General features: G+C 37.0%; 2 protein-coding genes and 1 non-coding gene across 3 annotated transcripts; 2 read left to right on the top strand and 1 right to left on the bottom strand.

Annotated features, from left to right (window-relative positions):
* Positions 1-28,991: 28,991 nt before the first annotated feature.
* LOC109237340 (probable carbohydrate esterase At4g34215) lies at positions 28,992-32,290 on the top strand. The gene is made up of 2 exons (XM_019403636.1): positions 28,992-29,892; positions 31,948-32,290. The coding sequence occupies exons 1-2, from the start codon at positions 29,308-29,310 to the stop codon at positions 32,149-32,151; spliced, it is 789 nt and encodes a 262-aa protein (XP_019259181.1). The 5' UTR covers positions 28,992-29,307; the 3' UTR covers positions 32,152-32,290.
* Positions 32,291-47,847: 15,557 nt separating this feature from the next.
* On the bottom strand, positions 47,848-47,919 carry TRNAP-UGG. Its single transcript has one exon. It is a non-coding gene; the product is annotated as a tRNA-Pro (tRNA).
* Positions 47,920-50,695: 2,776 nt separating this feature from the next.
* LOC109237334 lies at positions 50,696-51,755 on the top strand. The gene is made up of 2 exons (XM_019403630.1): positions 50,696-51,115; positions 51,204-51,755. The coding sequence occupies exons 1-2, from the start codon at positions 50,696-50,698 to the stop codon at positions 51,753-51,755; spliced, it is 972 nt and encodes a 323-aa protein (XP_019259175.1).
* The last annotated feature ends 7,732 nt before the right edge of the window (positions 51,756-59,487 follow it).

Below are 59,487 nucleotides of genomic sequence, written 5' to 3'. Positions count from 1 at the left end.
AATTTTCCTAATCTCATATAAGGAGTACAAATTTTTGTACACTTAATTCTTAAAATAGTAAAAAAAAAAAAATATCCTTCTTTTCTTGTGAAAAAAAAAAATCATATCTTTAGAATAAAGAAAATCTCATAAACTTTTCTCATATTATGTGTATAATTTAAAACATATACGAAAGTAGTAATATTAATAACTATATAAAATTATATTTTTTAAATTATTTTACAAAAATATTCCACTCAAAATACCATATTAAATACTCCCTCTGTTCCAGTTTATGTGAACCTATTTCCTTTTTGGTCTGTTCCAAAAAGAATGACCCCTTTCTAAATTTGGAAACAATTTAGCTTAAATTCCCAATTCTACCCTTAGTGAGAAGCTTTTATAACCACACAAATACTGTGGACCCATTTTTGAGTTATTTAGGACCACAAATTCAAAAGGTCTTCATTTTTTCTTAAACTCCGTGCCCGGTCAAACATGTTCACATAAATTGGAACAGAGGGAGTATATATAACGGTATCAAGGTTGTTAAACTTACGAGGTGTAACAATACTTATTGGCAATCATCCACATGAACTGAAGTTTCATAGCAGCACCAACAGCAGCAGCAGCAGCAGCAGCAGCAGAAGAAGAAGAAGAAGAAGAAGAAGAAGAAGAAGAAGAAGAAGAAGAAGAAGAAGAAGAAGAAGAAGAAGAAGAAGGAGGAGGAGGAGGAGGAGGAGGAGGAGAAAGGGGCTGAACTTGTTTAGTGGGTACAAGTTAAAACTTTTTAAAAAAATGAGTATAGGTTAAATTGGGGAGACCAAATAAGGCGCCTCGTGCAATTTTTTACGTGGACTACGTGATTAAGAAGAGACTGGACCAAGGGAAAGCTGGGCTTATTGACGCGTCCAGTGAAGAGGAAGTGGCAAAAAATGCATAAGTACCCCCCTGACCTATACCCGGAGTTCCAACTACACCCTTTTTCTTTGCGGGAATCCTATTACCCCCCTAAAATTATTTTAAATATAATTATTTGCACCCTTAACGCTGACAACTAGGCAAGTGGTGAGCTACACGCGCCCCCACATGTATTTTTAGTACTTTTTTTTATTCTTTCTTCTTTTTCTTATCCTTTTTTGTTATTTCTTTTTAATCTCATTTTTTTGGTTATTTCATTCTCTTTTTTTTTGTTTCGGTCACCGGCGGCATAAAATGGTGGTCGTCGGAATTTCACAAACACCATTTCTTCCGGCGAATTTTTTTTTCCGGCGATAGATTTTTATCCCGATCTAAGTGTGTTATGTTTTATATATATATATAAATTTTTCTTGAAAGTATGTGTGGGAGGAAGAGCAAAAAAAATAAAAATAAATATAAGCTGAGAAAATTTTTTCCAGTTAAAATTTCAATACATCATTTTTTCTGGCGTGGGAAGGTTTTCCGATGATGAATTTTTTCCCCCAAATCTGAGCATATTTTGCTTTGCTTATGAATAGATCTTTTTGAGAGTTTAATTTGTGTGGAAAAAAATGGAAGAAATTAGAGAAGAAACGAAAAAAAGAGAGTAAAAGAAAAAAGACAAAGAAAAAGGAAAAGGAAAAAAAATGATAAAAAAGAATAAAAAATAATCTGAAAATCATTTTTTCTTGCTTCTCACTCTCCTTTGGGAGAGTGAAATACACACTCTGCCACGTCAGCGTTAAGGGTGCAAATAATCCCATTTAAAATAAGTTTAGGGGGTAATAGAATTCCCGCAAAGAAAAAGTGTGTAGTTGGGAATCCGGGTATAGGTCAGGGGGGTACTTATGCATTTTTCCGTTTAATTACAATGGAAAGTTTACACTTTAGAGGTAACTGAAGATGGGTTCATTTACACAAAAGAATGAGAAAAATGCACTACGGAGCATCTTTCAAAAAGTATTTAAGAAATTAATATTAATTCTTGTTTATTCCATATATAACATATTCTTTTACAGTATTAGCATATGGTAAAGATCAAGTGAACAACTAATGAGTAACATAAATTAATGGATCAGTTTTATCCTTATTTATCTTCTTACATTCTCGCTCCTCCTATTTTCTAATTCTAAATTTTAGTTGCTTGATTTAGCATTCAAAACACTCTCTCTCTCTCTCTCTCTCTCTCTCTCTCTCTCTCTCTCTCTCTCTCTCTATATATATATATATATATATATATATATATATATATATATATTAGTGCTTTGAATATTTATATGAATCAATGGAGGATTAACATCAAGATTTCAAGCAAAAAAAGGATTAAGACAAGGTGATCCAATGTCACCCTATCTCTTTGTCTTGGTGATGGAGTACCTGAATAGAGCTTTGAAGCAACTGAAAACAAATCCTTTTTAATTACCACCCCAAATGTGCAAGATTGGGAATAGTCCACATCTGTTTTGCAGATGACCTGTTAATGTGCTGTAGAGCTGACAAGGTGTCTATTGAACTTATGATGAAGCAATTTGAAAAGTTCTCCACAGCTTCAGGATTACAGGCAAATATGGAGAAGAGTTCTTTTTATGTGGCACGAATGTCTAGTCAGCACAAGCAAGAGATACTAGAGAAGCTGCAGTTCACAAGTGGTGAAATACCATTCAAGTACCTAGGAGTTCCATTATCCTCAAAGAAACTTAACATTAGTCAATGCATGCCTTTGGTGGATAGGATTGCAGCAAGGATCAGGTGCTGGACAGCAAGGTTTCTATCTTATGCAGGGAGGGTCCAACTAATCAAAAGTGTGCTATTCGAAATGCAAACATACTGGGCACAAGTCTTCTTGATTCCAAAAAAAGTTCATGATCTGGTAACAGGGCTATGCAGGAATTTCCTATGGCATGGAAGCAATGAAGGAAGAAAAGCTCCTATAGCATGGGACATAATCTGCAGACCAAGAACAACAGGAGGACTGAACATTGTAAACTTCTACATGTGGAATAGAGCAGCATTAGGAAAGTTGATATGGGCAATTACACAAAAGAAGGACAAATTATGGGTTAAGTGGATACATATCCACTATATAAAGAAGAAGGAGATTGACAACATGGAAACCCCCAAGCAAGCTAGCTGGGTGGTAAGGAAAATATTTGAAGCCAGAAAATGGCTAGCCACTGGAGTTCAAGAACTAAAACAGTACATTGTACATGGGAAATATACCATCAGAAAAGCTTACCATTCATTCATTCCACAATACCCAAAGGTTAATTGGAAGACATTATACATGGCACAAGGTATGCTTCCTAGGCATCAGTTCATATTGTGGATGGCAATACATCAGAGATTAACAACTGCAGACAGATTGATCAGATGGGGAATCCAAGTATCTGCAGAATGTGCTTTGTGCATGACAAATGAAGAAGAAACTCATGATCACCTATTCTTTGATTGTTCATACTCAAAATTCATATCAAAACAGATTTTAAACCTGTTTGAAGTTGATAGACAGATAGGAAGATGGCAGGAAGAGGTCAACTGGATGACAACAAAAACAAGAAGCAGGAGTACAAAGTGGCAGATACTAGAAAATGCCTTTGCTGCAACAGTATACCACACATGGATGGAAAGGAACATACGAAGGTTTCAACAAACTAGCAGAGAAAGTAAGGAAAGAGTTAGAGAAATTGTATTACAATTGCATATTAGAGGTGTTAGCAAATGTAAATGGAGAGATGTATTAGATAGATATCCATGTTAGTAAATGTTAAGTTCCAGTTGTGGAACTAAGGAGGAAAAATAGGCTATTTTTGTAAGACCCGACTCTAGAGTCCAAAGAGCTGGTGGATGTAAATATTTTCACTTGGTTAAATAAAAGTTTTACAGTTTAACCAAAAAAATATATTTATATGAATAGTATAAATAAAATATATCATATATTATACGTATATTATACTCTCTCTCTCTATATATATATACACATACACACTATTATAATACCATGTATTTACTTATTTCATGTATATATTTAATCATCAACTATTATTATATTACAACACAATATATACATATAATGACTGAAGGATTTAGTATACTCTGTATATTAATATAATAAAAATACCATTGTAATTTATAAACTATTTACACCATCATTATACCGTGTAAATATTTATCTTAACATAAAATAAAATTTTATACCAATAATATATAAAATTATACCATTTAATTCGATATTGCTTTACAAAAACTTGCGTGATCGTGTTAATTTGCAACAAGTAAGATACATAAAAAATTTCGAAAATAAATGTACGATATGTTTTCAGAATGAAATAGAGCCATTAATCTCATATATGAACGTAGCAACAAAAAACGCATTAATCTCTTCGTTATTGTTCGACGCTAATTTAGGAAGTGTATTCGCCTAAGGAGAAGAATCGCAACCGCTTTGGAAATTTTTTAGGAATTGAATGCTTTGGATTTTATTAAAATGTGATTCTAGGTCCATATTAATAGCTTGCTGCTAAGAATATATATATATTTAGTTGCCTGCTTTTTTAAAATACCTATTGATACTATGTATTTGAATATTTTTTTTTAAATATTGCTTACTTATGTTTTTTGTAGAAAGAAACTGCAGTAGATGCTTAATTGTGTAAAAATTTATCGCTTAAAGAGGTCATGCCATTTCTATGGCGATAAAATCATGTTGCTAAGAGAAAAATATGAATATTAAAGTTCCATTATTCTTATATATACAATAGTGTTAATTATTTTTTCTTAGAACGTACTAAAAAGAAAAGTTTGTCAATAAAATGAAATAAAGGAAACATTATGTACAAGGGCTCAAAATTTCAAGTTTAATTGGGCCCCATAGGGGTGAAAAATGGGCTGTTTGGGCTGGTCAAAATGGGATGACTCATTAAAGAGAAATTTTCATAAAGCACTATCTTTTGTAGTAATTAGCCATCTATAGATATCATTTGTTATATTACGGATTATAGATACCTTTTATGTGGTTATAAGTTGTATAGATGTATTTAAGCTATTGTATTCATGAATACAGTAGTAAAAATAGGCGTGAATCAGGGAAGTCCAGCTAATCAGTTGTTGTATTCGAGTGTATTCGACTGTATCCATGGAGTGAAACATGGGATTACAGCTGGACATATTATTGTATTCGACTGTATTGTGCTGTTTTTAAAACGGAAAGTGAATCAATTAACATAATAGACTCCTAATATAACTCAACGAACTCAATTATAACACACAAATTTTGTATTTTCAGTTATAAAAAAGATTCTCAACCGAAAAATACCCCAAAAATATAGCAATTTTCAGAGAAATTATATAATACATCTGAATACATAAATTATATTAATTAAAAAAAAAACTTATGAATACATTCATGGCATATAGCGAGACAGTGAATACGATGAAATACATAGAATACAGCGGGATACATTGAAATACAATGAAAAAAAAAAGACAGAGAATACAATAAAATATATGAAATACAACGAGATACATTGAATTACAATGAAAAAAAAAATAATGAATACAATGAAATACATGAAAAAACAGCGTAATACGTTGAATTACATTGAAATATATTAAAAGAAATGTTCTTCTTCATCGCGAAAGATAAAGTTGTAGCGTGGATGTCACGTGGAATTGCTCTGGAGTGATGAAGCTGATTTGATTCAGTCGAAAAGAACTCTAAATTCCTAAATAGAAAAAGACAAAGCAAAAAGAAAGAAAAAGAAAAAGAAAGGCGACATGGAATTGCTCTGGATTGATGAAGTTGATTTGATTCTGTCGAAAAGAACTCTAAATTCCCAAATAGAAGAAGACAAAGCACAAATCGGCTGAAGCAGAGAGTGAACCTGCTCTGCTCCTCTAATTGGTTGAATCACTGCTCACAATATTCACCCACGGATTATGGAAAGAGAATGGCAGAGTCTGAATTACAAGGATCAAAACAACCCCTACATAATATCACTAATAAAGTTTGGTTACCTTTTGAATCTTTCATACTTTGCACAAATCCGGTGGAAGGAGGAGGAGATCGGAATTTTAATGGGATGGGGGAAGAGAATGGAATGTATCAAAGTAGAGAGAGAAAGAAAATAGTGTAACTGATTAGCGTATTTAGGGCTTAGGACTAGGAGGTAACCAAAATTAAATATTTTGCAATAAACCTTAAAAGGTATCTATAGAATATAATTTTTTTTAAATGGTATTTATTTAAAATAAATAAGGTGTTAACCTTTGCTATAGGAGGTGAAAATTCCCTCATTAAATGAGTCATTATCCAACCCTGTCCAAGTTTATTTGGGTTAAGATGAACTGGGTAAAGATCGGCTAAACAATGGGTTGTAACTCAACCCGTCCAAATTGACCCAAATCTTTGCAATATTCTCAACCTTTAAACAAACATATATAAAAATTATTTTATATTTTGGCATAAATATCACTTCATGCCAAATGATTTCTTTCTTCAATTTGAATTTAAAATTTTATTTGATAGTTCTTCATCTTATAATACTAACAAATATCAGAATAATAAAAAAGTAGTAAAATTAGAACTTCCACCCACCCCAACCCACTTCCCACCCACCCCAGCCTAAGTATAAATATTATTTATAGTACTTTCTTTTAATGTTGTAGATGGAGTATTTTTTATTTTATTTTAACAAAATAAATTTTTCCTTTTTATGACATATAAAAAGTATTTTCTTTCATTTCAATAAAAAGTACTTTCTTTTCATGATTTAGAATTTTTTTTCATAAAATGAGTACTTTCTTTTCCAGTTGCAGAAAAAGTATTTTCTTTTTTGTTGTAAATAGATTATTTTCTTTTTCTTTTCAACAAAATAAATATTTTCTTTTTATGATGTAGAAAAAGTATTTTAATTCATTTAAATAAAATAAATATTTTATTCATGATGTAGAAAAAGTATTTTTTTTCACAAAATGAGTATTTGTTTTTTCATGTTGTAAAAAATATATTTTCTATTGTTAATTTCAACAAAAAGAGTTCTTTCTTTTCATGATGTAGAAAAAGTATTTTCTTTCTCACAAAATAAGTACTTTCTTTTCATGTTGTAGAAAAGTATTTTATTTTGTTTCAACAAAAGAGTACTTTCTTTTTTTACAAAATGAGTACTTTCTTTTCATATTGTAGAAAAAGTATTTTCTTTTGTTTCAACAAAAAGAATACTTTTTTCATGTTGCAAAAAAAATATTTTCTTTCGTTTCAATAAAATGAGTACTTTATTTTATTTTATTTTAGTATGATACCTAAAAACTAGCTCAGCATTCGTCCTTTATTTTATTGATGTAAATTTTATTTGTTATTTTTGTTGTTGTGATAATGTGTTTCTTCCTTGTTTTAATATTTTTTGTTCATATTTGGTAATTATTTTTTGTCAACATTTAGTTAAATAAGTTATTCGACATCATGTAAAGAAAGTACCCAGTTTATTGAAATGAAAGAAAATACTTTTTCTACGCCATGAAAAGAAATATTCATCTTGTTGAAATGAAAGAAAAGTACTTTTTCTACATCATGCAAAGAAAGTACTCTAAATAATAATTTTATATATTTAGGATGGGGGTCGGGGGTAGGGGTGGGGTTGAGTGGTGGGTGGGTGAGAGTGGGGATTGAGGTTCGGATGGGGGTGGGGGTTAATGGAAATGAGGAAGGTTGAAAAATATTTTCCTCCAATTGAAAAAAAATAAATTCATGAAGAAATTAGAAAATATTTTTCAGAACACGGGTCAAGGTAGAACTCTAAGATTGAACATTTATATGGGTCAAGATTGGGCATCATTATGGGTCTATATTATGGGTCCATTCGGTCTGATGATTTTTTATGGGCCAGCCCAAGCTAGTTCAAAGTAGCCCATTTTCAAAATCCTTCTAGTTCAAACTTATTAAAACTTAGGCGGGTTAAACGAGTCAAATGGGTTTGAGTTAGCTTTCCACCCATAGCCATACTATTAAGAGAAATTTTCACAAACCACTATTGTTTAGTGGTTATTAACTAGTTGTAGCTAACCTTTACTATATTACTTCCTATAGCTATGTTTTCAATTTTTTTAGAGTGTATTCGATGTATTTAAGCTACTGTATTCATGAATACAGTAGCAAAACTCGGCGTGAAACGGGGGAGTACAACTAGGCAATTATTGTATTAGACTGTATTCACGATATGTATTTGTGAATACAGTAACGTAAATAGCGTAAATCATGGTCTATTAAGCTATTTTTAAACGGAAAGTAAATAAATTAACACAATAGACTCCTAATATAACTCAACAAACTCAATTCTAACACACAAAATTTGTATTTCTAGTTATAAAAAAGATTCTCAATCGAAAAACACCCCAAAAACAGAGCAATCTTCAGACAATCCATCCTTTCTTTTTTTTAGTGATACTAAAATATTTTCTAGTGGTATCTTTACAAATAGATTTATATATTGAAATTATACAATTACATTGAATACAGTTAAATACATAAAAATACATTGAATACGTGAAGTATAGCAGGTCATCTATAGTGCCAAAACATATGAATGCATACTGCAGATACATATGAATACATATATACATCTGAATACATAAATTATATTAATTAAAAAAAAACATCTGAATACATTCATGGAATATAGCGAGAGAGTGAATACAATGAAATACACGGACTACAGCAAGATACATTGAAATACAATTAGAAAAAAAAGGCAATGAATACAATGAAATACATAGAATACAGCGAGATACATTGAAATACATTAAAACAAAAAGGTAAGAGACTCTTCAAGTTGCTCAGCTCCAAACTCCGTCGTCTTTGTTCAAGAATAAATCCTAATGTCGTCTCGTCGAGAGGGCTGCGATTCTGACTCGAACTCTCAAAATTTGGCTCAAAAACGAAAAAAATTCCCCTAAAATTTCACTATAATTTCATTTGCAAATCCCACCAATTCATATTTCAAATATACAACCCCTCAAAAATTTCCCTCAATTTACCTTTCAATAGCAGATTTCGAACCTCCATTATTCTCTAGGGCTTGATTTCGACATTGATTCAAAGCCCCAACCCACTGACAATGAAAATATTGCGAGACAATGAAGATGAATCAGTGGAGAATCGTGGTTGTATTCATGGAGAAAGACTGGCGTTGAGAGAGAGAGAGAGAGAGGGTGGAAAAATCTGAAAGAATGAGGGAGAAAAATAATACATAGTGTATTTTATGGCTTTAAGGGTAGGATGTGACCATAAATAGATATTTGACTATAAAAATCAAAAGTTAGCTATGGAATATAATTTTTTAAACGGAAAAGGGTCAAAACTATCCCTAGACTATTGGAGTTGGTACAATAATGCCCTCCGTCCACCTATTTTGAAAAAATTGCCCTCGTCGTTATCTTTTCGGCTCAAGAATGCCCTTACGACTAATGGTCATGTTAGATAAAAAAAATTTAATTAATTTCCACGTGTCATAACGGAAAAAAGGTCAAAACTGCCCCTAGACTATTAGAGTTTGTACAATAATACCCTCTATCTGAAATAATCTCTCCCCCCACCCCCTCCACCCTCCCCCCCTCTAGCGTGTGTGCGTTCATATTTTTCTTGTTCTTCTCATCCTTTTTTTGACCTTGCACTCTATTTGAATAATCACTACAAACATCATTAAAGTTTTATTTTCAGACAACCAAAATTTTTTGTCACCAATACTTTACGTCATACAATTTTCAAAGACCCTGTTAGGCAAAAAAAAAAAACTTAATTAATTCCCAACTAGAACTCTCATACACCCATTTTTTCCTAAGCAAACAAAACTCTCTCGTATAGTTAATCACCTTTCTCTTCCTATTTCTTTGTATATTAAATGTACACATCAATACTCCTATTTTTTTCATCACAGAAATATCATTCATCATCAATTTTTCTTACTACACTTTACTGCTTCATACAATAAGCTCAATCAAGTGTTTATTACAGTCACATTCACCAATAAATCGTATTCTCTCATATTCTCAGGCATATGATCTCAAATATTTCTCTTGATTTAACTGTCTCTTTTTTTTTAAAATTGACGGTGTTGATATAACTTGAAGAGCATCCTCGTATAATGGCTTAATTTATGGACATGGTCAGATGTTCAGACTATGGTGAGCCAATGAAGAAAAAAAAGGTCGAGGTCCGAGCAGAGACCAAATAAGTCATTGGTATAATCAAAATTGGATGCAGATTTGTCAGGAAATATACAACAAAAAATATTGCAAATGCTCAATGATCATTACTCAGAAAAATAACTTATTAAACCATAAAATATTACAATGAAGAATTAATTTCAAAGAGTACCTGATTTCACTCATGTTAATTTAAAAATTAAATTAAGGCCGAAAAATCTGAGATGAAGAGGGAGATCCGTGGGTGTTGAAGGGTGAAAATCTAAGGCGGAGTAGGTTAATAAGTGGATATGGGGTGAGGTTTTAATTTAAGCAAATAAGAAATTAACACATAATAAATAATAAATTTTTTTCTTAATCAAAATAGGGCTGTTAGTTTTTAGGGTATGAGTGGGCCGAAAAGTTGACGTTAGGGGCATGAATAGGCCAGATTTTTAACGGTGAGGGTAATTTTTACAAAATAGGTGGACGGAGGGTATTTTTAAACTTAAGCGAATAGTTTAGGGGCAGTTTTGGCCCTTTTCCGTTTTTAAAGGGTATTTATTTAAAATAAAGCCATTTGCAAATCTCACATTCACCCACCAAATCCATTTAGTTCCACAAATCCTCTCCGTACAAGGCGATTCAGAGCTACAGTACCGCGCCAGTGGCGATATGGCCGCAGCGCCGCCGTCCACCGGTGGAAAACCACCGGACCACAACCAATCGATGCGGAATTCAATTGCGCACCACCTCCAACAAACCTCATCCCTAAATAATTCCCCAGCAAGAACAGATCTTCAAAATTCTGAAGGGACCACTGTTAAAGAAAATCGCCAGGGAGTTTCAAAAATTTCCCAAGCAAATTCTAGCCTTCATCTTCCAATTCTGAACCGTGGAGATTGTTCCCCACATCAAGACACACCTCCCCACCAATTTTCAGGCAATTCCACCGTCGGAGTCTCCATCAACGACCAACTGAAGTTTTCCGGCGAGCAACAACTGAACATGCAGATTGTTCCAGGGGTCCAATTGGAAAACCAAAGATACCAAAATGTTCCTATCGATCAGGAGAATGTGATTGCACATCCAATTCACCTGGGTATCAACAAATTCAGTCGAATTTGATTTCTAAGCTCCCAGGCACTGTGCAAGTCCAAACTGTTCGACAAAATTCCAACCTCATTTCTGGGCAAGGAGCAAACCAGCTATTGGAAACTCTTCAACTACACCTATAGAACATATCTGCCAAGTTTCAGCTCTTTCCATCCAAGGAATTGAGCGTACTGATCTTCTGACGAAGAATTCTGAGCCAAACCAGCTGGCCGGCCATGGGGTTCCGGTGAACCAAATGGCTCAAAACCAATGCCAATCTACTCCCTTACCTCAAGAGATCATGCAGGAGCCATCAAACCAAATATTACATGAGCCAATTGTGTCGAATATCCAAAAAGGTATCCCACTTCTCTGTTTTTCTGAAAGTGGTCGACGAAATGTCACTCCAACTTCTGGCCTAATTGGGAGCAATTTAAGCACTGGAATACCTTCAATGGCTCCCAAGGATCATGTCTACAAAGTTCCAAGTCATTTCACCAATGCAATCGACCATCACGACCAAATGCTGAACTCAGGTGAGAGTGAGTTGGCCGTACATGGTGCTCCGATGAACCAATTGGACCAAAACCAATGCCAACTGTCTTTTGCACCTCAGGAGATTGTTTCAAGCCCTTCAAACATAATTGTAAGTGATCCAATCTCTTCGAATTTTAAATTTGGTGTTCCCGCGCACTATTCATTCACAAGTGTTCGACCAAGTTTCAATCCCCCTTCAAGCCTAATGCCAACTACAACTTTTATTGGAGATCATTCTCTTGTGCTTAAGGAAAATATCTACCATGTTTCCAGTCAATCCACCGAAGAAATCAGTCCCCCTGGTTTTTTGAATCCTCCAGTTATTGCTTAGTTGACTAGGCAAGGAGCTGTGGTAAAGCAAGTTAACCAAAGCCAATGTAATAAGGTGCCTGCTGCTCAAGAGGTTGGGCCCACCCCTTCTCTACAAAATCCAATTCCTCCCCATCCCCACTCTGGATCCCCTGCAGTTCCTGCAATTGATGCTCAGGCTGTGCCCATAATTGAGCACCTTTCAAAAGGGCAACTGCCTGCCAATGATGCAGTTCCACCAACTCAACAAGCTCACACCCAACCTAACCCAACTCCAAACCCAAATAACAAATCTCCAATCAAGATATCATCCAACTTTGACAGACCAAACAACCCCAAAAAAGCACACACACCCCCTCTCAAAAATGCTGCACTACCTGTTCAACCTAACAAACAGGCCCCATCTGATACCAACACTCCTACTGATCCAAACAATAACTCCACCAAAAACAAACCTGTAGTCAACACACCACCTCCACCCCCTACAGTCACTCATTCTTTTGTCAACAGACTCAGGGCCAGACATGAGTCTGAAATCCAGCCAATATCCTTTACCCCTCCAAAAATCACCACCAAGCAAGGCCAGCCTACAGTTGTTTTCAAAAAGGAGGATTATATGGTTAGATTTGCAGACAGATGCAAATTCACCTTAGTGGGCAAATTCTCCAACACAATGCCTAGAATGGAAGTTATTAGGAAGAGCTTCATTGCCCAAACAGAGCTAAGAGGAGGTGTCAAGATTGCACACCTTAATGCAAGGACAGTCTACATAGATTTGGACAATGAATATGATCATTCTAAAGTATGGACCAAACAACAGATGTATATCCAGGTCCAAATGATGAAATTGGAAGCTTGGACTCCTGCATTCAAACCCAATGAGGACTCACCTATTGTACCTACATGGGTGGTTATTTCTGAACTCCCCTGGCACTTGTATTATATGGAGATCCTCACCCCCCTGTTATCCCCTATTGGCAAAGCCCTGTATCTTGATCTAGCATCATTTCAGAAGACAAGAGGCAGTGTAGCCAAGGTCAAAATTCGGATTGACCTCACAAAACAAAGGCCCCATCATGTTTGGCTTAGCTATGATGAAGAACAAGATGAGAATGGTGATGGAGAATGGCTAGAGGTCCAGTATGACAATGTACCTGCTTATTGCACTTATTGCAGACACATTGGTCATTCATAATTCACTTGTGAAGTCAGACTGATGGATGCAAAAAAAAAAAAGAAGAAGGAGGAGGAAGAAATCAAAGCAGGTAATCAGAAAGGCCCAGCCAAAGAAGTTGCAAGCATATCCAAAGGTATTCAAGGACCAACAAATAATAGTCAGGTACAGGAACCAAAGGAAAACCAACAAGTACTGCAACACCAAAAAGATGCAGAACACCAAGACAGACCAATGAGCACCCAAATGATAATTGGCAAACTCAGAGAAGAAAAAATTTCAAAGGCAATTCTCAGAACACCAAAAAACAACAACAAGTCTACCAGCCAAAACCTAATTCAGGGCAACAGAATCAGACAACAAATAAATCAGGTATGACTTCTGTCAATCCTCCAGCTCAACTGGAGAGGAGTGAAGATTCTGGTGTCCAGAATCAGCCCATCCCCCCTGCTCCCCAATCTTTATCTGTTTCTGCTGTTGCTTTGGTTGAAGGAGGTAAGGAGATTTGTCTGGAGAGACCTAAATCTAGGCAGGAAGGGGTTCCAAATGGGGAGGGGATTCCTCATTTTTTGCATAAGTCTGCTACTGCACATTTGAGTGACCATAGGGAAGACTTCACAGCTCCTGCCACCACAGTTCAATCTGTCACAGTCCCTGCAAATACCAACTCCACTGATCCACAGATCCATGATCATGCCACCTGTGAAAGTTCAAGCTCAGATAATGAACTCTTTCAGCATCAGGATGCTAATTTGAGAAGTTTGGCTAAAGGAAAGGCTCAAATTGCAGCAGACTTCACCCTTCAGACACCAAAATCCAAAAACAAGCGTAGCCAAAAGAAAAGGCAGGCTATGAGAAAACAGAACAAAAGGATCAGCATCAATGAACCTTCTGATGCAGTTAATGGTGCCTACCAACACTCTGATGTCCCTGAGGATGATGAGCAGCACTATGACTTGCTTGTTGATGCAGTTAATGGTGCCTACCAACACTCTGATGTCATTGATACCCAAGGCCTCTCTCCCAGAACCTTTAACCCTCACCAAGAATCACCAAAAGCAAAGCAGCTGGGAATACCCTTGCACCATCCAGTTCCAAAAAACCATCCTTGTTTTAATGATTAGTACACTTACATGGAATGTTAGAGGTATTAGAACCTCTAGTGCCATAGAGAGACTAAGAACTCTAAAACAAATCCACAAAATTTCTTTCATAGCTGTCCTAGAACCTTTCCTGGATACTTCCCACATCAACCACTATAAAATCCAAATGTCCATGCAACACTCAGCCTCAAATGTCAATAATAAAATATGGGTCTTCTGGGACCAGGAATTTGATGGTACTGTCATTGACCATGATGAACAGCAGCTCACAGTGAAGCTCAGACATGTTGAAGCTGCAGATCCTTTCCATCTCACTATTGTCTATGCCAAATGCAAAATTGCTCTAAGGAGACCTCTTTAGGATACTCTGAGAACTAAAGCCCTGACAACCTCAACCCCTTGGTGTGTCATTGGGGACTTTAATGTCATAACATCCATTGAGGAGAAGATTGGGGCATTCCATATCAGATCAACAAAAGTTTGGAATTCATTAGCATGATTGAAGACTGTGGACTCATTGATTTAGGCTACTATGGACCTAGGTGCACATGGTCTAATGGTAGAGGCCCTTGTTCAATTGTTTGGAAAAGACTTGACAGAGGTTTAGTCAATGATAACTGGCTTGCATCCAATCCTGCAACAACCATCACCCATCTGGCATCTGCAGGCTCTGATCACTCTCCCCTTCTTATGAAGCTGAATGTCAGAACTGATAACTCCATCAAATACTTTAAGTTCTTAAACTGCTGGACTGAAAATGATTCCTTTCTTTCCCTGGTTCAAGAGGTCTGGAACATTCAAGTCAGTGGCAATCCTATGTGGGTATTCCATCAGAAACTTAAAGCCTTGTGTTCTGCTCTGTCTAAATGGTCTAGGCAACAGTATGGGGACATTTTTCTCAAAGCAAAAGAATATGAAGAAAAGGTCAGAAAGGCAGAGGAAACTTGGGCCCAATCCAACTTGGAAGCAGATAGAATAAAAGCACATGAGCTCACAGCCCAGTATATCAAACACTTGAAAGTGGAGGAAGCTGTTTTGAAGCAGAAAACACAACTTCAATGGTTCAAGGATGGTGATGCAAATTCCAAATACTTTCACAGTCTAATCAGGGGTAGAATGAGAAAGCTGTATATTCACAAAATCAAAAATGATGAGGGAGATTGGATATATGGTGATGAGTCCATTGGTGAAGCTGCATGCAATCATTTTCAGAACATTTTCTCAGATCCTGGAGGAGTCATTAGGGAGGACCTCTTGTCTTGTATTCCATCACTGGTTACTGAGGAGGACAATGACAACCTAAACAAAGACCCTACAATGGAGGAACTCAGAAACACTGTCTTCTCAATGAGCCCCACCAGTGCTGCTGGCCCAGATGGTTTCAATGGGAAATTTTTCCAACATTGCTGGGATATCATCAAACATGATCTATACAAGGTGGTGTTGGCCTTCTTTCGTGGTCAGACTATGCCCAAATATATGACCCAAGCCTGCCTTGTGCTTCTTCCTAAAGTGGAATTCCCAAACACTCTTTCTGAATTTAGACCTATAAGTCTGAGCAATTTCTTCAACAAAATCATTTCCAAAATCCTGTTCTCTAGAATTGCTCTCATTTTACCTAAAATCATCAGTTCCAATCAAACATGCTTTGTAAAAGGCAGAAGCATCTCAGAAAACATAATGTTGGCTCAGGAGATAGTTTAGGGTATCAAAAAGCCTAATATAGGGGCCAATGTTGTGATCAAATTGGACATGGCTAAGGCATATGATAGGGTCTCTTGGTCATTCACTTGCATCATGATGAGAAGATTGGGCTTTAGTGAAAAAATCATTGGCATGGTGTGGAGGACATTGTCTAATAACTGGTACTCTGTCATTGTTAATGGCAACAGATGTGGCTTCTTTCACTCCACCAGAGGTCTCAAGTAGGGGGATCCTTTGGCCCCTTCTCTGTTTATCATAGGAGCATAACTCCTCTCAAGAATGCTAAACAACCTCTCTCATGACCAGTTTTTCAATGGCTTCTATATGGAAAAGAGAGGACCTCAAATCACACATCTGAGTTTTGCAGATGATGTGATCATCTTCACTTCAGGATGCAGAACCTCATTGCTAAAGATCATGGCTATCTTGCAGAAGTATAAACAGATTTCTGGGCAACAAGTTAACAAAAATAAAAGCCACTTCATGACTGCTCCTTCAGTGTTCCACTATACAAACAAAAGAATTCAGCAAATCATAGGTTTCACTAGGAAGGAATCCCCCATCACCTACTTAGGCTGCCCTCTCTACCACAGGCAGAAAAAAGATTGTCCACTTTAATTCCCTCATCTCCAAAGTAGCCAGCAGGATCAGAGGCTGGCATGGAAGGCTCTTATCCTATGGTGAAAGAATGACCCTGATCAAGCATGTACTGCAATCTCTCCCAATTCATCTCATGTCTGTAGTATCACCTCCTAAAACTATACTCAGACAAATTGAAAAGCTTGCAGCCAATTTTTTTTGGGGAATGGAGAAGGATAGGAACAAGTATCATTGGGCTTTATGGCAAAAACTAACTTTCCCAAAGGAAGAGGGCGGTATTGGACTGAGATCCACTGAAGATGTATGCAAAGCTATGGAATACAAGCAATGGTGGTGGTTCAGAACAAAGCAAACCTTATGGAGTGAGTTCTTACTTGCCAAATACTGTAAGAGATCACATCCCATATCCAAAAAATGGAACTCTGGTCAATCTCAAACATAGAGAAAAATGATGCTAAACAAAAAAGGTGCTGAAATGCACATTCAGTGGAGACTTCATTCAGGTAATTCAAGTTTCTGGTGGGACAACTGGTTGGGTATTGGCCATCTGGCTAGTTTCAGGACTAGTACTGGAAGGCCTGGCAATGTTAAAGTCTCTGAATTCTGGTGTGATGGACACTGGAATGTTCAGAAATTAAACCTTATAGCTCCAGTTCAAATGATACCCCTCATTCTCCAAACCCAGATTCATTTCAACCCCAGATCCCTGATAAGGCAATTTGGAATTCAACCAGCTCTGGAAATTTTACCTGTGGTAGTGCCTGGTTTGTGATCAGAGAAAAAAGGCAGGTCCTCTTAACCAACAAGATGGTCTGGCAAAAGCAGATCCCATTCAAATGGTCTTTCTGCCTTTGGAGAGCCCTAAGGAACAAATTACCTACTGATGATAGAGTGGCAAAATTTGGTCCTCCTACTGTCAATAGGTGTGTCTGTTGTACTAGACCTGCAGCTGAAACTGTTGAGCACATATTCAGTTCTGGTCATTTTGCAAGAATCATTTGGAAACATTTCAATGCAGTTGCTAGCATTCAAACCACAGTTCAATCCCTCAGAGCCACTCTCATGAACTGGTGGCTTCAATCAAGGAAGAATGTGGTGCAGAAACTCCTCCTTGATACCATGCCAATCATTATTTGTTGGAATCTTTGGAAGAACAGATGTGCTGTAAAATATGGAGGCAAAACTTCAGCAGTCACAAGAACCATATTTTCCATCACATCTGATATGCTCCTCCTCCTCAAATCTTCCAATGCCAATGTCAAATGGCCACCCAACTGGGCCTTTACCTACCAAATTGTTGAAAGCCTTAAGCAACACACAGAAGTAAAGCAAGTGGTGTGGCTTAAACCAATACCTGGTTATGTTAAAGTGAATTCAGATGGTAGTGCACTTGGGAACCCTGGGAAAATAGGAGCAGGTATCATCATAAGAGACCATAAGGGCCAATTCATCCATGCAATGGCAAGTCCACTAGGTGATGGTACCAATAATCAGGAAGAAACAGAGGCAGCTTACCTTGGTATCAAATGGTGTATTGAAAATGGATTCTCAAAAATCCATCTTGAAGCTGATTCCAAACTCCTTATTCTCTGGCTGTCTAGGCAATCTGATCCTCCTTGGTCCCTATGTATGCACATTCAGAAAATCAAGGAGCTGTGCAATCATTGTGAAGATATCATTTTCTCTCATGCCATCAGGGAAGCTAATTGCCCAGCAGACTCACTCTCAAAGCTCAGCCATAAACTCACCTCCCTAACTCATTACCACAACCAAATGCAACTCCCAACACACATCAGAGGTCAGATATACCTGGACTAACAGGACACCCCTGCCTTCAGGCATAAACAGACCACCAGGATCTCTTTTCCTCCCCATCTCCTCCTTTGATCCTCCTTCTGCCTATGATAGATAATGATCAAGAGAGAAAAGGGACTCCAGAAGCCACCAACAATCAGATCAGCACAACCATCACCAGGAGTTTTTTACTAACTTTATTTGTTCTTTTGCAGGTTCTTGATCCCTATGCACTGCATGTTTCTTTATTGTTGCTTCAGGGTGTGGTATTAACCTATTGGTTCATCCTCTTGAAAATACAACAAAGGAATACTGCAGTTTATAGGGGGAGAGGTTTCAGGTCTAAAGCACACAACAAACCACTCACACAACCTCATAAAACCACCAATCCACAGAAGCATCAAAACTGCAGAACTCTGTTTCTGCAGAAATCACAAAAGCTGTAGGAAACCATCCAGTTCCTATAGTCTGCAGATGCTCACTCTACTGCCCTCAATCCCACCCTCAATCCACAGAACCATACCAACTATCATACCAATATCCCCCCACAGAAACAGTACCAATCAGATGCAACAAAACTGGCAGAAATTAGTTTTCAAACCTGCAGAACCTGCAGATTATGCAGGACATCCCCAGTCTGATGCTATATGCTGCTGCAACACCTTATCCTCACCTGAATCCTTTTCCCAAATCAAAAAATCCAACCAACTCACACACACCCTTCAACCCTACAGAAAGCCAACTAAACAGTTGCAGCAAGATGTACAGAAATCAGTACTTTCTACTGCAGAAATTGAAAAACCTGTAGGAGCTCCCTTACCAGCTGAAGCCACCAATACCAGTTCATCTCTTCCATCCAAACTCCACCCTCAACTCACAGCCCTGCACCATCCAACCAGTTTTCATCAGGGCTACAGTTTTCTCCATACATGCAGTCACCACTCTTCCATCAACATGAGCCTCTATACAATTGAGTGCAATCAACACAAGAACCTGCACTCAATTTCTATGTATAGAATAGGGATCACAATTGCTCCCCTTTCCCCAGACTCATCTCCAGAAGCCACAAGAACCTGGAGATTGAGCCCCCTTTTTACTGACTTGTTTGCTCTTTTTGCAGGGACATGGAGCAGTTTTGATGACTTGTTACACCCTCAGACAGTAGTATTAGCATCCCAGATGCTCATTCTGCTGAGGGTGCACCAAGTAAATCAAAACTCCCACTGGATAGTCACTCTCAGCCAGCAGCTTTGTCATAGGCAATGCATCCATTGTCAACTCCAATTGAGCCTAATCATGCAGGTTCAGACAACTTTCTAGAATCAGCTGCAATTCAGGAGACATTTGCAGGCACAACACATTACCATTTATGTGGCTTACTCATTTCAAGACATCCAGTTCAAACCTCTTACCTGGATAACTGGTGCAAGACTTGGTCCTCCTATCTGCTCACTCTTTTCTGTCAGCTTCATCAGACAGCAGCAATCTTGTGCAGCCTTCCTTGCACTCGTTTTGTCACCTATCTTCCACTTGGCTTATGCCAAAGCAAAGTGGAAGATAGTTAATACCAATTGTATTGGTTATGTACCATTCTTGTTAGGGCACTTCTACATGTACATTAAATGTAGAATTTGTTGTCTATGGAAATCTAACTTCCAACTCTTTAGATTAGTAATTTTAGGATCATTTATGTTTTTTTGTATAGTTGACCTAGGCTTACTTCAATTGTATTTTGTAGAATCAATTGCCTATCACTGTTGGATAGACAATTGGTTTACCTTCATAGGTCTAACTTGTCACAGTGATCAAGTGTCATTTGGCTACCATATGTGGATAACCAAATGCACTTTCATATTTGTTGTGGAGGTAAGGTTCAGGTCCCCCTCCACTTTTGTTATACTTTATTTTACATTAATGAAAATCAGCCCTAGGCACAATGCCTAGTGGATCCAGGAAAAAAAAAATAAGATATCAATCTTTGCTATAGAAGGTAAAAATTCCTACTATTAAAGTAGAATTATAAGGCCGAGGCCGATGCCCAAGTCAAAGCCGAAATCTTTAAAATGAAGACAAATAAAATAAAAGAATATAATATATAAAATGAAAGGGGATACATTTCAGTTTATTGATGAGTTCTTATATCCATAAATAGAAAATTGGATCAAACAAAACCAAAAACCGATGGAACCAACCTTATATAGAATACTCAACTATGCCTATGAATGGATTTTCTTTTTCATTGTTCAAGAGCATAAGATATTCTATAATAATATGATATCCCCTCAAAAAGTCAACAGCATTTTGAAGTAATCACTAAAAACCAAACAAAAAAACCAACTTTTGCGCTTCACGGGTGTAAAGAAAGCTCCTTTGATAATCATATGATCTGTGCTGTTCACTTCGGCTCCTATTCTTCTGCCTACATTGGAAAAATGTCAGCTCCCTAGGCCTTAACTAATATCAACTTCATTTAATTACACTAAACACTCTTATAATATAATCTGATATACTCCGTGTATCTTCGAATCAAGCACTTACATCCCTTGTATTACAAAAATCCTATATGTCACGACCTGGAACTTCCACATTTGGGAGCGTAATGACGCCTAACGTTTTACTCGCTAGGCAAGCCGAGTTAGAAAATCTTTAGGTCCACTTTCATTTAATTTCAATAAATAAAGACAATTAAGCAAAAAAGAATTAAAGTTGAGTGCGGAATAATATAAATGCCCGATATCTACTACAATTCGGATCTGGAGTCATAACTCACGAGCTTCTAGATTTTACTACAAATAAAGTCTGAAAGGAATACAACTGTTTTGAAAGAAAAGAAACAGTGAAATAAGAAAAATAGAAGGAGACCTCAAGGTATGCGGACACCAGCAGATCTACCTCGAGTCTCCGAATAAGAAGATCCAAACTTCTACAACTCACGGACAGCTAGAGCCCGTACAAAAATCTACACAAGAAGTGCAGAGTGTAGTATGAGTACAACCGACCTCATGTACTCGTAAGTGTCGAGCCTAACCTCGACGAAGTAGTGACGAGGCTATGTATCACGACCCGAATTTTCCACCCTCAGGAGTCGTGATGGCGCCTACTAATGTGAGCTACGCAAGCCAATCCTTTAAGACTAATTACTTCATTATCCAATATTTCTTTTAACAAACATAAGCGATAACGTATAAACAACGGAAATTTAAATTAAGCGGAAGAAAACAAAACAATCTCTGAAATCTGTATCTATTACAACTACTTAAGCCTTAATCACCCAAAACCTGGTGTCACAGTGTCACAGACGATCTAAGAGTGCTAAATACAAAGTCCGAAAATAAAAGATATACTGTCTCAGAATCAAAGAGATGAAACAGGAAATAAGTGATAGAGGAGACGCCAGGGCATGCGGATGCCTGCAGGTCTACCTTGGATCTCCGCGTGGCCTGAAGGTAACCACTCAATCTACGATCCAAAGTCTACAGCACTGGGATCTGCACAAAAGAGTGCAGAGTGTAGTATCAGCACAACCGACCCCATGTGCTGGTAAGTGCCTAGCCTAACCTCGGCGAAGTAGTGACGAAGCTAGGACCAGACTACCAAATAAACCTGTACAGTTATATAATATACAGCAAAAAGTAAAACAGAAATAAACAAGTAAAGATGGGAGGGGGAAAGCATGCTTCGGGGAGTAGCAGGTAAAACAGAATATCAAGAGAATTATAAAGGAACCAAAATCCAACTACTAACAAGGATAAGGAAAACAAAGACAGAATTCACTTTCATTTCTCATCTTGTTGCAGGCGTGCAACCCGCTCCCATTTCACGTATCTCATTGCAGGCGTGCAACCCGATCCCATTTCATATATCTCGTTGCAGGCGTGCCACCCGCTCCCATTTCATATATCTCGTGGCAGGCGTGCCACCCGCTCCCATTTCATTTATCACGTGGCAGGCGTGCCACCCGGTCCCATTTCATTTATCTCGTGTCAGGCGTGCCACCCGATCCCAGTTACAGATCAACAACAACCACAAAGAATCCCGGCAAGGGAACAAGAGCAATATAACAACATCCTAGCAAGGGAACAATAATATTTCAACAACATCCGACAAGGGAACAATAATATCAAAACAAACATCCCGGCAAGGGAACAATGATGATAGTAACATGTGAGGCACAATAAACCACAACGGAGTCATAACAATTATAATACAAGACTCACGGGCATGCTTGACACTGACGTATAGATACTCGTCACCATGCCTATACGTCCTACTCTACAATTAACATGTAGTAGATAAGACAAGACTCCTAATCCCTCAAGCTAATGTGAGACTAAACACTTACTTCGAACTTCCACGGCCAACTCAAGCCTCAAACACCGCTTTCCCTTTCGAATTTGGCTCCAAATCAACCGTATCTAGACATAATCGGCTTAATAACATCAATAAACGCCAAACAATCCAATTCCAATGCTTAATTATAAATTTCCAATCATTCTTTCCAAAAACCAAAAATTGACCCCGGGCCCGCTTGATCAAAACACGAGGTTCGGACCAAAACCCGATCACCCATTCACCCACGAGCCCGAATATATAATTTGTTTTGAAATCCGACCCCAAAACGAGGCCAAATTCCCAAATAATCAAAAAGCCCTAACTCTATCCAAATCCCTAATTTTCTACCCTTAATCTCATATTTTAGGCCTAGAAATCTAGTGGGTGTTGATAAAAATGGAAGAAAACGAGCTTAGGATTACATACCTATGAAGCTATAGTGAGGTTCCTCTTCAAAAATCGCCCAAGAGGTGTGGAGAAGATGAAGTGTTGGCCCAAGAACAGGTGAAGTTTTGAAGAATGACAAATGAACTCAGTCATGGACCAGGTCCATCTTGTGAAGCATAGTCATGATCAACCTATACATGTGAGATGCACGTGAAGGAGATAAGTCCTACTGATCAAGCAGCAATTTCTCCTGATTTGATCGAAAAGGTTGCATATTGAATCAGGGGAGAAAGTCTCCTTATATGAAGAGAACACAATCCGGATAAAGATAGTGTTGGAGTTTGAGATCTTCAAGGACTCAACTACGATAGAAGATCAACAATTGAGTCACAATCAAACTCTGATTACTAACCTATTAAAAGATAGTGATTGTTCTCTTTTACAGGTATTGGACATACGCAGAAGTCAAACTAAATTGAGAGCAAAAGAGCAAGGCGATTTTGCAAGCAATTTATGTGAGATTTGAGTGTGCACTCCTGAAGCTACTTGAACGAGATAGAAGAATCAGTTCCATTGTGTCTTTCTTTTATTCTAGTTCAATTGTAGTAGGTGGTTTAAAATTGTACCTTTCAGCTTTCATAGAAGCAATTGTATTAGGTACTTAGAGTGTTCAAGTTATATGCTAACTTGAAGTTGTCGCAACAGTTGAGGTTGTGTGCCACAACGGGATTAGAGTTAATCCTTAGGTTTACAAAGAGTTTTGTAAATGCTGTTTTGGCTCAGTGATTTTAGTGGAAGTTTGGGAAAATCCTACTGAGTAGTAGGTCGTGGTTTTTTCCACCTTTTGAGTCAGGTGTTTTCCACGTAAAAATCTCTGTGTTCTTTATTTTATGTACTTGTTATTCCGCAAACAGTAGTAGTTAGTATACCTAGAAGAACCAGGTTCTTCTAGAGCGAAAATTGGGTACCACACAAATCAGCCCCCCCCCTCTTGTGTGGTATTGACGTTTAGAACATCATGAAGTTTATGAAAAATGGTGGAATTCTCGTAATGTGTTCTGTTTTTGAACTTAAAAATAACTGGGCGAATTTGGTCTACGCGTTCGCGATAGGCTCATCGCGTTCGCGATGAGTTAGGCCTGACAGACCTTCGCGTTCGCGATAAAGGGCTCGCGTTCGCGGAGCTTTGACCCCTCGAGCCTTCGCATTCGTGGGCTAGTGGCCGCGTTCGCGTACGTATAATACCCCTACCCCTGCCCAGGCTCATAAGCCTTTGCGATACCAGGCCCGCGTTCGCGAAGGGAAGACCCCCCAAAGCTTCACGTTCGCGACCTTGGTCTCGCGTTCGCGTAGAAGGAAATTTCCTTCTGCATGAATAACTCATCGCGTTCGCGAGGGTCCTCCCGCGAACGCGAAGAAGAAAATGCCAGAACACCAGAAACTGAAAACCTGCAACTTTTTATGAGTTCAAAACCTTCCGAAACACATCCAAAACTCACCCGAGCCCTCGGAGCTCCAAACCAAACATACGTACTAACTCAAAAACACCATATGAGCTTATCCATGCGATCAAATCGCCAAAATAACCTCTTAAATAACGAATTAAACCTAAAAATCAATAAAATTTCACAAAACTTCTTTAAACATCAAATTTGCATTTAAGGTACGAATCACGTCAAATGGATCCTGTTTCTTACCAAACTTTACCGAACAACACATATAAATCATATTGAACCTGTATCGGGCTCCAAAACTATAATACGGGCCCGATACCACAGGTTTCACATAACATTTCACTTTCAAAAACCTTTATATTTTTTAGAAAACAATTTCTTCTAAAAATTCATATCTCGGACTTGGGACCTCGGAATTCGATTCTGGGCATACGCCCAAGTCCCATATTTTTTTACGGACCCTCCGGGACCGTCAAATCACGGGTCCGGGTCCGTTTACACAAAATGTTGACCAAAGTCAACTTAAATGCATTTTAAGCCAAAATTACAATATTTTCACAGATTTTTCACATAATAGCTCTCCGGCTACGAGCCCGGACTACGCACGTAAATCGACGTGAAGCTAAAAGAGGTTTTTAAGGCCTCGAAATGTAGAATTTATTTTAAAAATAAGTGATGACCTTTTGGGTCATCACACTATGACGAGACACCTATATGATAAACTTGTGCAACTTAACAGTATTTTTGCAAAATAACAAGTAGAAGCTATACATGTATTATTGGGAGGGGGACATGCTAAGGGGACCAAATACGAGAGATACATCGGAAATGATAACCAGAACAGTCAATAAGCCTTTAACCAGCAAAAACAATTAGGCACAATGAAGAAAATTGCACGACATCACCCTTAGCGCTTTTACTCTCATCCTCACAATGAAACAATGATACTACACGGCATCACCCTTCGTGCTTTTACTCTCGCTCACGGTATAAATCAATAGAAATGGCACGATATCACCCTTCACGCATTAACTCTCATGACATGGCACGACATCACCCTTCGTGCATTAACACTCACAATATGACACACATCACCCTTCATGCATTAATACTCACATACGGCACGACATCTCCCTTCGTGCATTAACACTCTCCCTTACCACATAACAATGAGCAAGTAATAACAGGGAGATAGGATCAACAAGTACAAGCCTTAATTCAACAACTGTTCCACAATACCAATCTCAACTTGGAATCAATACTCAATTATCACAAAATCCCATAAGCACGATAAGAACGATCAGTTAATATCTAACTAGTCTAAGCATGAATAACATGAACAAAGGAGACAATAATAGCAAGAAACAAGTCCCACCCACATGCTTTAACCCGACAACAACACATAAGTACTCGTCACCTCACATATACGTTGTACCCAACATCTAAACATGTAGCAAATAGACAAATAAGTCCCAATCCCTCACGTCAAGGTTAACCACGATACTTAACGCGCTCCAAAGGACCAATTCAAAGCTCAACCACGGCTTTGCCTTTCAAACAAGCCTCTAGACTAATATAATCTAGCAAATTACCAACCAAACGATTCACATTAAGCCTTAGAACTACCCACGATTGCAAATAATTCAATTTTGGTCATTATTGAAAAAGTCAACTCCCGGGCTCGCTTGGTCCAAACCCCAAATTCGACCAAAAACCGATTACCCATTCACCCCCGAACCCTATTATGTAATTTATTTTGGAATTCGACCTCAATCTTAGGTCTAAATCCCCATTTTACAAAAATCTTTAATTCTACCCAAACCCCCAATTTCCACCATGAAAACACAAGATTTTAGGTTGAATTTTTAGGAAAAGTAGTGAAAGATTGAAAGGAACTAGTTTAGAATCACTTACCAATGATTTGGGGAAGAAGAGTCCTTTGAAAAATCGCCTCTAGGGTTCTTAAGTTTGAAAATTTGAGAGAATGAACAAAAATCCTGTCTAACTCCCATTTTGATCAGTTGCAGATGTCATATTTGCGACCTGGGGTTCGCAAATGCGAACCCCACAAATGCAACGAATCCATCGCCAAATGCGAAGCTCTTCACATTTCTGCTTTCATCGCAAATGCGATGAAATATTCGCAAATGCGAACCATGATCTCCGCAAATGCGACCATTTGATCGCATTTGCGATCACTACCTCCCCCTGTCCCAATTCCCAAATGCGAAGAATTGTTCACAAATGCAAACATGTGGTGCCCCAGCTACTCTTTGCAATTGTGATGAGTTGCTCGCAAATGAGAACCTATCAGAGGTCGTAAATGCGAATCCTGCATTTGCGAGGTCTGAGGCCTGCACCAGACCCGAAACACACCAGCAATGTTCTAAGTCCAAATTTACTCTGTAGCCTATCTGAAACTCACCCGAGCCCTCGCGTCTCTGAACCAAATATGCACACAAGTCTAAAAATATCATACGAACCTGCTTGCGCGATCAAATCGCCAAAATAACACCTAGAACACTGAATTGAACACCAAATCAAATGAAATTTTCAAGAAAACTTTAAAACTTCTATTTTCACAACCGGACGTCCGAATCACGTCAAACCAACTCTGTTTCTCACCAAATTTGACAGACAAGTCATAAATATGATATTGGACCTATACCGGGTTCCGAAACTAAAATACTGACCCGATATCCAAAAAGTCAACCATTGGTCAAACATTTCAAATTCATTAAGCCTTTAACTTTCAAAATTCAACATAGTCCGATATCTCGGGCTAGGGACTTCCAAATTCGACTTCGTGCATACGCCCGAATCCTAAATCACGATACGGACCCACTGGAACCGTCAAAACACGAATCCGGGTGGGTCCGTTTACTCAAGACATTAACCAAAGTCAACTCAAATGGATTTTAAGGCAAAAATTTCATATTTTCTCAATTTTTAACATAAAAGCTTTCCGAAAACATGCGCGGACTGCTACGCAAATCGAGGATGGTTAAGATGAGGTATTTAAGGCTTCGAAACGTAGAATTAGGTTCTAAAATATTTCACACTATAGTTTTTCTCTACGAGGTATATCCACAACAAAGTATTTAAAATATAATAATTAAAAAATAAATTAACTTTACAATATAAAAATTTTGTACCTATTTATTTCTACAAAATTTTAAAAAGAGAATAAATATTTTTGTTGAAAAGTATTTTCACGTCTTTGATAATAAAGAGAATAAGTACTTTTTGAAACAAGAAACTCATAGATATGAAATGGAAATAAATTAGTTAATAAAATATACCAACTATTTGTAATAACTTTCTTGCACTTTAAACATGTAACTTATTTGTAATTTTATATAATTATAATATTATACAGAAATTTCTCATTTTTATTTTAGTTTATTTATTCTCCTGCTTCAAAATTATCTTAAATTTACTTGGATGATGTTTTATTTGTGTATGATTTTCATTATGTAAGAGGTTTATTTGTATTTTTAATTATTATGTGTTAATATAATTATTTATCTTTATAACTCACATGGGTGTGAGTGTATAATTTCATAATATAGAGGGTTTAAGCGTTTGATTTTAAAATACAAAAGATGTATCCGAAACAGAGTTAGTATATTATACGGGTGTTTAATATATCTAAGTTTTTTTTACTTGAATATTCTGTGGGACCTCATACCGAGATTGTGCATTGCTCCTCACCTTACGTATAGTAATCTATATATGTTAAGATGATAATTAATTTGTCGTCTCAAGACGTCAGTCTGTACACTATTTGTAGCCGGTCATATGTATTCATCCTCACGAACTTAACAAAATGAAGCCACAGTTCACCTTTTTTAATTTTTATTAAAGCCGCCTTGAGATGGGGGTGTTGGGCAGTGGCGAAGCCAAGATTTTTATTAAGGGTGTTTAAACTTGAAATAAGTAAAAAAAAAGTTCCGACAAAGGGTGTTCAATATATGTTATGTACCTCTAAAACATAATATTTTACCTATATACGCAGTATAATTTTTCGATAAAGAGTAATCAATTGACCATGCTAACCATAGGGTGGCTTCGCCACTGATATTTGGGGGGAGGGGGGGGGGGGGAGGGGTTGGCACAATTTACTATGGAAACATCATATGCATCCTTTCCAACTTATCATGTGAGGCCACAGTTTACTAGAAAACTATCATATGCAGCGTATTGCCAACTTAATTACCATATGAAATCATAGTTTACTCTGAAACTATTATATTCATATCCTTAACTTATCATATGAAGCTGCACTTATTTGGAAACTATCATATGCATATGAAATCAACTGTGTCTTGACAGGTACTATAAATCACTTTTTGGTGCCAAGATTTGCTCGCTACTGCTTATACACTTGGTACTTTTTAAATGGTAATTTGTAACCAAGCTGTCATCTCAAGAGTTGAGATCATTTTTGTTCATTTGCATTAATGCATCCATTGCCAAATTGGTAACCAATCTATCTTCTCAAGAATTATAGGACAGTTTTGGCCGTATCATTAACGCATCGTTCCAAATTTTAACCATATGACACATCAACTGCAGCTTCACTGGCCTTAATTACGTAATAGTTACATAATTTTTCTTCCTATTTCTCTTTGTCATACTTAAATACTCAATTCCAACCTGCCTGCTTTGCTTCTCTTTCAGCCACTACATCCCCAAGAAAAAGATGTTGCCCTATATTTTCTTGATTCTTTTGGCTGCACACCCCTTTTGTGTCAGCATTGCACATACAACAAATGGTAACAAAAACATATTTATTTTAGCAGGCCAAAGCAACATGTCCGGCAGAGGAGGGGTAGTGCATAACAAATGGGATGAGTATATTCCACCTGAATGTCAATCCAATCCAAGAATTCTTAGGCTAACAGCTGAACTTCTATGGGAAGAAGCAAAGGAGCCAATGCATCAAGACATTGATTATTATGCAGTTTGTGGGATTGGTCCTGGCATGTCATTTGCTAATTCAGTCTTGAAAAATGACCCAAAAATAGGTGTGATTGGTTTAGTGCCATGTGCTGTTGGTTCCACAAATATTAGCCAATGGTCTAAAGGATCTTCTTATTACAATCAGATGTTAAATAGAACTGAGACTGCGTTACAAGGTGGTGGGAGAGTTCGAGCACTTTTGTGGTATCAAGGAGAGAGTGATACTTTGGATCTTGAGGATGCAAAATTGTATAATTCAAGATTGCAGAAATTCTTCACCGATGTGCGCAATGACTTGCATGCACCTTCCCTCCCTATTATTCAGGTAATTTCAACGTTTTCTTTATATTACTAGTGTATACAGTTATTTTGAGTGTTCCATTTTATGTGACAAGTATGAGGATCAAACTATCTAATTTAGAAAGCTAGCCTCATCAATTCTAATCAAGATTGTAGAATCTTTTGTTTTAGAATATTCTTGGGATTTTTTTCTTCAAAAAAATAAAAAATAATACTCGTAGTGTTATGAAACAATAAAAGAAGAAGAAGCGTATTGCGGAGAAAAGTAGGAAGAGAGAAAAGTTATACCTTAATCTTCTCAAAGAGCTTCTTGAGACGGTAGAGTCTCGTGCTGATAACGTGTAATAAAATAATAAAGAAGAATATTGCAAAGAAAGAGAGAGAGAATTCTTATTGCTTTGAGATAAATTACAATATCATAGGACCCCTCTATTTAAAAGGTGATTTAGCCACCAAGTAAAATCCCTAAAATCTGTCTAAAATATAGGCATTCACCTTAAATAAAACTTTATTTATAACACGTAGTATTTAATTGGTAAATACATAGATGATTCTTGGGAATTAGAACAAGAGATATAGAAAGTACACACAAAAAAAAGAAAAGAAGAAGATCCTAACTAACTTGTGAATTACATACAAGAGACCCAATTAAGAAAGGAGATTAATGGTGTTCACATCAGATATATGATTATAGGAATAAGATTTTATTCATATATAAAAAATCATTAACTTATGAGTCACTCTTTAGGAAATAAATCGATGACATATATTAGATCAAAGCAAACAATATCTTGCAACTATAATAAAGATTAGACTGTCACGCATTAAGTGCCAGCTAATAATTAACAAGTATATAATTTTTGTTTCTTGTTCTTTATGAATAGTAAGTATATTACTTATAGCATTTTGAATAGCATTCAATTAAATTTTTATCCTATTATATATTGTATATAACTTAGGGGTATACATAGGTCGGGTTGTTCGGATTTTCCAATTACCAAACCAAACTAATTATGTCCGTTTATTAAATCTAAAAACCAAACTAAATCAATAAAAGTCGGGTTTTTTAATCTCGGTTTTCTCGAATTTTCGGGTTTTTTCGGGTTTTTTTTCATTATCTTCATTGCACAAAATATAGAATTTGTGTTCCAAATATTTCTTTAATTCTAGTAAGACAAAACTATATAAGGTGTTTTTCAATAAAATAACATAAATATGAGATGAGTTCCTGAGCCGAGCATCTATTGGAAACAACCTCTCTATCCTCACAAGGTAGGGGTAAAGTCTGCGTACACAGTATCCTCCCCAGACCCCACAGTGTGGGATAATACTGGGTATGTTGTTGTTGTAAATATGAGACGAGTCATGACATTGTACTAAGATATTCAACAATAAAGATAATAAAATCACATAAAATAAATATTATTAATAAGCCATAATAAAAAATATATAATTTAAAATTACTAAGTTGCTAAAACAAGTATGACTAATAAATACTATTATTTATATAACTAAACACTAAAAGAAAAATAAGTTATGCATTTTATCTAAACCATGAAAAAACTAAAAATAGATATCCAACACTATTTTTATTCATAGTACAATGAGTTGCAATCTTTTATTAGCATTAGTATTGATTTGATTTTGGTTTACGACTTATTTGAGTAACTAACATTTATGGACTATAAAACTTATTGGAGCATCCAAAAATTATAAGTCCAAAAGCTTGAGCTAATACGCTACAAGATAAAACTATGAAATATCTTAAGAAATATTTATAAACTACACTACATTGTCGGGTTGGTTTGGTTTCGGTTTGACTTTTTTTAGTTAAAACCAAACCAAACCAACCAGTTATGATCGGGTTCTTTTTCCAACACCAAACCAAATCAAAACAAACTATAGTCGAGTTTTTTTCTCGATTTGACTCGGATTATCGGGTTGGTACGGTTTCGTTTGTACACCCCTAATAACTTAAAGCATAGTCGAGTTTGAGTTTCTTTTAAATGTATTTAGCTCGCTAGTTGACGCTTTAGTCTTTATCTTTCCCTGTGATTTGGGCTTTGTTGTGGTTGAACAGGTGGCATTGGCAACAACACTGGGGCATTATAAGGAAATTGTCAGACAGGCCCAATTGGATATTCACCTTAGAAATGTTAAAACAGTTGATGCTAATGGGCTCAAAGTAGGCCCAGATTATGTGCATCTTAGTACTCCAGCAGAGGTCCAGCTTGGACAGATGTTAGCTAATGCCTTTTTGATGTTTGGTTCAGAAAAGGAATAGATTTGTTTTCTACTTACTACACTTGGTAATTATATTCGGAAATTATAATCTTGTCTGTGATAACGATAATTAAAAAATGAGGTCGTCACCATTTATGCAACAAGTTATTAAGGTCACTTAGCTTGCATATTTTTAATAAAATGAGGTCCATTGTAAATCTTTCTTTATTTACAATAGAGTTAATATTTTTTTATCATACAGAGACTATTCGATTATATGAAAGTCTCACATTGGACAATAACAACAACAACAATAACAATAACAAATTCAATGCAATCCCACAAATGGGATTTGAGAGGGAATTGCGACATTTAATTTATTGTTTAACATGTTTTAATTTAGATGCACATGCACGAAAAGGGAGGTAGAATAAAAGGACACCATAAGAGTCAATTAAGGTGCGGTGCATATATCAGTCGCAATGTGAAATATTATGTAAATAGTGATCGGCATATGTCAAAACAGCAGGTAGAAGACAGAGATTGTAATTGGACAACTGGAGGTGTAATGGGAGTGTGTATTTCAACTCTAATACCGTAAAACACAATCACATCTACAGGCAGATGGCCCATCCTCCAGAAATTCAAAATCACCGACCACCGACCAAAAACATAGTTTTCACAATGTCACACCAACGTTAGTCAACAACCCATAACAAGCAGGATGGGTGAGTATCTGGACAGTTTTTTATTTCCCCCCATAATAAGTCGAAGCCCCGGCTAATTCGAATTCGTACTGCGCGCATAAGACCTATTGAAGTGTTGGGCTTTTTAAGCTTGGTTTAGCTTAAAAAGGGCGAATGAGAAATGGAGGAAAAATGAAATATTTTGGTTTCCTTCATTGGCAAAGAGACATTGTCCCATATTGGAGGAAGAATAGACTTTTGATGGGCATATATACAATTGCTCTTCTTCCGGCTTTTAAAGAGTTAGGAAGAAGGCAAGCCTCGCGCTGTCATCGTCGTCGTCGTCGCTCACTCGGCTCGGCTTCGGCTTTGGCCAAAGATTGATTGATTAATCTTTTTGGACAAAATTCCTTTCAGTTATTTAATTAACTAATTTAATTAATTAACGAAAATTCAATTGGAATAACTCGCGAGCCGGTTCGGTCCATTTCCTTTCCTGGATTAGTGGTTCGCTGTTCATTATACAAATTTTCTAGCAATCTTAAGGAAATTACATTTTTAATCTGTATTCTGTTTGTGGAGATTAAAACATGTGTCCTTCTGAATTTTTCTATTCTGATTTGAAGATATAAAAACTTCATCGGAGTATAGAAATTCAAAAACGATTTGAAGAACATAAAAACTTCATCCTTTTCTGTGAAACGGTATATAAAAACTTCGGTTTTTATTTATTAAAAGTACTGTTTATCGTTAATTAGAATATTGTTTATTGTTTTGTTTTTTGTCATTAATTTAACTCTTCTGTTGTTGACAGTGAGAAATGACAATTGATAACAAAAATTCTTCTGCGACTGTTGCGGCAACGACGATAGCCTCGTCAAGCTGAAATGTTATTCCACCGGCCGAGAAACCGGGAAAATTTTCTGGAGTCAACTTCAAAGGATGGCAACAAAGGGTATTTTTCTGGCTTAACACACTTGGTATGCAGAAGTTCACTAATGAAGACTCCAGTGCCTGCCACCAACATGCCGGACAATGAAAAGTTTATGATTGTTGAGGCGTGAAAACAAGCAGATTTTCTTTGCAAAGGCTATATCCTAAGTGCTTTGGAGGATGACTTGTATAATGTCTACAGTGCTATGAATACTTCGAAAGAATTATGGGACGCACTTGAAGTACAAGACTGAAGATGCATGCTTGAAGAAGTTTGTGGCTGCCATATTTCTAGACTATAAAATGATAGACCGCAAAACTGTTGGAACCCCTTCAGGAGCTTCAACTTATTTTTCACGACCTTATTGTTAAAGGTATGGTCGTTAATGAAGTATTTCAAGTGGCTGCAATGATTGAAAAATTACCTCCTTCTTGGAGAGATTTCAAGAACTATCTTAAGCACAAGCGCAAAGAAATAAAGTTGGAAGATCTTGTGATTCGTCTCAAGATTGAGGAAAACAACAAAACAGCCGGGAAGAAGTCACGTGGAAATTCAACGATCATGGGAGCTAATATCGTTGTGGAGACTGCTCCAAAAAATAAGAAGAGGAAGAAGTCTTCTGGACAAACTAAGGAGCAGAACGAAAAGAAATTTAAGGGCAGTTGCTACAATTGTGGAAAAACTGGTCACTAAGCCCTTGATTGTCGTCTCCGAAAAAGGATAAGAAGAAGGGAAAGGCCAACATAGTGGAGAAGAATGATGACATTGATGATCTATGTACAATGTTTTCGGAATGCAACCTAGTTGGAAATCCGAAGGAGTGGTGGATTGACTCTGGAGCCACTCGACATGTTTGTGTTGTCAAAGAAGCATTTGCGACTTACTCTATTGCTGGTCCCGAAGTAGAGCTTTCCATGGGAAATACTGCAACAACCAAGATTGAAGGTTATGGGAAGATATTCCTTGAAGATGACTTCCGGCAAGGTGTTAACGCTCAACAACGTTCTTCATGTTCCTGCTATTAGGAAGAATTTAGTTTTTACTTCGTTACTTGTTAAGAATGGATTCAAATGTGTATTTGTTTCTGACAAAGTTTTTATAAACAAGAATGAAATTTATGTTGGAAAGGGCTACCTCACAGAGGGCCTTTACAAACTAAATGTAATGGTTGTTGATAGTATGAATAAAATTTCAGCTTCTTCTTATTTATTGGAGTCAAACGATTTATGGCATATTCATTTAGGACATGTCAATTACAAAACCTTGTGGAAGTTAATTAATTTAGAAGTATTGCGTAAATTCGAGTGTAATAAATCAAAATGCCAAATATGTGTTGAATCTAAGTTTGTAAAACATCCTTATAAGTCTGTTGAAAGAAATTCAAATCCTTTAGAATTAATTCATACTGACATTTGTGATATGAAGTCGACACCATCTCGAGGTGGAAAAAAGTATTTTATAACTTTTATTGATGACTGCACTCGATATTGTTATATTTATTTGCTTAATAGTAAGGATGAAGCAATTGAAGAATTTAAACAACACAAGAATGAAGTAGAGAATCAATTGAATAAAAAGATCAAAATGATTAGAAGTGATAGGGGTGGAAAATATGAATCTCCGCTTGCAGAAATATGTTCGGAATATGGAATTATCCATCAAACTTCTGCACCCTACACACCTAAATCCAATGCAATTGCGGAAAGAAAAAACCGGACATTAAAGGAAATGATGAATTCTTTTTTAATAAGTTCCGGATTACCATTTGTTGGGGGAAGATATCTTTACATCTAACTAAATACTCAACAGAGTACCCCATATCAAAACGCAATCTATTCTGTATGAAAAATGGAAAGGAAGAAACCCAACTTGAAATATTTCAAAGTGTGGGAGTGTTTAGCAAAGGTACAAATACCTTTACCTAAAAGGGTAAAAATCAGACCAAAAACTGTGGATTACGTTTTTCTTGGATATGCTACAAACAGTAAAACATGTTGGTTTTTGGTTCATAAATCTGATAATCCCGAAATTCATGTTAATACGGTAATTGAATCAGATAATGCTGAATTCTTTAACAGCATCTAACCGTATAAAACTGAATGCGAGTCGTTAAGTGAAAGGCCTAAACGACCACGGGAAGAACCAAAGGAAAATACTCCAAGTGTAGAAGATCCAAGGCGTAGCAAACGTCAAAGAACATCTACTTCCTTTAGACCAGATTTTGTGAGATTCTTGCTTGAAATGAGCCTCAAACTTTTAAAGCAGCTATGTCATTTTCTGATTCACCATTTTGGAAAGAGGCAGTCAATAGTGAGATTCAATTAATTTTGGATAACTATACATGGGAATTGGTTGATCTTACTCCGGGTAATATCCCTTTAGGTTCAAAATGGATGTTCAAATGGAAAATGAAAGCTGATGGCACTATTGACAATATAATGCAAGACTTGTTGTCAAAGGTTATAGACAAAAGGAAGGTCTTGATTACTTTGACACTTACTCGCCAATAACGAGAATAATATCTATTAGGGTGTTAGTGGTACTGGAGGTTGTGTATGGTCTTGAAATTCATCAAATGGATGTTAAAACAGATTTCTTAAATGTAGAATTGGAGGAAGAGATTTTCGTGAAACAACCTGAGGGTTTTGTGGTTCCGAGTAAAGAAAAGAAAGTGTGCAAACTAGTTAAGTCACTTTATAGGCTTAAACAAGCACCCAAAGAATGACATTCCAAATTTGATCAAACAATGTTGGCAAGTGGGTTTAAAATCAACGAGTGTGATAAATGTGTTTACATTAAAAATACTCCAGGTCATGAAGTCATTGTTTGTTTGTATGTTGATGATATGCTGATAATGAGAAAAAATATGGCAGATATAAATGCTACTAAGCGCATGTTGGCCAGCAAATTCGACATGAAAGATTTAGGAGCTGCTGACGTGATCTTAGAAATCAGAATTCATAAGACTCCACAAGGTCTAGCATTATCACATTCTCACTACATTGAAAAAGTACTTGGCAAGTTCAAGTATTTGGATTTCAAGATTGCCAAGACTCTATTGACGTGAGTTATGCACTTCAAAAGAATGAGGGTGAAAGTGACTCAGTCCTGGACTATGCAAGAGTATTGGGAAGTTTGATGTATATCATGAATTGTACGGGACCAGATATAGCATGTGCTATTAGCAAACTGAGTCGGTTTACAAGTAATCCAAATAAAATACATTGGATTGCAATGAAACGAGTTTTGGGGTATCTAAAACATACCCAAAATTATGTTTTGCATTATAACAAATATCCCTCAGTGATTAAGGGATATAGTGATGCAAATTGGATCACCGGATCATCTGAAGTTAAATCCGTGAGTTTATATATTTTAACAATTGGGAGTGGAGCAGTGCCTTGGAAATCATCCAAACAAACGTGCATAGCCCGTTCTACAATAGAATCTGAATTCATTGCTTTAGATATGGCCGGTGAAGAAGCTGAATGGCTTCGGAATTTCTCGGAAGATATTTCATTTTGGCCCAAACCTTTGGCACCCATTTGTATACATTGTGATAGTCTAGCGGCAATAGGCAGTGTAGGGAACGTTATGTATAACGGAAAATCTCGTCATATACGACAGAGACACAATACCGTTAGACAACTACTCTCTAGTGATGTTATCATGATTGACTACGTAAAGTTAAGAGATAGTCGGATCCACTTACAAAAGGTCTATCTAGAGAGGCAGTTGAAAGATCATCAAAGGGAATGGGGTTAAGTTTTAGGACAAGTTATCTTGGCAGTAACTCTACCTAGCAGACTGGAGATCCCAAGCGCTAGGTTCAAAGAAATCAAACAAGGTTATGAATGACGGTTCAACATTGTCAAATAACTCAACCCTCGTGATGAAGACAATGTTCATAAATCGAGGTAAAGCATTAAGGCTTTTTGAAGAGTCTATAAAGCTTAAAGTTTTTTAATGATTTGCTAAGTCTAGCAGGATATGACCGGATAGTGTTTCTATAGGATTACACGTTTAGAAATCACCTATGTGAGTGTGAAGTGTAAGCTGCTTCAAGGGGAATGAAAGTAAATGCCCATTCTCTAAGCACTCATGAAACCATGCGGTGTTCATGGCTGAAACGAAACAACCGTCAGAACCTTAGACGGTTAAGGGTTGATTATGTGACTTATGTTGTCTAGGTATACAACAAAGCTCGACGGTTCAAAGATATCAAATCTACCGATTGACCGAGTATATCAGATATAAGTTCACTACGGAATATTTAAAGGGAAACCTACTTATCCAGATGCAATTATTTCTTGCATGTAAAATACACACGCGTCTATGCATTCCTTTGTTTTATAGACATTCCCCATTCATTTGGGGGATTGTGGGCTTTTTAAGCCTGGTTTAGCTTAAAAGAGGGTGAATGGAAAATGGAGGAAAAATAAAATATTTGAGTTTCTCTCCTTGGCAAAGGGGCATTGTCCCATATTGGAGGAAGAAAAGGCTTTTGATGGGTATATATATAATTTCTCTTCTTCTAGCTCTTAAAGAGTTAAGAAAAAGGCAAGCCTCGTGCCGTCGTCGTCGCTCGCTCGCTCGGCTCGGCTTCGGCTTCAAATTTGGATTTGGGTTTGGTCAAAGATCGATTGATTGATTAATCTTTTGGAAAAAATTTCTTTCAATTATTTAATTAATTAGTTAAATTTCCCGCAATATTTCAAACAGAAATATTCCCAACAGCCATGACTGTTTCTGAAAGGTTGAAAACCTTTTCACAAACAGTGCCAGAAAGTCTATAAATATGCTTTGAATCCTAGAATCTTTCCTTACGAAATTTTCTGATCTTCTTGTTCTTCTTTTGCACAAATTTCCAGTGTGTTTTACAGCCTTCGACTGGTTCGCTGTTCATCGGCGTTTTTGATACCAACACTCCAGTGAGTTAAATCGTTCTATTATGGGAGGATATATTCGAGCACATCGGGTACTTCAGGGGAATAATCTTTAAGGACACACTATGTATTCAGTGGGCTCGATTTATTCCGAAATTATTTTTGGATATTATTTTGACATACTGTTTCTACTAACTTTCTGTTTTTGTTTCTCTTTCTATTTCTATTTCAGAAAGTTTAATGTTTTAAACTTTTAGTATATATTACAGTAATACAGATTTTCTAGCATTGAAGTAGCAAGCGCTCTCTACCAGAATTTTTTCATTCTCAGAGCTCCGAATCTCAGACCTGTGACCAAGGGTTGATAGATTCTATTTATCCCACTATAGCCTTGAGGTGTATCGGTACAATTTTTATCTCTGAAAATGGGTAACTGTACATGCCCATATCCAGCCGTAGGAGACGGCCCAAATGACTATTATTGCATTCACAGACGTTGCACGCACAAGTATTAATTGACTTATACACTTCACTTTGAGCTCTTATGTTTTCATGTCTTCCATTTGCTTTCACCTATCTTTTTAAGAGCATTAATGATCATGACTTGAGGACTATAACATTTTTGGCTTGATGATTACCTTTCACTCGCACCCCTTTTTTTTGGATCAAAGTTCGATCAAGTTTTGAGATGAGTCAAGCTGAGTGATCTACGAGTATATTCTTTATTCTTAACACTAAACCTAACGATTAATTTTTTGTTATTTATTTGCTTGAGGCAATACTCATGCATTTTTAGTTTTTGCTCCTATTACTAATATTATAGGTTGCATTATGTAGTGGCCCCAACTAACACATTGAAAAGCCAATTCTGACCAGATCAATAACACAGGTATACAATCTTCTTTCTAGTTTATGTGATATAATTTTCTTTTTAATTGTGTAAATATTGACACCTTTTTCTTCTGAACTGATTTTAAATTTGTAAACAATTAACTTTACACTTTTAATTTTACTTTAAATGAAAATATTTTTTAACAACACAAATGTTGTGGTATATTTAAGGGTAAATTTTTGAAAGTTTTATAACAAAACTAACTAAATGTGATGACAAATTTTAAACAGTAAATTTCAAAAGTTTTCATTTATTTCTTAAGTTATGCATAAGTTCAAATTATTTTAAATAAATTAGTTAAGACGAAGAGGAATATCATTATAAATGAAAAACGTGATGTAACGTACTCAACAAAGAATACTGAATTGCACGACCTAAGAAGCTAAGATTTGCAAAATAGCTTCTGAATAGTAGAGCAATGAGAGTTAATCGAGGTTTAGAGAGAAAGAGAGAGTAATCACTTGTATAATATCTTAATGAATGCTTACAATGTTCTCCCCAATTGCTTAAGTGGGTCCGTTAACTGCTTTCTAACGATCCTAACGATCTCTTTAACCGACTAACTAACTAGCGTAGTAATTGACTTATAACCCCTGTACTTATTATTCATACAAAGACAACCCTAACAGAATATATTGTAACTGGTATGTACCAAATCTTCCCCTCTTAAGAGTCCCATTCCTCACGGACAAACTGAGGAAACTGTTGCTTGAGAGAGTGCACATCCATCCAAGTGATGTCTTCTAATGGGCAGCTGAACTATTTAACCAAGACCTGAAAATTAATATTGGTGTCCTTTGTCACTTCCGTGGTGTCTAGTACTCTTTCTAGTTCCAGAAGAATGTAATCATGTGGAGATAATTAGATAGGAAAGAGGGGAACTGCAGCAGGTTGTCCCCCAAATGCTTCTTTAGTAACGAGGCATGGAAGGTGTTGTGTATCTTAGCATGAGAAGGGAGGTCCGACTGGTAAGCAACTGTGCCTATCTTCCTTAAGAGTTTAAAGAGACTAAAGTACTTGGCATTTAGCTTGTGATAGGAGTGCCCTTTTAATGATATTTTCCCGTAAGGTTGTAGGTTCACATATATCATATCTCCTTCTTCAAAGGATCCATGGGATCTCTTCTTATCAGCTTGAGCTTTCATTCTTGCTTGGGCTAAATGTAGATGGTGCTTCAAGAGTCGTATAGTGTTTTCTCTTGCCTGTAGGCTCCTATAAACATGCTCCACCAATGAGCTGTGAGTCACATACGACAGGTGTAGTGGTGGGTTCTGACCATATAGTACCTCATATGGAGTCATTTTAATAGCAGAATGGTAAGTGGTATTGTACCACATCTGCAAGGGGAACCCACTTTGCCCATTCCTTAGGCCTATCGCTGCACATGCACTTGAGGTACCCTTCCAAACACTTGTTAACAATATCAGTCTGCCCATCTGATTGAGTATGGTATGTAGAGGAGTAGTGCAACTGAGCTCCTTGAACCTCAAATAGAGCTTGCCAGAACTTACTCATGAAAACCACTTCTCTGTCACTGTCTATAGTTTGTGGTAAGCCATATAACTTGTATATATGATCCAAGAAAAGTTGAGCTACTGTGGCTGCCGTATAGGGATCTACCAAGCTGAAAAAGTGCGCATACTTACTCAATCAATCCACCACTATCAATACGACAGACTTATTGTGGGATTTAGGGGTCCTTCAATGAAATCCAAACTGATATCTTGCCAAACCTTTTGAGGTATAGGAAGGGGTTGTAAGAGTCTCGGATAGCTAAAATTTTCCCCTTTGCACTTCTGACAGACTTGACATTGTCGGATATGCTGGTACATCAATTCTCATTTTCCTCCAGTAGTAAACTTTGCTCAATCTATATAAAGTAGCAGCCATACCAGAATTCCCTCCCACATCACTATCATAAAAGGAATGCAGAATATCCTCCTTGAGAGCCTTGTCATTGCCAACAACAATTTTGCCATTCCTGTAGAAAAGCTCATCCTGTATCATATATAATGGAGAGAAGATGAGATTATCCTTGAGTTGAGCTATCAGTTGTTGTAGGTGCGCATCTCCAGCATACGAACTTCTGATCCTTGAGGTGAAATCTGAAGTAATAGTTGATATTGTTAAGAGTTGAGCTTCTTCTATTGGGTACCTAGACAATGCATCTGCTACAAGATTTTTCTTTCCTTTCTTATAGAGTCTAGTGTAATCATATCCCATCAGCTTAGCAACCCATTTATGTTGACTAGATGTTGATACTCTTTGCTCCAACAGATATTTAAGTGGCTAGCAATCAATTTTAATGGTGAAATGTCTCCCAATCAAATAAGGCCTCCACTTGTCAATAGCTGTAACTATTGCTAACATCTCCTTCTCATAAACTGATAATGTGAGGTATTTGGAGCCTAGTGCTTTGCTCATATAAGTAAGGGGATGCTCAGCCTGCATCATTACTACCCCTATACCCAGCCCACAATCATCTGTTTCAATCACAAACTCCAAGGTAAAGTTTGGCAAAGCCAATACATGAGTAGTGGTCATAGCTTCCTTAAGCTGTTCGAATGCCACAATGGCTTCTGTTGGCCATTCAAACTTGTCCTTTTTAACAGATCAGTTAGTGCTCTAGCCATGATCCCATATACGTTGACAAACCTCCGATAATAATCCGTTAATCCTAGGAACCCTCTGAGTTCTTTGATTGTCTTAGGCATTGGCTAGTCCTTCATCACTTAAATTTTGCTGGGATTTGCAGTCACTCCTTCTTGAGTAATAATGTGGCCCACGACATCTACTTCTGTCCTCCCAAAAGAGCATTTGCTGAGCTTTAAAAATAAGGTATTCTCCTTTAGAATCTGAAAAGCTTGTTGTAAGTGCCATAAAAATGGTCTGGCCAAGTAGTGCTATAGATGAGTATGTCATCAAAAAACACTAGTATAAAATTTCTTAGATAGGGCTGGAATATTTGATTCATTAAGCTCTGGAAGGTTGAGGGAGATCCAAATGGCATAACTACAAACTCGTAGTGGCCATTATTAGATCTGAAAGTTGTCTTATCTATATCCTTATCAGCCATCCAGATCTAATGATAACCAGATCTAAGGTCCAACTTGGAGAAATATTTGGACCCTCCCAATTCATCTAACAGCTCTTCTATAATTGGTATACGGAATTTGTCCTTGACTATGCATCCATTTAGCTGCCTATAATCGATACTGAGCCTCCATGATCCATCTTTCTTCTTAACCATGACAATAGGAGATGAGTATGGGCTTACACTGGGTCTGATTACCCTAGATTCTAGCATCTCTTGAGTCATCTTCTCTATCTCATCCTTCTGGCTGCAAGGATATCTATATGGCCTAACATTGATTGGTGATGTTCCTTCCTTAAGTACTATCTTATGATCATGAGTTCTCTGGAGAAGAAAGGCAGTTGGTACTTTGAAAAGGGAGGAATAATCATGCAGTAGTGTCTGCAGATCGCTAGGGGCCTCTAGTTGTTGAGAGTGCACACTAATGATATGTTGTTCAGTAGGTTGTAAAAAAGCTGTGAACATCATGCTGAGTTCAGCAGATTTAGCAAGAACCCTCTGCATCTTCTGGTTATCTAGTAGCTGAGGTTCCTTTGGTGTGCTTCCTCTTAAAGAAACCTTCTTCCCTCCGATATGAAATTCCATCTTTAATTGACTAATTCCATTTGATAATCCCTAGTGTTATGAGCAATTGTATGCCAAGAACAACATCTGCACCACCTAAAGGCATTACTAGCATGTCTGCTCGGAACTCTACTCCGTGCATCTTCCATGTTACTCCTATGCTCATAAAGGAGTTGTGCACTCTGTTGCTATTAACAACTACTATAGAGAAATGAGGAATCCTTTCCGATTTGCAACCAAGTTTCTTAGCAGTTTCCAGGTCCATGAAGCTGTGAGTAGACCCTGAATCTATCAACACATGTACCATCTTCCCTTTGATTCCACCTTTTACCCTTATAGTCCTGTAATCTATTGTCCCATCTAGAGCATGGACTGACATTTGAGGGCTCAAAGCAGACTCATTGATGGCTCCTTCTTCACACAAACCATCATTCAACTCCCACTCTTCCTCCACTTCCCGGAAATAGAGTTGTTTCCTTTACTTGCAGTTGTGCCTAGGAGTGAACTTTTCATCACACTAGAAGCACAGACAGCTAGCCCTCTTTTCTTCCATCTCAGCTGCAGAAAATTTTTTGGCTGTCCATATCACAAGTTTCCCACTAGAGCTAGGTAACCTGGCACTTTCAGTGAGTTTGTTCCGGTTAGTTTCTTGGTTCTGCAAGTACCCTCTTGAATTGGAATGCCACGCATAGGTAGGGGAAGGTAGAAGATCCCTGGAGCTCCTCGTATAGGTAGGGGCAGGTAGAAGATCCCTGGAGCTCCTCAACAACATTTGACTTTGTTCCTTTTGTAATTTTAGAGAGTGTTCAGCCAACTTGGATAAACTGTATGCCTTCTTTAGAGTTCTTGGTCCCAACATTCTCACTTAGACTTCAATCTCGGGTTTCATTCCCTTCAAAAAATAACTAATTGAGTATTTCTCTGACAATTCTACTTCATTAAGCAGCCCATCGAATTGATCAAGGAATTCTTTTATGCTTCCAGTCTGTTTTAACTCAATTAATTCATGCATGGGGTCTTCCTGTATTGTATTCCCAAACTGAAAATGTAAAGCCCTCACATAATCACTCCAATTAGGTAATTCCCTACCCATCCGAGATTTTACCAAAGTCATATGCCACTGTAATGCTTTACCCTCCATATTAACTGCAGCAATTTTAACCTTCTTCTTTTCCAAAGTTCCATCATAATAAAAAAAATTCTCACTTCTGTAAATTCATCCCCTTAAATACTCATCGTTGAACTTTGGAAAATCAACTCTAGAGTTTTGATTATTACCTTCGTGTGACTCGCCATTTTCAGTTGTAGTTCCCATCGCCGGCATCGTTGGTGACGATTGATCTTGATTAGTTGTAGTCATGGATGCCAACAGCTGGTGAATTTTGTCCAAAGCATCTTTATGTCGCTCATTCTGTACATGAACATGCTCCCTAATTTCATCCATTTCTCATCGAATTTCACCGTTCCTCGTCGTCTCTAGCATGATTTCTATCCAAGGACAGGCTGCTCTGATACCAATGTAACATACTCAACAAAGAATACTGAATTACATGACCTAAGAAGCTAAGATTTGTAGAATAGCTTATGAATAGAAGAGCAACGAGAGTTAATCGAGGTTTAGAGAGAAATAGAGAGAGAGAGAGAGAGTGATTACTTCTATAATATTTGAATGAATGCTTACAATATTTTCCCAAATTGCTTATATCTAGTGGGCCCGTTAACTACTTTCTAACAACCCTAACGACCTCTTTAACTGACTAACCAACTAGTGTAATATTTGACTTATAACTCTTATACTTATTATTCATACAAAGACACCCCTAAAACATATATTGTAACTGGTATGTAACTCGTGAACTATGTCTGTTGTTTCGACTGTTCTCTTTCGTCTATTGGTCTAACCTACCAACCCGTGAACGTATGGAGTGAACGACTTTGAGATGTAACTTTTTATTAAATATATAAGTATATCCAAGTATACTGATGAACAACTAGCACTGGAAGCTTCCATAACCCTAATAATTAAACCCAAGATCGAGGCCACTTTGTTCCAATTCATTTGATAAATATCTACAATGTTGGAAAACTAATTCAAAGTTGTAGTAGAAAACCTTAGTTATTTAGGATTTGGTTTATTTAATTCATGTCTAAATAGGATTTGCAGTTAGAATAAATATAGGAATAGGCTTTCCTGTTTCTAGTTAAAATAGGTTTCATACTATTATAAATAGGGGTATTAGTAGCTTATTTTATTGTGTGGGGATTTGTGAGAAATGTAGAGAGCTTTCAGAGATTCATAATAAAAATATTTTTCCTTCATATTGGTATCAGAGCTTCTACGATCTTGGAAGAAAATCAAGTAGCTTCCGCTGCTGGCGGGCGGCGCTAGCCAATGGATGTCGCGCGTCTGGCCAAAAAAATATATTGGCAAAATCATAGATAGTTGTTGACAAAATTAGGTTATTCGATGAAAAGTTTCATGACAGATTCAAGAAAAAAACAAGTTTAAAGAGGTACAAATAAATATAGCACAAAAGGAAGAAACTCTTCTCTAAAACTTGGAGAGGGGTTTATAAAAAGTTAGAATTTGATTATGTGTTTGAACAAAATTAGGTGTTAGTGAAAAAGTGCATCAACGGTTGGTGACATAGTGCATCAACGGTTGGTGACATAGTGCATCAACGTGAGTTGGAGATAAGTGATGATAGGCTATACTTACGTATTTTAATCGCTTATTACACTCAAATTAGTGCACTTTTATTAAGTTTGAGCTTTAATTGCTAGTGTATTGCACTAGTTGTGTGTTTTATATTTTGCAGGAGTGATTCCGAGCTATGTAGAGGTTATGAAATATATTCAATTGATTTGGAGCTTTGAAGTCTGAGTAAAAGCCCAAGGAATTAAGCGAGGATCGTGTTCGGGGATCAACGAATGATATTTAAGAACAAACGAAGAATGGAGTAGGCATATTGCGCACTATCTAGTAAAATGCAAATAACTTTTTTCTCAGAACTCCATTTAAGCTCCATAATTTATGGTTGGAAAGCTAACTCAAAGGGATACAACTTAATTTTTTTCCGTTTTTCCAAATTTCAAACACAACAGGGTGAAAAGTGTGCGTCAAGTGCGCGGCTGCGCTCAAGCTCAGTTTTTGACTCTTGTATAAGTACCTTAAATTGTATGATTTTAACTTTGCTTAACTGCTTTGACTAGAGTGTCTTGATGAATCCAATCCTGAGTGAGTTATGTGCCATGTGTGTGTGAGGTTTGGGTGTTATTCTGTGCATTGCATTTGATGCCTAGAAATTGCCCTGTGTGTTTGCAAAGCGAAATATTAGTTTTGTTCAGTCTTGGAAGTGATATAGGCATTTCTTTGTTGANCCAAGTTCTCTGTGCTTATGCACTAGATTGCATATTCAGTTAATCCTCGGATCATTACGGATGACAGCATTGGATTTTCTCCTTTCAATACATAATTGGTGCAGTTGGTTGTCATCTTGCTCACATAATTGGTGATTATTTTAGTGTTGAGGTTTATCAAGTTTACACTTTATAGTGCTTTGCTTTGTCACATATTTGTTGTCATTTTCTATTACGAAAGGTTTTACAATTATGATTCATAGGAACAATTGGTATTACTCATAGATTATTTAGAAAAATAGTAATGATGCAGATAATGGTGACCATTTGATCTCTTTTTCAAGCATAATATATAACTTAAAAGAAAAACCGAAAATAAACCGAAAAACCGAGGAAACCGAGAAAACCGACTAAAACAGAAACTGAAAAAACCGAGTTTGTGTTGGGTTGATTTCATTATGAATTTAGTAAACCGACATAGTTGGTTTGATTTTGGTTTAATAAAAAACCAAACCAAACCGCCTCATGTACACCCCTACATATAACTATATTTTCTAACACAAAAATCATAAAAACTTTTATTAACTCACACAAAAATCATAGTAACCAAAAAATACAACTTTTTAGTAGTATTTTCTTATTTCACAATTTTTATTTTTTATTTTGAGTCTAATTATTTATTTCATGTAAAATAGGAATGACCCCGTCAAACCCAACCCACCCAACCGAATATATATATATATATATATATATATATATATATAAATTTAAATAATATTAAAATGGATCTTCCAAAATACGATATTTTTAACTTTTATTTTCCTTCTCAAGATTTTTATCCAAATTGATAGCATTTTTGTTTCAAGTGTTCTCTGATTATTCCCTCTTTTTTTGTCAGAATCACGTGCATACCAAACTAAGTATTTTTTTAATAGGGAAATAATTCATTTTTAATATTAATTGAAATAAAACCTGGAATAAGAAAATACTATGAGAAAATTGTATTTTCTGGTCACAAAAGTTTTTGTGTGAGTTAGTAACAATTTTATGATTTTTATGTAAGAAAATATAATTATAAGACTTTGGTTTAAAAAAGGCCTTATACGACCATTTATGAAATTTACTTTATAAACATATATACAAAGTTAATCCCATTTAGAAACCGAGAAAAGCTAATACTTTCCAAAATTGTGAAATACAAATATCCGACGGAAGCACGACGTACACTTCTGCATGTCACTTTAGTTAACACGTTATCATCCAAATGAGTAGCTGATGCTTATACTTTATTTCAAAAATATCGTAGGCTTCTGTTTATAAATTTCCAAAACGAAAATAATTGGGGCATTCCGAGAATCGAACTCGGGACCTCTCGCACCCAAAGCGAGAATCATACCACTAGACCAAATGCCCTCATATGTTTGATGTTCTGCGTTGCTTCAATTAAGTACTTTAGTTTATCGAAATTTTTTGGATCGCACCTCACCTTGAAGTTAGAAGTTCGCCAAATTCTTACATTGGATCATTTAAATTTAGACGTCATTGGACCTAATGGAATTCCAACGTTACCATTAAGCTAAATATATAGTAGTATGACCTATAGCATTGGGATAGATTGGGAGAAATGGAACAAAAGAATGACTCGTCCTAAGAAAACAACTCTAAGCTGAAGCCTTCGTATCTTCTTTTGGCATTTTAACATGGATTTTTATCATGCACAACGATGAAAGGTACTCTAATTCATAGCGGTACACATGCAGAAATCCCATTAGAATAATTTCTGCCTTTATATAAAGTTCTAAAATTTGATTAGTGCAAGCAGATTTTTTTCCCAGGCCAATATATTTAAAGAAACGAAAAATAAGCAAAAAACTGTTCACTATGAAAATCCAACCCTGGTTCCAATCATCAGATATACTAATATAGAATGTTGTTGTCAGCAGACATCGAAGATTATACGCTAAAGAAAATTATTAGGCATTCCTGAATCCAATAAGGAAATTAAGTAGCCTGCTTCCCTTAATTGAATAAGTCAACAATAGCTACTCTCTATCACTGCTTATTTTACACACTCGTTATTTGGATGTCAGAATTATTTCTTTACTTACAATTTTTAAATATCTCTTAATATAGTATGAATATAAATTATGGTTTATAGTAATTTTTGAAGTTTAACAATATATCTTAAAAGATGTCATGGAATTGAGTTCCAGTTTCAAATTAATATTAAATATTTTAATCCTCATATTTCAAACATTGTCATTTTTTCTAGCCGTAAAGAGTAATTAGTATGTTTTAATTTTAAAGTTGAATAAAGTTTAATTCTCTCGGCGCACGATAACATAGTACCCTTTCTCTATATAGGCGCACGTTAGTGGTGCAACCAGCGTATGCCACTGACGCCGGCATGGCGAAAGGCCGGCCACAGAAGATACATAACACGGCACAAGCTCTGGTTCAATTGGCCAAGGGACATGAAGGCTAGTTGATTTTGCAAATGAGATTGTCACTGTTACTGCTATGCATGTGGTCACTGCTCAATTGGAACGATCGAGTATACTCAAAGCTCAGGCAGAAATGAAGCGACTAGGTGTGATGCTTACTTCGCCTAATGTTGGGACTTCTAGGGAAAACCCAAGTGTGGTGAATCAAAGAGGAGTGGCTAAGGTGCAAACAGCCCTACCCGCTGGGAAACTCAATTCTCCGCCGATTTTGGATGTTAGCCACAGAAATCTTAGCTTACAATGTAGCCACCACCACCTATGGAAGAGAAAAAGACATGGGCGAATATATTCACAGGGAATCGGCTAGCTTCAAAAGGTATCAATCTGCAATTTATTGCTCCGATAATAAAAAATGGTGTTAAAATGGTTCAATTTGATAAAGCTGATATCGAAAAGGAATCTAAAACTTGAAGAATATACACTAATACTCTATATGGTTAGGGATTCTCCAACTATTGGGGCAATCACCAAATTCCTAAGGAGCCAGTGGACGTTTTAGCATAAGCCTCACATATACTACCATAACGATGGTTATTTTGTGATACGATTCTATAGCCATGGTGATAGGGATGATGTCTTGATGTTCGGACCTCATATGCTGAATAGTAATCCTGTGATTGTCAAACCCTGGAATTCCAATTTCAATTTCACTGAGGAGATACTCAAAATAATTTCCCTATGGGTAACATTTTCTAACTTACCCCTGAGTTGCTGGAGCCCCAATTCTCTAAGCAGGCTAGCTAGTGTATTAGGCACTCCTTTATGTGCTGAATGCACCTCTCGTAAAGAGAGTATTTCTTGTGCTCGAGTACTTATTGAAATGGACATAATTATCCTACTGCTTGAAATTGTCAAAGCGTTGGATTCATCTAGCAAGCCCTATGACAAAATGTTTAGATATGAATGGTGGCCTCAGTACTATCCAGTATGCTGCCAACTTGGACATATCTGTAAGGCCGAGCAAGTAAAGAACCAGCCTAAGCAAGCCAAGATTGAGACAAGGAGGACTAAGAAAGTTTGAAAAATAAAAGATGCCCAACTACCACCAATACCTGATGTGCCATTAGAGGAGGTGGAGGGTGATCCTGAAAATAGAAAAGAGGGATGGACAAAAGTAAAAGGGAAAACAGTTGCAATGCCTCAGGTAGTCGATAAAAGTAGTCAATACCTGGTGGATGTTGAGAATGGTGTCACCCCTATGAGAGGAACCTCATTTCAGCAGGTGTTGCAAGTAACTTTAGGAAAGGTGGACACAAGATGCAGCTCTAGCCAAGGAGGAAAGCCTCCTAGACCCCACAAGAATCATCAATGATTATTTCTACTTAGAAGGTTAGGGGTGTCAATAAGCTTTTTAAGCACAAGGAGATGAAGAAGATAGTAAATGAAGAGAAAATAGTAGTATTAGCCATTACATAACATAGAGTCATTAAACACAATGCCTCAAGGATTATAAAGAAAGTTTTTCCTACCTGGAGCCGGCATGATAACTATGATACTAATGGTCGAGGAAGGATCTGGCTAGTATGGGATCACAGGCATGTTGATGTTACAATGCTTTATACAAGCTCTCAATTCATTCACTGTGCTATCACAAGTGCAGAATGTACTATTAAGTTTGAATTCACTGTAGTATATGGACTTCATACAATAGTTGATAGGAAGCACCTATAGCATGATCTGCATGAATGGAGCCCAATATTCAAAGCCCGTGGCTCATTATGGGAGATTTCAATGTAGTACTCCAACCTAATGACAGAATGGGAGGAAGTGCAATACAAGATATAGAGGTGAAAGATTTTGAGAAATTCTTGGGGTCAACTGGCCTAACAGTGATGAAAATAGTGGGAAGGTTCTATACCTGGACTTACTCAAACATTTACAGCAAAATTGATAAAGCTCTGGTCAATCCTTCTTGGATGTCTCTATGTCCCCAACTTGCGGTTGAAGCTAAAGACCCTTATTTTTCTGATCATTTCATGATTTGCATTACATTCAGCAGGAACCCAAGAAAGGTGGCAAGACCCTTTAGGTTCCCGAATCACTTGGCTACTCATACAGAGTTTTTTAATATTGTCGCTACTGTGTGGAATTGTATTGTGCAAGAAGTATATGGAAAAAGTCTAGCATAAGCTCAAACTAATGAAGGAAGGGATAAAAGCTTTAAACGAACACGGGTTCTGTAAATTTGAGCAGAGGATACAAAATATCAGGCAAGATCAATATGATATTCAAGAGATGCTAAGAACCTGCTACAATGATCCAAATTTATATGATATAGAGAAAGAGCTTAAACTCAACTTAGAGAAATGGATCCTAGTAGAGGAAAGTATCCTAAAGCAACAATCTAGAGTTCAATGGCTGAGGCTAGGAGACACCAACTTAGCTTTTTTCCATGCTTACCTCAAGAATAGGATTGCCCAGAATCACATTAATAGGCTGACCACTACTAGTGGAGATGTAGTACACACTGACAGGGCAATTGAAGAAGAGGTCATTGGATTTTACAAGGGACTTCTAGGCACTTGTGCTACACGACTACTTGCAATTACACCTAGTGTGATAGTTGATAACTCCATTCTGAAAAGAGAACAACAACTGTCTCTTATAGCTCCAGTCACAAGAGAAGAAGTCTACTTTGCTTTGAAAGATATATCCGATCTAAAGTCCCCAGGATGTAATGGTTTTAATGCCTACTTCTTCAAGAAGCATAGCCTATTATTGGTGAGAATGTTTCAGATGCTGTGATCCAGTTCTTTCAAACCAAATAGATGTATAAGACTATCAACTGCACCACCGTTACATTGATTCCTAAGGTACAATCACCCTATAATATTAAGGAGTTTAGGACCATATCTTGTTGCACTATATTGTACAAACCGATTTCCAAGGTTATTACAAGGAGGATGCAGAATGTCATGGATTACCTAGTTGATAGTAGCCAGGCTGCTTTTGTTCCTGGGAGGGTTATTGTCACGACCCATTTCCATAATAGGTGATGATGGCGCCCAATACCATTGCCGGGCAAGCCAACGCGGAAAATACTAAATAAACTTTCATTTACTTACCCTGAAATAGTTGAAATAAAATCAGAAACGATTAATAAAGTCATGATAATCATACAACCCCAAAATAATACAGTCTACTAATGTGTGTGCCAAGATCTGGTGTCACAAGCTGTGGGCAACTAGTAGAATATACAAAAGGATCACACTATCCTACTGTCTGAAACAGAATAGACAACCAAATATACATAAGAAAGACTTCTCCGGGTTGCTGAACAACATGGAAGGGAAGCAGCTCACCGTAGAAGTCTCGAGTCCGCTCAGGGATGCGCACCAGACTGATAGCCAGATACATCCGCCTCAGATCCTGTACAATTAAGTACAGAAGTGTAGTATGAGTACATAAACAATATGTACCCAGTAAGTATCCCGTCTAATCTCGAAGAAGTAGAGACGAGAGGTCGACTTGATACTTACTAGGGTCAAATAATGTGAGAAGGATATATAGTAAGCAGGGATAGCACAGGTTGTTAGCATTTAATAAGCATGGAATAACAGTTCTTTTCCAAATATTATCATGGGTATCCATCTATATTTCAAGCAGATTTGAAGTTCAGTCCACAGAGAAAGGCTAAGTAAAACATGCGCACGTAACACCGAGGGACGTACGGCCCGATCCAACATAAAAGTAAATTGTGCACTGTCGAGGGTCGAACGGCTCGAACCATAGATGCATCTATTACCCTGCTCGCGAATCACACGTGCGACGCGGTCAAATATAAATACGCTCATCAACAAGCAGACAGATGATATATATCTGAGGAGTAGTTATTCACAGGAATATCCAAAATTCTCTTTTAAAAGACCAAACAGGAAAAGGTTCCTCCACTAGTCTCATTTACCTTAATCAAAATAATTTATACGAACTCCGAATTTATCATCAAGTTACAAGAATATCACGTAGATCATGCTTCTGGGTCCTAGACTACCCGGACTTAACATAATAGCCGCTACGCACGGACTCTCGTCACCTAGTGCGTACGTAGCCCCCGCATATAATGGCAATTAATTCAATGATTACACCTATGGAGACAATTCCCTCTTACAAGGTTAGAAAGGAGACTCACCTTGCTCCAAAGTGCACTTCCAATACAAAGAACGAGTCCAAGCCCTCAATTCGGAGCTGAACGATCCCAAACTAGTTAAACGAAGTAAGAACTAGTCAATATAGACTCACAAGATTGAATTCTAGCTATTTAAGCAATTTCCCAATCATTAACACAAGTTTCCTAAAATCCGACCCCGGGCCTACGTGCTCGGATTCCGAGATTTTTCGAAGGAAGTTGTTCTCTACATCCTAAGGATCAATAATATATGATTTCTAATTTATTCCATAACAAATTTCGTGGTTAAATCTAACTTTTATTAAAACCCTAGGTTTTTGCTCTAAACCATGATTTCACCTCAATACTAGTGTTTAATCTATCTAAGACATAATCATTAAACTAGAAATAGGTAGAACACACTTACTTCGAGATGCTAGGTGAAGTTCTTCTCTCAAATCTCTAAAATCGCCCAATGAAGGAGTGAAAAAGTGATAAAAATGACTTAGAACCCGTATTAAATGAACCTCACTGCTTCAGCGATTTCTGCATCTGCGGTCAGGGGACTGCATCTGCGGTCCCGCATCTGCGAGATATGGACCGCATCTGCGAAATGGGCCAAAAGAGCTGGGACCGCTTCTGCGGTCTCGAGGCCGCATCTGCGGAGCCGCTTCTGCGGCTCCTGGCCTGGCTGAACTGGGCCGCTTCTACGATGGAAGGACCGCATCTGCGGTCTTGCACATGCGGTCCACCAACCACAGGTGCGGTTATGATAGAAGCAACAACTTCAGCTCTTCCCAAAATTTTGCACTTCACTCGAGCCTCGTCCGATTGACGCTCGGGGCTCCCGGGCCCCGAACATACCGACAAGTCTGAAATCACGAGACGGACCTACTCGAACCTTCGGAACACCCGAAACAACGCTAAATCTAGGAATCACCCCCTAAAACCAAATGAATCAAACTTATGAACTTCAAGTTCTTAATTTTCCTCTAACGGGCCAAAATGCTCTTAAACTACTCGGATTGACACCAAATTTTACGGGCAGATCTTAAATGATATTTCGGACCTGTACCAGGCTTCGGAACCAACATACGATCCCGATACCCATGAAATAAATCATTAATCAATGTTTTTTAAATCCTTAAAACTTTAAATTAACAATTTCTAATAAAAATTCATTACTCGGACTAGGGACCAATTCAATTTCGGACATACGCGCAGGTCCCATATTTTCCTACGGACCCTCCAGAACTGTCAAATTATGAATCCGAGTCCGTTTGCTCAAAATGTTGACCAAAGTCAACTTAGCCTTTTAAGAAAATCCTAAGGAATCAAATAGGCATATTTCACTCCAAACTCTTCCAAATCCCGAACCGACCATCCCCGCAAATCGTAAATTAGCTAAAGCAAGCACGGGAAGTTTTGTTTTAGGAAACGGGATTCTAAAAGGCAAAACGACTGGGCGGGTCGTTACAGTTATAATTGATAACATCTTATTAAGCCATGAACTGATAAGGGGCTATGGGAGGAAATGTATTTCTCCAAGATGTATGCTCAAGATTGACTTGCAAAAAGCGTATGATTCTGTGGAGTGGACATTTATTGAGCAAGTTCTGATTGGTCTGAACTTTCCTAGTGTATTTGTGGGCTGGATAATGACATACCTTAGGATAGTATCTTTCTCAATCATTATAAATGAGAAGACTTCTAAACCTTTTGATGCCAAAAAGGGTCTGAGTTAAGGGGATCCTATATCCTCATTCCTATTTGTGTTAGTGATGAAGTACTTGAGCAGAGTATTGAAGCAATTGGGGCAAAATCCTTATTTCTACTTCCACCCCAAGTGTGCCAAGCTAAATATCATCCAATTGGGGTTTGCAGATGACTTGCTTCTTTTTTAGAGGCGATGTTGCATCAGTAAGATACTTGATTGAGCACTTTCAGCACTTCTCAATTGTTTCTGGACTCATAGCTAACCTTGCCAAAAGTTCAGTCTACTTTGGAGGCATGAACACTGCTGTAAAATAAGAAATTTTTCAGATGCTCGGGTTCACTAAAGGAGAACTTCCCTTCATATATCTAGGGGTTCCCCTTAGCTCCAAAAAAGTCTCATGTGTACAATGTAAGCCTCTGCTCGATATGATTCTACAGAGAATCAAATCTTGGACTACCAAGTTCCTATCATATGCTGGTAGATCACAACTCATCAAATCTGTCTTATTCTCTGTACAAGTCTTCTGGGCTCAAATTTTTGTGCTCCTTATGAAAGTTGTGCAGATCATAGAACCTACATGTAGAAGTTTCTTGTGGACTGGTAGTGCTGAACTCTCAAAGAAAATATGATTGGCCCGGTACAGAGTATGTCAATCTAAAACTGCTGGGGGTCTAAACATTTTAGACATTACAGCTTGGAACAAAACGACTATTAGCAAATTGCTTTGGAACTTATGCCAAAAGATAGGCAAGCTACGGGTTAAATGGATACACTATTATTATGGGGCTAATAGGAACTTCCTGGAAGACATTCCAAAACAGAGTTTGTGGATTATCCAAAAGATTATGAAAGCATAAATGTACTATATAGAAGCAGGATATGAACTGACTGACATACACAACATGGATCAGTTCTCTTCAAAGAAGTTTTACCAGAGGCTAAGAGGTGAGTTTCCAAAGGTGTCCTGGAGGAAAATGGTATGTAAAATCTTAGACTGCCCAAATGGATCTTTGTATTACGGCTAGCAGCTCATGGCAAGCTACATACAAGGGATAAACTAAGTAAATGGGGATGACTAGCGATACAACCTGCCCTTTGTATAGCCAGGAAAGTAAAAGTCACTCCTACGTTTTCTTCAAATGTGAAGTGGCTGATCAAGTCTGGCAGAAAATTCTCAAATGGCAAGGTATTAACATGAGGCCTAGGAACTGGGATGATGAACTACAATAGGCAATCAAGTTTTCTAGTGGAAGGTATGCTAGAGCAGAGGTATACAGAATGTGTTTTGCAGCTGCAGTCTACTCTATATGGAGAGAAAGGAACATGAGAGTATTTCAAAGTAAGCGACAGCCTGTGAATCTAATGACCAAACATATAATCCAAGAGGTGTATTTTAGAGGTACTCAGAAACCCAAAGTAGCTAGTTGGTTAGCAGATTTTAATTTCTACCCTACTTAAGTTGTAAGTTGTTTGCCTTGGTAGTTTAGTTCATAGTTGATTTTGATCATGAGCCTGACTAGAAGTGTTGTGATTAATGTCCAACTCTCCGTCACCAAATGCTTTGTAATTCAACACCCATTTTGGTAATAAAATCTTTTGTTACGAAAAAAAAGTATATATCAGTTAACTGTATCTAACTCGAGTCAGTTGCAGTTATACGTTGAGCTAGTGGTGGATCCAGAATTTTATGTAAGGGGATTCAATATTTTAAAGAAGGTAACAGTAAAAAAATTCGTCAAACGAGTTCATTAAACTATTATTCTAAATTAAATTAAATCAGATACGGTAGTACCTCATTTTGAAGTACTTTTTTCAAAAACATTTAAAATCCTAGTCCAAAAAATACTAGAAAAGGAAAAAAAATTATATTATAATAAATAATGAACAAAATATGATCGCAAATATAACTAATAAGAAAAATCCTAATTTAAATTATAAAAATTATACTTGAGGTGGAGGATGTTCAAATAGGAATTCTGTCATGAACAAAAAAAAAAAAAAATTCTCAACCAGAAAATTTATCTAAATATATGCTAGCGCAAAAGGCATTTAAAGGAGAAATGACAAAAAAATATATTATATTATAATAAACAGTGAACTAAACATGTTCACAAAGAAAAAAAATAAAAAAATTCTTATTTAAACTACAAAACAGTATACTTGATGTGGAGGATGTTCAAATGCGAACTTTCAACCAAAAGATTTATCTAAATATGCTAGTGCAAAAGGTATTTCAAGGAAAAAAGGCAAAATAAATTATTACAATAAATATAACTAAGAAAGAAAAATCCTAATTAAAAGTATATAAAATCTATATCTATATCTATATACTATTAAAAGGAGAGGAAAAAGTCTTTTCCTTAAGCCAAGTGGCAGCCAAAAAAAATGTCACATGGCATAATTAGTTATTTAGTTTATAATTATTTATTTGTTATTATTTCTGAATTTAAAATATATAAAAAACAAAAATAATAAAATAAAATAAAAAACTACCATCTCTCTCTCTCTCTCTCTCTCTCTCTCTCTCTATATATATATATATATATATATATATATATATATATATATATATATTAATTGGTTACTTTACTTGGATTAATAAATATAGATATCTTATAATTAAAAAGCGAAAATAAATATATAAAAAACAACTACCCATGGTGGGAATAGTTTGAAGTTGGAGTTTTAAAATAATTTTAAAATAAAAATTAAATTAAAAAAATAATGAATTACCAATTCAAATTGGGGAGTAGTTTCAATTGGAGTTTAAAATTATTTTAAAATAAAAAAACGAAAAATAAAGAAATAAAAAAACTTTCAGAGAAAATATTAAATCAAGTAATATGCTAATAAAGCTTCTATTGAAAATGTAATAATATTAAATATTAGATGATATAATAAAGAAAAATACATAACAAAAAATTTATTCAATGCCGAAGCTAATTTAGGCTTGAAATGCCGAAAGTTGGAATTTTGAAGTTTCCGGTCCGATAGTGAGATTTTGACCCGAGGGCCGGAATGGAATTCCGGAAGTTGAAGTAGCTCCGTCATGTCATTTGGGATGTGTGTGCAAAATTTCAGGTCATTCGGACGTGTTTTGGTTAGGTTTTTGATCGAAAGCGTATTTTGAGGGAATTTGAAGATCTTAGGCTTAAATCCTTGATTAATTCGAGTTTCCGACGTTGTTTTAGGTGGTTTAGAGATTGGTACATGTTTAAAAGATGTTATTGGATATGTTCGTAGGTTTGATTGAGGTCCTAGGGGCCTCGGGTGTGTTTCGGATGCTCAACGGGGCATTTTGGAGTTGTTAAAAATTGCAGAATTTCTTCAGCTGTTGCAGACCCTTTTGTTCTTCGCGATCGCGTCCTCCTCCACGCGTTCGCGTAGAGTAATCTTGGAGGAGGACCAGTTACCTCTTCACGTTCGCGTTCAATACTCCCGCGTTCGCGAAGCTTTGGCATTTTCCTTCATCGCGTTCGCAGTCGAGCCCCCCGCGTTCGCGTAGTGTTATTTGGCGCTGAGGGTTGTGGCTATTTTCCTCATCGCGTTCGCATGCCTACTATCGCGTTCGCGTAGCTTTGCGATGTTCGCTCTTCGCGTTCGCGAGCTAGCTTCTGTGTTCGCGAAGCATATTTTTAGCAGCCTTCATTTTTCTTCTTCGCGAACGCGAGACTTCCACCGCGTTCGCGATGTATTAAGTACCTGGGCAGATATAACATTTCAAAAACGAGGGTTTAGCCATTTTTACCAAAACTCAAGCTTGAGAGCTCGGATTTGAGCGAGATTTTGAGGGTTTTTCAGAGACATTGATTGGGTAACGATTCTAAACTCTTTTTTGCTTGTAACCCACTAATCTAAGCGTGAATTCCTCCTTTAATTTCGGATTTTGAATGAAAAATTGATAAAACTTCATAGACCGAATTATTGAGTTTTGAGTGGATTTTTGACATCCGATTTGGGAGATTTTTATATGGTTAGACTCGTGAGAGTACGAGGGTTCTGAAAATATTAATTTCACCCGATTCCGAGACGTTGGCCTGAGGGGCATTTTGGTCATTTTACCTAATTTCGCGTCTTAGCTTTGAATTAAATCCTAGAATCAGTTGCTTGAGATGTTATTCACGATATGTAATTGAACTGAATTGATTTGGGCTATTTGGAGTCATATACTCGTGGCAAACGTGTGGTTTCGAGTTGATTTTGGAGCCGGTTCGAGGTAAGTGGCTTGTCTAACCTTGTGCGGGGGACTTTTCCCCTTAGGATTGATATTATGTTAATTGAAATGCCTCGTGCGTGAGCTGACGAGCGCGCACTTGTGCTAATAGTTGGAAATCCGTTTTTTTTCCTTTAAAAGTAGCCTTGAATTGTGTTCCTCCTTTCCTTGCTTACACTGTTTGGATATTTAAACCTGCTGTAGCTTAGAGAAGCATGTCTACTTGACTAAATTGCTTTATCTGTCTTAACTGCCTTAATTGTACTACGTGAACCATGCTAGGTTAGGATTACCTGCTTCACTTTGATGTGAAATTGATTGGATTGAGTTCTGTTGTTGCTGTGTATTTACCTTGGGACTACGGAACGGTATTCCGGGAGATCCCCCTGCACTTTATTTTGGGACTACGGGACGGTATCCCCGGAGCTCCCCTGTATGTTTA

The sequence above is a fragment of the Nicotiana attenuata genome, unplaced genomic scaffold (assembly GCF_001879085.1).
Source record: "Nicotiana attenuata strain UT unplaced genomic scaffold, NIATTr2, whole genome shotgun sequence".
Taxonomy (NCBI): Eukaryota; Viridiplantae; Streptophyta; class Magnoliopsida; order Solanales; family Solanaceae; genus Nicotiana; species Nicotiana attenuata.
This window is presented reverse-complemented; position numbering and strand designations above follow the sequence as displayed.

What these genes read in the sequence shown, in the direction of transcription:
- LOC109237340 (XM_019403636.1), top strand. Translation starts at nt 29,308, where the DNA reads ATGTTGCCCTATATTTTCTTGATTCTTTTGGCTGCACACCCCTTTTGT. An exon ending in CTTCCCTCCCTATTATTCAG is followed by an intron (nt 29,893 to 31,947) that starts GTAATTTCAACG and finishes GTGGTTGAACAG; the next exon opens with GTGGCATTGGCAACAACACT.
- LOC109237334 (XM_019403630.1), top strand. Translation starts at nt 50,696, where the DNA reads ATGGAGCCCAATATTCAAAGCCCGTGGCTCATTATGGGAGATTTCAAT. An exon ending in GGAATTGTATTGTGCAAGAA is followed by an intron (nt 51,116 to 51,203) that starts GTATATGGAAAA and finishes AAATTTGAGCAG; the next exon opens with AGGATACAAAATATCAGGCA.